General features: G+C 48.7%; 1 protein-coding gene across 1 annotated transcript; it reads right to left on the reverse strand.

The window, feature by feature from the left end:
• Positions 1-12,627: 12,627 nt before the first annotated feature.
• Positions 12,628-40,921, reverse strand: LOC144106778 (uncharacterized). The gene is made up of 8 exons (XM_077639713.1): positions 40,738-40,921; positions 27,542-27,594; positions 26,105-27,163; positions 24,730-24,910; positions 24,110-24,172; positions 22,496-22,783; positions 21,773-21,975; positions 12,628-16,715 (listed from the first exon to the last, which is right to left on the reverse strand). The coding sequence occupies exons 2-8, from the start codon at positions 27,547-27,549 to the stop codon at positions 16,076-16,078; spliced, it is 2,442 nt and encodes an 813-aa protein (XP_077495839.1). The 5' UTR covers positions 27,550-27,594; positions 40,738-40,921; the 3' UTR covers positions 12,628-16,075.
• Between the last annotated feature and the right edge of the window lie 13,779 nt (positions 40,922-54,700).

Consider the following 54,700-nt stretch of genomic DNA (forward strand, 5'->3'; position numbering starts at 1 on the left):
ATGGGTCTCTGCAAAATAGTTAAAGGAAAGATAACGTGTAGTGCCTCGTCGTCTGCAAGGCAAGCCGCCAACCTACTAATCCCATACGAGGAAAGAAAAAAAAACAGAGAATGATTAGAAACATGGAAACAAAAATCGCACACTAGAAACAGAAGCGAACAACACTGAGCCCCATTAAACGTTATATTAGAAGATTTGAAGCAGCGACTCCGAACGCGGCACAGTGAAGGAGCAGGTGTTCTAGTGTTTCCAGTGCACCGCATCCGTCACACACATCACTCGTCGCGATTCCGTGACGCACCCGTCGTTCCCCGGGCCACACGCAGCCAATGCGCGCGCGGAGGATCATTGCACAGTTAAAGAAGGCAATTGCGCTAAAAAAGACACGGACGAGAAAAGACAAGGACGTCCTTGTCTTTTCTCGTCCGTGTCTTTTTTAGCGCAATTCCCTTCTTTAAGTATGTACGACCGACTCGCCCAACAACGTGCTCTCCTGGATCATTGCACATTGGTCACCGTGCAATGATCCTCCGCGCGCGCATTGACTGCGTGTGGCCCGGGAAACGACGGGTGCGTCACGGAATCGCGACGAGTGATGTGTGTGACGGATGCGGTGCAGTGGAAACACTAGAACACCTGCTCCTTCACTGTGCCGCGTTCGCCGATGCTCGTCACGATATGCCTGCGGCCTCTAGGGCGCAGGGCATACTATCAGACTCCATCAACACGCTGTTGTGGCCGCAGGGTAGTGCGCGCACTCGTGAGCTAACATTGGTGAGCCTCTGTGCATTCCTCGAACACACGGGCTTGACGTCCCGTCTGTTCTCCGTCAGTCAGTTATACGCAGTGACCGAACGCTCCGCGAGTTCTACCTTGAACGATTAATAACTGGACGCCCCACTCCAGTTGTAGCCAACACAGTGCTGTGCGCGTGTCTGATTTAATTCCTCTAAAATGAACTAATCACGCGCACAACCTGGACACATTTCTTATTTTGTAAATAGTTTGTACATATTACTTCTCCCCCTATCCTCTCTTCCTGTCCCCTCACCTCTTTCATTTCATTTCTACATTCTGCCTGCTGTCCTTTATTTCCGCTGCCCCAGCTCAGGTGCTTCAGTATCGATGGCAGATGCCGGGGCTAGCAAAAATCTTTTCCTTCCTTTTTACTATTATTTTAATAAACAACCACTACCACAACTCAGCAGCACAGCGCCAGCACGTAATCAGATCTCTTCACTCATCTTCACTAAAAAAAGAGGAAAAGGAATCAGGTACCACATCACCATACATTCATTATAGTTTGCATTTTTTCGCCGCTGCAACACCGCTATGCTGGTGCGTTCGCCTCGTCTTGCGGTGTTTCAGCATAATAAGCGAATTTTCGAGTAGGAGCAAGGAACCGGAGACCAAAGAGAGGTTATTCGGATGGATATAAAAGTGAAATTATGTTTGCATTTGCTTGCATTACGGAACGGGAATATACAGAAGTAGTGCTGGGAGATTCGAAAGGGGAAGTCACCGATCAAAAGCTTCGACGGTGTTTCACAGGTTTTTCTGGCTTCGTGCTTTTTTAATCAAATCAGCAGATGTCCTTGCTAGGAACCATCTGAATCACATTCTCTCGCCTGGGCCGACTACTCCAGTTTCTATTAAGTCAGCTTGTAATGTACAGCAGGATCCCCTGTATTGGACTGCAAGGCAAGAACCATGACGTCAATGCCGGCAACGAACATGAACACGAAGCAGTCTTGCTTGGGGCCATCCGCGCAGCGTCGAATTTATTGCGTGCTTGTTCGACTGAACTTATTTGTTGGCGGCATCAAACAAAGCTACCGCGGGTCAACGTGAGTTACGTGCTTTGCGCGCTCCCGGGAGTTTGAGCCGAACGGCAGGCAGCCGGGTGCTACGCCAGCGGGGCAAAGGGGAGGGAGAGTGGCGTGCTGTGAGAGTAACATTCCTTCCGGGAAGACCAGGGGGGTGCATCTTCCTGTAGACTCGCACTGAGCAACCCAAACACGAACCGAAACACAAAAACATTTGCAGCGAGGCATGCACGCTTTTCCCGGCAACACGACTCAACTGGCACAGAAACTTCGGGACCAGTATCTGTGTACAGCCCAAGACCCCCGTAGAAAACACGGAGCTGGATCAACCTTTCCAGCTCCATGATCTGCCGGCGGCTCTCGCCAAAATGAAAAGGGGCACTGCGCCAGGACGGGATAAGGTCACCGTCAAGCTTTTAACGAACCTCCCCGACTTGGCATACCAGTCCCTCCTGGAATACATCAATGCGATTTGGCGCGGGGACACCCCCTGCGAATCGAATGGAAAACGGCTTTGGTTACTTTTAGTCCTAAAGCTGGCAAACCAATTGACACAGATAACCTCCGCCCCATCTCTCTCACCTCATGTGTGGGCAAAATAATGGAGACGATGGTGCGGGATCGGTTATCTACATATCTTGAACACAAACATGTCTTTGCGAGCACCATGTTCGGATTCCGCCCACACAGATCCGCACAGGATGTCCTCCTGCAACTCAATCGGGAAGTCCTTGACCCCCTCGAATGCCCCCATAATGACCGGGTAGTACTCGCCTTGGATCTTAAAGGGACATTTGACAATGTAACACATGAGATCATACTCACTAACCTAAGTCGCACCGACTGTGGCCTCAACACATTCCGATACATAAGCCAATTTTTAATGGATCGTCATTCCTACATTCGAATTCAAGATAGAGAGCATGGTCCTTACGTACTCGGCACGCGGGGAACCCCTCAAGGCGCGGTACTTTCCCCGCTGCTCTTCAATCTGGCCATGATGCACCTGCCGGCCCAGCTGGGTGGTGTCGCCGGCCTGCAGCACGCCCTGTACGCCAATGACATCCCTCTGTGGGCCACACAGGGCAGCACAGGGGACATTGAAACCAGCCTGCAAACAGCGGCGACGATAGTAGACCGATACGCCCGCCGCTGCGGTCTTCAATGTTCCCCTCAAAAATCGGAATTTGTGCACCTCCGCCCCTCACAGAAGTGCACAACTAAAATATCTCTTTCTCTCGAGAGTGGTCCCATACGCGAAAGTGATGAGATACGGGTACTCGGACTCTACATCCACAAACACAGGCGGCCAGACACTACATTGGCCAAACTCCGTAAGGTGGGGGACCAGGTGGGCCGCATGGTCCGCCGGGTTTCCAACAAACGCGGAGGGTTACGAAGCAAGGATGCCTTGCGGCTGGCAAACGCCTTCGTAACTAGTCGAATTCTCTATTCGACTCCTTATCTCCACCTACGGAAACAAGAGGAGGACGCCCTTGAGGTCATCCTTCGCAAAATTGTTAAACGTGCCCTTGACCTTGTGGGGACCTGCCCTGCAGCCCCCTGAGTTTGCTTTCCCGCGAGGCACCGTGCAGCGGCGGTCTCACCTCGAGGCTGAGCGGATTCGCTTGTCAGTTACATTAACTGGCAAGAGAGGGCGCCAGCGTCGCTGCGCGGGAGACTGCTGAAGCCTGCCCGCGGGAGATGGGGTCTCGTCGGCCGGGATAATGAGCCTGAGCGGACGCGTCGCTCGGGGCTCCGCTCTTCGCCGACGGGGCGAAGAAGCGACGGGGAGACAGGCTCCCGTACTCGTCCCGTCCGGCCTGCGGAGTTTATATCCATTGCCCTAGCGCGGGCGAACATTCGCTCGGAACCTTGCTGGTGAGTCGGACGCCCTCGATTCATTAGCGTACCTTGTTGCTAGCTGGCGTTATTGTTTCTGTAGCAATAAATGCCTGTTTGTGTCAGCCAATGTGTCGTTCCTTTGTTCCCCCAGAGCAAGGCCCGCCGTGGTCGGCGAGCGCTCGGTAGCGTACGCGATCACGGGGTGGGGTCCGGGCGGCTTTGAACCGTGTCAGCCGCGATTGAGTGGGGAGAAAGTACTTGTCTCCCCATGTCAACCCCACATCTGGCAGCCCAACGTGGGGCCTGCTCTTGGAACATTGGACGACTGTCGGTTCGGTTCGAGGAACGCTCTTTGTCCGGACTTGACAAGTGCTAGGCCTAGAGTGAATTTTGATCGCTAGGACCTGCGGCATGCTTTCTTGAGTGCGAGGTGTATTGCCCTGCAGCATGTTTGAACTTTTCGACATGCTCAGCACATTTTTTTTCCCTGGAGTTTCTTCGTGAGTATGACTTGGTCCGCATCGAGGGAGTTCGAGGCCTAGCGCCCGCGGAGTCGCCGAGCCCGAAGCGAGTGAGTACGGAAGCCGCGTGGGTGGTCCGAGTTTCTGTATATATTTTCTCTACTATCTCTTTTTCGACTCTGGGAGTCGCGGCTCCGGGAGCCGGGTGGCCTGGGGCCACGGGTGCCGCTACGAGCTCGCTGGTATTGCAGCTCGGCACCGGGCGCTCCGACACCGTCCGATACGGTGGGCGCCGACCGCTCAGAAGCTGCTTTGTGCAGTGAGCGGGGTAGGACCACCCCACAAAGCTGATGTCTCCTCGCGGCTGCGCGCACAAAACCCGTTTCGGGTCTTTGTTGTGGTCACGGTCGTTGTAGGAGTGGTCGTTAGGCCTGAGGCTTTTCGGAGCTGCCTGCACCACATTAAAAGAGACATGACCACCGGACCGTGACGCTGAGAGGGGGCGCACTTTGCTGCCCGTCCGTTTTTTTTGCAACCTCGCACGAACTGAGCAGTCTCGTTCAACTCAAGAAAGGGCTTTGTTCACTCGAACTTTGCGTTTGCACAGCCACCGACACGTTTTGCTAGCAAGTTAGGCATTGTGCCACGAGGCCCTTGCGGATGCCGTTTCCCCTCCCGTGACCTACGTTAAAGGCACGCCGAGAGCGTTTCGACAATTTTGCAGATCCGGTGGAGCCACCCAGGCTTGCTGACCGGTGCACATCGTCTCGCTGCCACCTGCTGCGACGGAGCGGCCTGTATCCTGTTCGCCGCATCCATCCGGGGCAGCTGTGGCGAGACCAGTCAGCAGTCACCTCCGGCTGCTGCTGCCCTGGCGACTACTGCAGGATCCTGGCCTGCAGTTTTCCCACCGGCCTTCGATTCGCGGGCCTGCGGACACGGTAGTCCGCGGGCCATACGAGTCGTCCCAGCGGAGACCTTCACGCCGCCTTCGGAATACCGCGGAAGTCTGCGTGGACGCTGTCGGCGTGACCTCCGCTGCAAGACGTGCCTCAAAGACATGAAGACCAGGAGACTCCTCCATAGCATGTACTTTCAGGCGCGTGGGTCTATTTAAGGTTGGGGGGATGTGGGGACCTGCCCTGCAGCCCCCTGAGTTTGCTTTCCCGCGAGGCACCGTGCAGCGGCGGTCTCACCTCGAGGCTGAGCGGATTCGCTTGTCAGTTACATTAACTGGCAAGAGAGGGCGCCAGCGTCGCTGCGCGGGAGACTGCTGAAGCCTGCCCGCGGGAGATGGGGTCTCGTCGGCCGGGATAATGAGCCTGAGCGGACGCGTCGCTCGGGGCTCCGCTCTTCGCCGACGGGGCGAAGAAGCGACGGGGAGACAGGCTCCCGTACTCGTCCCGTCCGGCCTGCGGAGTTTATATCCCTTGCCCTAGCGCGGGCGAACATTCGCTTGGAACCTTGCTGGTGAGTCGGACGCCCTCGATTCATTAGCGTACCTTGTTGCTAGCTGGCGTTATTGTTTCTGTAGCAATAAATGCCTGTTTGTGTCAGCCAATGTGTCGTTCCTTTGTTCCCCCAGAGCAAGGCCCGCCGTGGTCGGCGAGCGCTCGGTAGCGTACGCGATCACGGGGTGGGGTCCGGGCGGCTTTGAACCGTGTCAGCCGCGATTGAGTGGGGAGAAAGTACTTATCTCCCCAATTCAACCCCACAACCTCCCCATCACTACTTCAAACAGCCGGCTTATGGCCCTTGGGGTGGTGAATACTTTCCGGGAGCTCCGGGAGGCGCACCTTACAAACTAGTACACGCGCGTGTCGCTAACGGAGTCGGGTCGCCGCCTTCTTGCTCGACTCCATATCCAACACACCCCTCCAATGGAAGACAGGTTTCACATCCCGGAACTGTGGAGACGTGCCCTCCACGTGCGGCCTCTTCCAGCAAACATGTCACATGAAGACCATAATGGTCGGCGCCTGGCACGAGCGGAAGCGCTAGCCCGATATTATGGCAACAAAACAGGTGTATACTACGTGGACGCCTCCGGCCCTCACCACGGGGGATGGTACACGGCCGCGGTAGTTCACAACAGCAACACAGTTAACGGCCTCACTTTCAGAGCCCGCAGTGCAACACAAGCAGAAGAGGTCGCGATTGCTCTCGCGGCCTCACATTCCAATTCAAAATACATAATCACCGACTCGCGAGGGGCCTGTCGGAACGTCGAACAAGGCTGCACTCCCTTCCAGCCTATCGAATATACCAAAATTGCATACGAGATACGGACCCCGCACACCGTCACCTCATATGGGCCCCTGCTCATTAGGAATTGGCAGGAAACGAGGCAGCAGACGCAGCCGCCCGCGCACTCTCTCACCGGGCTGTTTTCTCCTCCCCACCTGATCAGGAACACGATGTTAATCCGGTCTATACGTTCAAAAATATCGCAACCTACTATCAAGACAGCCATCGCCTTTACCCTAGCCCATGTAAAGGCACCAAGAAGGCGGATGAGCGGCTCCTTCTCCGCCTCTTCACCAATACTTTGCTGTGCCCGGCAGCCCTAAAACATTTCGACCCCTTCATTAGCGGTAACTGCCCGCACTGTAGCGCGGTGTCTTCGGACACCTATCACATGGTGTGGGCCTGCCCCTCCAACCCGGCCATTCCCTCCATCCCCAACCCAATCCGGGAGGACTGGGAGGCGACCCTGCTCGGCTGCCACGACTTACAGGCCCAACAAGCCTTAGTCGGGCGCGCCCGGGCGGCGGCTACCGCCACTGGGGTCCCAAACTAGGGACCTCCACCTAGTGTTTGTAAGGATCGGTCCCTTACGGGCTGATCCAAACACCTCCTGTTCGTTCTGAATAAATGTTTTCACCACCACCACCCGCACTGAGCAGACATTACAGCGCAGCACCGAAAGCTAAGAGGGAACTTTGGCATCCGGCTGTCCAAACAAGGGAAAGCGAACACCAACCTCATTGCATGAATACTGCGTTGATGCGCTGCAACGCCGCTTCGGAAGCGGCACTCGTCGGAGTAAGGCGTGGCAACTGCAAAAAGTCTCGACCTCAAATTTTCGACCTCACTGAATGACGACCTCACTCAACTTCAAACTCACGCGTGAGGTTGAGGTCTGATCTATTGACCTCACAAAATTTCGAGCCGTCGCCGACCTCACCTCAACCTCACGTCACGACGTGAGGTTGAGGTCATTTTGACGTTGAGGTCGATCCCATGAGGTCGAAACCTCATGAGGTTGCCCACCTATGGTCCGAAGACCTCCGCACAGTGCGAACAGCTACCCGAGAAAGAATGGTCCAAATGTTTGAGGGCTGCCGGGCACAGCAATGTATTAGTATACAGAGAGAAAGAGGTACAGTAGCGGTCGTCCCTGGAATAATTTCGACCACCTCGGGATCTTTAACGTGCACTGACATCGCACAGCTCACGGGCGCCTTTTGAGTTTCGCCTCCATCGAAACGCTGCCGCCGCGGTCGGGTTCGAACCCGGGTACAGCGGCTCAGCTAGCCACGATAATACTTAAAGGGACACTGAGGAGAACTCTATCATTTTTTTTGCTAGCAAAATCTGATAGTTCGGCATTTCATGGCTTTGTTGCCGCTTGTCCGGGCGCGAAAGATGCATTTATTTCAAAGAAATTTGGATTCGAAGATGAAAAATTTTCTCCCGCCGCTCTGATTCAAACTAAGGGAACTCTTATGACGCCACGGAAACTCTTATGACGTCTCAGAACGGAGTGACGTGATACATGACGTAAGCGCAGACTCCGTGATTTCTGACGGCTAGCGGTGCGGTGCGCAACCTTTCTTTGCCAGCCTCATAGATTTGTGGCTCCCATGAAGTAAGGAAAATTCCGTAAAGGTGGCGCCTCTTGTCCTAGGAAGCCATCACGCTTGTACTTGCGAGATTGGCCTGTGGCGGCGACACCTGTATTTTGGTTCTTGCTATTTTCTACATTACAACAGCTTTGTTTTCAGTAAAAGTGGCGTTTTTGTAATCAGGAGCTGCTATTCTATCGATACAAGCCAACTTCAATTTCTCCTCAGTGTCCCTTTAATAATTGGTTTTTGGGGAAAGGAAATGGCGCAGAATCTATCTCACATCTCGGCGGACATAATCATTGGTTTTTTTGGGGAAAGGAAATGGCGCAGTATCTGTCTCATATATCGTTGGACACCTGAACCGCGCCGTAAGGGAAGGGATAAAGGAGGGAGTGAAAGGAGAAAGGAAGAAAGAGGTGCCGTAGTGGAGGGCTCCGGAATAATTTCGGCCACCTGGGGATCTTTAACGTGCACTGACATCGCACAGCACACGGGCGCCTTAGCGTTTTTCCTCCATAAAAACGCAGCCGCCGCGGTCGGGTTCGAACCCGGGAACTCCGGATCAATAGTCAAGCGCCCTAACCACTGAGACACCCCGGCGGGGTGTAATAATAAATAATAATAATAATAATTGGTTTTGGGGGAAGGAAATTGCGCAGTATCTGTCTCATATATCGTTGGACACCTGAACCGCGCAGTAAGGGAAGGGATAAAGGAGGGAGTGAAAGAAGAAAGAAGGAAAGAGGTGCCGTAGTGGAGGGCTTCGGGATAATTTCGGCCACCTGGGGATCTTTAACGTGCACTGACATCGCACAGCACACGGGTGCCTTACTGTTTTTCCCCCATAAAAATGCAGCCGCCGCGGTCGGTTTCGAGCCCGGGAACTCCGGATCAGTAGTCGAGCGCCCTAACCACTGAGACCCCGCGGCGGGGTGTAATAATAAACTGAAAATTGGTTTTGGGGGAAAGGAAAAGGCGCAGTATCTGTCTCACGTCTCGGTGGAGACCTGAACCGCACCGTAAGGGAAGGAATAAAGTGGAAGTGAAAGAAGAAAGGAAGAAAGAGGTGCCGTAGTGGAGGGCTCCGGGATAATTTCGGCCACCTGGGGATCCTTAACGTGCACTGACATCGCACAGCACACGGGCGCCTTACCGTTTTCCCTCCATAAAAACGCTGCCGCCGCGGTCGGGCTTCCCTACGAAGGTTATAAACGTGATTTGAAGGTAATCGGTTCCGTTTCGGCCGCTCAGGACAAAAAGGTCCGAAAGTGTTTTTGTCGTGTCATGTTTGGTCACTCTGCATTGAAAATGACGATGCCGAACGTGCCAAATAATCGGCTATCTAAGATCATATATTTTGTTCAGACTTCGTTAGGATGTATTTTTTAGTAGGTTACGCCTTAAGCGATCTCCATCAAATCGCATCCGGCGGTGTTCAGTGGGGGACACGCGTCTCATTAGTCGGTGCCACAGTTTCCCTCTCTGTGTGGCCGCTGTCAAGCGTCAGGTTCGCAGTGTGTTCCGTGTTCCACGGGTCTCTCTTCATTTGTGTCCCAAATTTCATGCTGGCCCAAATCATGGAGGAAAAACGCTAAGGCGCCCGTGTGCTGTGCGATGTCAGTGCACGTTAAAGATCCCCAGGTGGTCGAAATTATTCCGGAGCCCTCCACTACGGCACCTCTTCCTTCCTTTCTGCTTTCACTCCCTCCTTTATCCCTTCCCTTACGGCGCGGTTCAGGTGTCCAACGATATATGAGACAGATACTGCGCCATTTCCTTTCCCCCAAAACCAATTATTATTATTATTATTAAATCATGGATTCGTACCAACTGGCCCAGAAAAATGCCATTTTGGTTCCTAATTCCTCCGCTCACGACGTGACCTGCAGCGTCACCAGTGGCGTCATCATGAAAGCCCGGATGTTCCAGTTCTGGAGAAAAGGGGTGGCGCTTATTCCAATAGGAACAGGCAGTTTTGCTCGATTTCTTCAGTAATAATAATAATAATAATTGGTTTTTGGGGGAAAGGAAATGGCGCAGTATCTGTCTCATATATTTTTGGACACCTGAACCGCGCCGTAAGGGAAGGGATAAAGGAGGGAGTGAAAGAAGAAAGGAAGAGAGAGGTGCCGTAGTGGAGGTCTCCGGAATGATTTCGACCACCTGGGGATCTTTAACGTGCACTGACATCGCACAGCACACGGGCGCCTTAGCGTTTTTCCTCCATAAAAACGCAGCCGCCGCGGTCGGGTTCGAACCCGGGAACTCCGGATCAGTAGCCGAGCGCCCTAACCACTGAGCCACCGCGGCGGGGCCGATTTCTTCAGACATGCTTAGGTATTTTCACGAGAAACTCGTTAGAGTAAAGCGGTGAGGCCAAGTGCACCAACACGAAGCGTCTGCGGTGCTCAGTGGTCGATAAGGGCACCGACGACGTCGTATGCGGTTCTTTATGTGTGTGTGAGCTTTATGAAGGAAATGAAAGCTGTTAAACGCGACGCAGAGCCGAACTCAAAATTCACTGTGCTGTACTACAGAGACGAAACGTTTCTTGTCATGTCCAACATTCTTGCAGAAAAACTTCGAATATTAAAAACTTTAAGGTACTGATATAGAAATATTGAAGGTAATGGTCTAATCTCCCAATATATAGCAAAATCTTTCTTTTGTAGTCTCCATCGCTCGCATCGAACAGTTAAGACTGCCATAAAGAACCAATGGGGAACGCTTTTGAGGAGAGAAAAAACGTCAATAACAAATATGTATTTATTTTGTAAAGAAGAAGATGACCCAGACAAAGCAGATGACTCGAGACAACGAAGGAGATGCCCCTGCGCGTCAGCCGTATTGCTATCGCCACGAGTGTCTGCGCCCGACCTGGTTGCCCTCGGACTGTTCTCGCCGCTGCTCCCTTCCTCCCAGCTCTTTTAAATAAACCCCCCGGCTTACATTTGGTGGAGGTGCGGGGTCGTCTGCAAGAATATGACATCCGCGTGGTCTATCGTTCCGGCCGCAAGCATCAAGACGCTGATGCCCTGTCCCGCTGCCCACTTCCAGCCGAGATCGCCAGCCTTTCCACCTATGACGCCTCCCCGTCGTCGATTCACATAAGCGACATGCCCTCAGCGCAACGTAGCGACCCCTGGATCGCTTCTCTTCTCGACTTTCTCTCCAATCCCACGGCTGTTCCTCCATCACGTGCTCTCCGCCGCCATGCTTCCCACTCTGTGATTCGCGATATTCTCCTCTATCGCCGGAACTACAGCTCCGACGGCTGCAAGTGGTTACTCCTTATTTCTCGCTACTTGCGCACGCACATATGCGCCTATTTCCACGCTGACCCACAATCCGATCACGCGGGAGTTTTCAAGACATTCACCCGCATCCGGCTGCGCTATTACTGGCGCGGTATGCATACGTACGCTCCTGTCTCGCCTGTCAACGTCGCAAGGCATCTCCTCATCGTTCTGCTGGAGAGTTGCAGCCACTCCCTTGCCCACCACGCCCTTTCGACCGGATCGGCATTGATTTCTACGGCCCGCTTCCGTACACTGCGGCCGGCTACCGTTGGGCTTTCGTTGCGGTTGATCATCTCACGACGTATGCCGAAACCGCCGCCCTTCCGTCTGCCACAGCGACCGACGTTGCCTCCTTCCTTTTGCAACGTTTCCACCCTTCGTCACGGTGCACCTCGTGAACTGCTTAGCGACCGCGGACGCGCCTTTTTGTTCGATGTCGTGAAAGCCCTGCTCCGCCAGTGCAACATAATACATCGAACCACCTCCGCCTATCATCCGCAGACCAACGGCCTTACCGAACGATTTAACCGCACCCTCGGGGACATGCTCTCTCTGTATGTCGCATACAACCACTCCAATTGGGATCTCGTCCTTCCTTATGTGACTTTTGCCTACAACACCGTTCAGCAGCCCACTACTGGCTTCTCTCCCTTCTTTCTTCTTTACGGCCCTCATCCGTCTGCTGCAACAGAGACCATTCTGTCTTACAAACCTGACGCCTCCGAATACACCCCCGTTTCCGAAGCCGCGCAACACGCAGAAGATTGTCGCCAAATCGCCCGGTCACTCACGACTGACACCCAGTATCGCCAGAAATTCTGCTACGACAGCGCTCACACCCCATCGCACTTCTCTCCTGGGAGGCTTTTGTGGCTCTGGATACCCTCAAGTACTTCTGGACTCTCCTAGAAATTTCTCGCCAAGAATCACAGCCCCTACCGCGTCGTGGAGCGCAGATCTCCTGTTAATTACGTCGTCGAACCCCTCACGCCGTCTCCCGATCTCCGCCGCCGCGACCGCGAGACAGTTCACATCCAGCGTCTCAAGCCTTACTGCAACCCCGCCATCTTACAGTCGCCGTAAGTCGCCAGGATGGCTCCTCTTTTCCCCGGGGCGATTGTAAAGAAGAAGATGACAGATAAAGCTGATAACTCGTGACAACGAAGAAGATGGCCCTGCGGGTCAGCCGTATTGCGATCGCTACGAGTGTCTGTGCCCGACCTAGTTGCCTTCGGACTGTTCTCGCTGCTACTCCCATCCTCCCAGCTCCTTTGAATAAACCAACGCCTTACATTTTATTTATTTATTTATTTATTTATTTATTTATTTATTTATTTATTTATTTACACTGTAAGCCTTCTTCAGGTTCATATAGGAGCGGGTCAAGTTTTTCTTCGAGCCTTGCAAGCCTGCCGACGGGAGATGTGTGGATATATTTATTGTTATAGTGAAATCGTACAATATATAAAAAGAAACTGCGCTCATAAACTCTTTCTCGTTCAAACATGCTTTTGTCCAGAATTGTCGAGTTTGGCGCCGCAAAATGTGCGGCCTCGGAGAAAATATACGAAGCCCAGAGCTTTCTGCTCTGCAGAAACGTAACTGTATTGCACAGAGATGAAAACATTTACGCCGTCAAACACTCTTTTTCGAAACTGCTACACAAAGCAAAAATCACAGACAATGCAGTTCGAAGTACGCCTCGTGTTTCCGTTGTTCCTTCCCGCTTGTCGTGTTTCGTGCAACTTCTTCGAACACTGCTCTCCTGCAGGACACGGTTTAATCTGTTAGAATGAATTAGAGGGTTACTTCCTGAACACGTTTATTTTTATTCACACTTTCAGCAGTAGACGCCACGTCTGATTGTTCAGTCCATCGTACACCTCGAAGACAGCGGCTCTAAACGCGATGTACAGAACACTACTTGCACCCCCCCCCCCCCACACACACACACACAACCTTTGCTACCCTCCCCACTGTCAACCTTCCAGCGCACGCTTCGACGCTTCGCAGGCAGTCACGCGGAACGGCATCGCATGCCACTCAAGGCTGCATTTTTTGCTTTTTCGAGGTCGCGGCGCCGCTTCCTCGTCCTTAATGAGGCCCTAGAGGGCATATGTTTACACCGTGGTCTTTTATCTGTGTTTGTATTACGCACATCGTGATGTTTATATTGGGCGCAAACTGCGAGGTGCAAACTACGTTGCGTTGAATACTGACACGCAGCTTTAAAGTTGGGACATCTGCACGGTTCCTCTTCCGCGTGACCATAGATGCTTTCCGTTAATAATCGCCGAACAATGTCTAGAACGTGCTTCAGTTCACTGCCAAGTACCACGCGCGTGACGAATTCAAGAGGGTAGCACACGGAGACAGGAACGTCATCGTGACGAAACGAAGTTGTCCCTCGAAGACAGTAGCAAGTCAGCGAGCTTGCGTGGCGTTCGGCGGTGCGTGATGTTGTGATGCACGAGCGTGCTCATGGTTACGCCGGTGCGTGTAGATGGCGCGCCGGAGGCTCGCAAGACGACCGTGTCTCATGTGAAACCGAAACTAACCGTTGTAACTGGCGATATAGTATTCATTATTCGTCGGGTGTTGCAGCAAATGAGAGGGGCATGCCAATAGTACTTTTCCGAAGCCGAATCAAGTACGAATCTAATATTTATGCGGTTATTCGCTGCTTGTGCGAATATTCACACAAAACGAACATTCGTGCGATACAGCCACACAGCGAAGCACTAAAGTGGCGGCGCTGGAACTCATGGAACTAAAGGTGCAGCTGTCGAAACCCGCAACACTGATCTCCACTAGGGAGCACCCAATCCCAACTACGCCCAACACAGTCTGGGTTTTAACTCTGTGGCCGTCATGTCATACGCATCTGAAATTTGACTTTTTCTACTCAGGATACCGAACAAGCTACCACCAAATCCCTGTTGATGAAAGGAACGAGAGTTAAAGCCGCGACCCACCATATCGCGCATGAAGGCAGGGTTTGCGAAACCTAGAGAAAGCCGTCGCGGCGCCCAGTCTTGAAGGCCATACGTATAAGAACATTATGAACGCCGCCACACGAATGGAGCGAGTCGCGGCGCCTAACCTTCCTCCACCCCATACAGCCAGATCGCGGACATGTTGTGCGGCCGCGCAGTGGGCCCTATTTTTGTAACAGTCGTAAAAAAATATAAAAAGCTACGGCTTGCCCTATTCAAAATTAGTGCCAATTATTCGAAACATTCGAAAACTTGCGAACGGATTCGATTTGCTTTGAATAATTTTAAACACGCACTGTTTAATTCGTTCACCGAATCGAATAGGACATTTACTTCGCTATTCCAATGTTGCGAAAATTCGCACACCCGTACAGAGGAAGCATACCATATCACTGATTGGCCCGCAAGCGTCTCGTCAATAAAAGTGCAACAAAAATAAACAACAACAACGAAAATGAAGAAATTTTCGGATCAGTAATGAGTTCAAGGTGACCTGATCGACAAGTTTGGGCGTAGCTTTTGCTTTGCTTGCTTACACCTGCTGAGATCGTACGCGAATCGCCCGCATCAAAGAACTGAGGGCAACCCGTTCTTGAGCCGAAGAGTGGTAGCCGAGGAGACCTTCCAGTGATTCGCGTGTCTCCTCTGCACTGAACTGAACGTAATAGTTTGCTGGGGTGGTTGATACCGCAGGCATGTTGAGCGTGGCGAGCTGAGACGGGAGGCTTTCCTCCTGGGCGCCTCTTACACAAAGACAGGGAGCCACACCATCAAGCGCACAGAGACTATAAAGTTCTTCCGAGAACCCCCACAACACGACCACCATAATGAATGGCAAACTGCGTCCCACCCTGGAGATGAGTAAGCTGCCTGAATAACACATTAAGGAAGAAACCAGTACCAGGGCATGTCTCCAGAGGAAACAAGAGTACCAGGAACACTCTCGCGAGTCGATTTTCTTGTCTTGTTCTTCGCTGATGCGACCTGCCTTGGACGCGTCTGTCGCCATGACCTACGAGTCAGGCGGATCTGAAGCTTTGATATGTCTGTGGACGTGAACGAGTGGAGCATTTCCAGCAGCCTCAAAAGCGCAAGAGTCGCCTTCGAATGGACATCAGAGTGTTCTGCTCTGGTTATCTAACCGTCTTGTTGTTACTGGCAATGCACAGAGCAGAACACAAGTTCGTGGAACCATGCTCGGAATGTCAGCACCAGGTCACTTGCTTCACGAAACGAAATGTGGATGGCCAGTCAGCATGACCCGCAGTCTTTGCATGCCTTTACGTTGTCATGCTTCAGTGGTTCAGCACCAGGTTAAGCGGCGCTCATGTGCACATGGTCGACACAGCACAGACAGATGACGAAAATATGAAATGGGCGTTGCGGTCATCACTTCTTTCATCAGGAGCCTTGCGAACAGATGGAGGTCCGATGGCAGGCGCTGACTTTGCTCAAGGCACAAGCAGAGCAGCTGAGTGTCACTTGCTTGAAAAGCTGTAGATGTGCGCTTAAAGCTTGACGGAAGGCTTCTGCGTCGTCGTCTTGTTCATGGACTCAATTGAGTCCGGAGTATTGGCGTGAGTCAAAATGATGGTGCAGTATTCTCACTTCAATCGTACGTAGCTTCCACATGGTGAGCAAGAGATGCTGGTGACCCGTGCCCGCACAGCCAGCTTTATTCAGCAACAAAGTTCCGACGCTTAGGAGTTGCTTGCTCTTCAAACAACCAGCCTACCGGGCCTTCTGCAGTCTCTGTTCTTCACAGCGCAGGCAAGCGTCGACAAGCGGTCCTCGCCTTCAGAACGCCGAAGACGTCGGTGGCGGAAGCGACTGGAGATTCCTGTGCCAGTCCTCCTTGGAGGCCCCGCACGACGACTTCATCTGGCGGAAAGGGTCCATCGCGTGGTCGGCGGCGACGCAGCAGCGGCAGTCCTCGCGCCTCAGCGGTTCGTAACCGCTGAGCGAGAACCGGGACGCGCTCAGGGCGTACCGCTGCAGGGCAGCCCGGCGCCAGGGCCGACGAGCCGCGCAGCAGGGACAATTCTTGTTCTGCAGCTTGTCCAGAGAGTGGCCCTCGCTTCGTCGCAGCTCTGGAGACAGGTCCACGTAGACGGCCGAATCCGGTGTCACGTCCTGGCTGGCGTCCGTCCCGCAGCCCCCAGTGGTCCCCCGGTGGCTCAGGTCCAGGCGCAGGGTCTGCGGAGGCCGCAGAGGACCGCCGCCTCCTCCTCCCCAGGCCAGGTCGAAGCTGTGCGCGGCGCTCTCCGAGCTGCACGTGCTGCTGCCCAGCCGCCGGAAAGAGGCGCTGCTGTGCGCCTGGGACCAGGGCGAGCCCTCCACCGTGCCCGGGGCTGTGGAACCAGCCAGCGCCCGGTGCGAGTCGTCGTCTTCGTCGCTGCTCGTCGCGTCGCGGCTGCCGCCGGCCGCAGAGCAGAACCTGCGTGCAGCAAGCAGTGCACTGCGGTGAACCGGACAGAATGCAAGCCATGTGGCAAGTTGGGTGCATAATGCGTCGCAACTTAGTTGCGCAGCCCAGAAGCCACGGGAAGAGGGTTTGTGGGTGCTTGAGCGCAACCTGAAATGTACTGGATTTTGTATGCTTTGCCCTGACTCACTCTTCAGTGAGGCCTCAGCCGGAGGAAGTTGGTGCACTGTGCGGCGAACTTCACGTGTAGCACTTGATCCAAAACACGAACCATGATCTATCTTCAACAAAGCAGGAAGGAATTCTTTACTCGAAGCTGCCACATCCTGAACTCTGCACTCCTGTCTCTTCTATGTTCGCAGGTGTACAAGCTATTCACGGATTTGCTTGTCATGCTTGTTCTTGTCACGTTGTGCCACGTCCTTAAAGAGCGACTGAATGGATTTTAAAATCGGAAAAGGCTGTGCCTTTCAACTCTGCCCATTCGAATTCGGTGAAACCTGAGCGGAGGTGGGCAACCTCATGAGGTTTCGAGCAAATGAGATCTCAACCTCACGTGTGAGTTTGAGGTTGAGTGAGGCCGTCATTCAGTGAGATGAAATTTTGAGGTCGAGAATTTTTGTAGTCGCCCCGTCTTATACTCCTGTCACACGGCATTCCTCCAAGGCCTTTCCAGCAAAGGCACCATTTTTCACCAATGGAGCGAAAGCTTAAAGGAGCAGCGACACAGCTACACGGTGCAGCCCAAAGGTGAAACTGTCGTTCAGGATTAGCACCCGCTGCTGTGCTCGAGGCGGCTGAAGTGAGTGTTTTAAAATTGATGTGGTGTATTCTGTTCATTCGCTGAGCTCCGACAATTTTTTTAATTCCAACTGCTTCCTTAAAAGAACTGCAACAGCTGCTCTCATCAGCAGCAGCAGGTTTTGTGAATTGTCTTGGCCACCAGGGGCACTCGGTGTTGCTGCAACACTTCCAGTGTCTAGAAATCTGGGCATAAAATATAAACACCCGTATAAAAAGCAAAGCCAGACGCACCTTTCGTATTTTTAAAGAATGTTTTCAAGCATTGTTGGCTGTATCTATTTTTTTAATTGCTTTTACTTTTTGAGGTTGGGTTGCACTGCGATCGCCGGGTCTCGAAGGCCGCGCCTTTGGGCTCTGAAGGTCTCTGACGGGCGCCTTCGCCTCCAAGGCCCTTAGCGGCAAAGGCACAACATTTGTGCCGTGTAGCTGCACTCCTTACGCCTTTGGATATAAGGACCTGATTCTCAAAGGCCTTTGCGGTGCCCGTGTGACAGGCGTATTACTCCGACGAGTGCCGCTTCCGAAGCTGAGTTGCAGCTTCGGAAGCGGCCTATTTGGACAACCGGATGCCACAGTTTCCTCTTAGCTTCCGGTGCTGCGCCGTAATGTCCGTTCAATCCGAGCCTACAGGAAGACGCATCCCTCTGGTCTTCCCGGAAGGAATGTTACTGTCACAGCACGCCACTCCCCCTCCCCCTTGCCCCGCTGGCGTAGCACCCGGCTGCCTGCCGGTCGGCTCAAACTCCCGGGAGCGCGCAAAGCACGTAACTGACATTGACCCGCGGTAGCTTTGTTTGCTGCCGCAAACAAATAAGTTCGGTCCAACAAGCACGCAATGAATTCGTCGCAGCGCGGATGGCCCCAAACAAGATTGCTTCGTGTTCATGTTCGTTGCCGGCACTAGCTGACGTCATGGTTCTTGCCTTGAAGTCCAATACAGGGGATTCTGCTGTACATTACAAGCTGACTTAATAGAAACTGGAGTAGTCGGCACAGGCGTGAGAATGTCATTCAGGTGGTTCCTAACAAGGACACCTGCTGATTTGATTAAAAAAGCACGAAGCCAGAAAACCTGTGTAACATCGTCGAAGCTTTTGATCGGTGACTTCCCCTTTCGAATCTCCCACTACTTCTGTATATTCCCGTTCCGTAATGCAAGCAAATGCAAACATAATTTCACTTTTATATCCGTCCGAATAACCTATTTTTGGTCTCCGGTTCCTTGCTCCTTCTCGAAAATTCGCTTATTATGCCGAAACACCACAAGACGAGGCGAACGCACCAGCATAGCGGTGTTGCAGCGGCGAAAAAATGCAAAACTATAATGAATGTATGGTGATGTGGTACCTGATTCCTTTTCCTTTTTTAGTGAAGATGAGTGAAGAGATCTCATTACGTGCTCGCTCTGTGCTGCTGAGTCGCTGTTTCAAACCTTCTAATATGACGTTTAATGGGGCACACTGTTGTTCGCTTCCGTTTTTAGTGTGCCATTTTTTGTTTGTATTTTTCTAATCACTCTCTTTTTTATTTCCTCGTATGGGATTAGTAGGTTGGCGGCCTGCCTTGCTGACGGCCAGACACTACACGTTATCTTTCCTTTAACTATTTTGCAGAGACACATCGTTCACCTTAAACGGCTTCGCAGAATGCTCGCGCGGTGCTCGCGGGTAAAAAACGTCGAAGATGCTGGTGTACCATTGATTAGTTCAGTTTTGAAGGGAAACAAGTGATTGACTTAAAGCAGCTTGTCTCAGAATGGTTGACGAAATGGTACCCAGAATTATTTTGAGGCGTATGAGTACTTAGGCCGTTTTTTTTTCTTCGGGCAAGTTTTTTGGAGGGCTGGGGGAGAGGGGTGGTTCGGAAAAAGATTTCACTGCGGGAAAATTTGAGCGGAGAGCCGTGGGTCACGCTGCCCATTCTAGGCCAGTTTTTTTGACCCGTGTGTTTTTTATAGTTGGCACAGTGTTCGAAGACGTAATCTAGCCCTTTCTTTCAAATTGCTGCGGGTTGACCGAGTTATCGGAGAATTCCCAGGATTTCGAAACCCTTACTATCGCCACCTGGAGGGAAGTGGCGGAAACGGGGGAGGGTCTTGATCTCCCAGGAACATCAACATCATCATCCTTAATTATTAGCTGCAGGTATTCATATCTTCCCGCACAATAATTGTCTTCGGTTGCTGGGTAATGTACAGTATTTAATCAATATTCTGGCAACTTTTAATTTGGTAGCGGTATATCAGACTTCCCCGGGCTCATAAGAATACATGGTTAGCGTCATCATCATCGCCATCATCTCGAGAATTAAAGACATGTGTCACTGCATGATCTTTGCAGTATGATATACATGAGAACTGGCGCGTTTACCTGCTGGACAATCCGAATGTCATTAACGTGGACCGGGTTGTGGGCACTCTTTGTAATGCGTCATGCGCGCATGTGTAGTAATGTGGGATCTATATGGATCTTGAAATGGGGTGGATGGGGGCCTGGTATGACGAGAAATTATACCCCTGCCCGCAGGCCATATACTCTCTGAGGGTTCATCCCAGATTATAAGCTTCTCCTATAGCGTGCACAGCGTCTGTACACACCTTATTAAATAATACCATCATCATTTTAGCTTTTCTGTCTCACAGGATTCTCAGAATCGTTTTTAACTGAAAAACGTCTTAATCGCTTTTTGTTTTGTTTTTCTTTAGTTTTCTGAGGTCGAGCAGCCGACCTCAACCTCACAATTTGAGGTTGAGGTGAGGTTGAGTGAGGGCAGCAGTGGCCTCAAGAAAAGTGAGGTAAGGGCGTCTAAGGAGACCTCAACCTCAACTGATGAGGTTGAGGTTGAGTGAGGTCGGCAAATCCTTGTTGAGGTGTAGGTGAGGTCCAGATTTTTAGGTCAAATGCCCACCTATGCTGCTGAGTGCTGCATATCACTAGCATCTCCTCATTTCAGTCGTGGAAGAGTTTTTCAAAAAGATGTCCGCAAAAGTACAACGTGTTCCACCGGCGCAGTGCAGACAGCAGTGAAGGTAGCAGTCGTACCTAGCATTCACAAGCTGAGACACAATGTGAAAAAGCTGGCCCAGTGTTACGCCGTGGACACCGAACTGCACCGTGAGGGAAGGGATGGAGGAGGGAGGAAAAGAACGAAGACCACACGGGGTTATTTAACGTGCACTGACATCGTAAAGTCCTCGGGAGTCTTCTGCATTTCGCCTCCGTCGAAGCGCGGCCGCTGCTGCCAGGATTGCACACGCGTCTCGGGATCATCAGCCGAGCGCCATAACCGCTGAGCTACCGCTGAGGGCCTCTGGCTGGTTAAGTGCCAGGTCGCCTAAATATGACAGTGGGCTAAGTCTTAAATAATAAAGCGGAAAGAAGCCGACAACAAGCAGCGCATGTCATTAAGTAGGGGCCTGGTAATCTGCGTTGATTGCTTGCGCTACGTTGAACTTGCGCGGCGCCCACTGGACACAGTACACACCAACAGACTAGACGGAGCAACAGCGTACCCCATATTTTTAGAGTGCAGCTCTTATGCGCCCGTTCGTGGCTTGAACAGCTTCGCCGTCGCCGTCGGCGTAACCGAGCGCAAGGGGAGGGGAGGAGAGCAAGCGCGCTCCCCTCAAGACCGGCTGCGCCGAGCGAACGAAAGTGGCGCCGCTTGCTCATAGATGGCGCCAGAGGGGTGCGCGCCATAAAGACACTGGAACTCGCACGCCATGCACGCCTTCGTGCATCACCACTGCACAATCGGACGTATGGCGGCTAGGGGAGTGGAGGTTTGTCTCGGCGGTACGCGCACCCACGCGCTGCCTCCTCGCAGTCGCGCCACGGTCCGTTAGTTGGCGGTGCTGTGAAACGTGCTGCACGCGATAGATTCTCCGCGTCGGCCACGCCACTCACAGCGTTTTCTTCCGAGTATAAACCGCCTACTTATGAACCACGCATTTATGCAGCAGGTTGAACATATATCAATACACTTCTCCGACCACAAAGCCACCTTCATAAAACTCAAAGAGCGGGAGAGGTTCGTTACTTGAAGAAAAGTGTCCGTAGAAGATAAAGACTGCTTTGTAACTGAGCATACATACACGTATCCCTTAAATTCCTTACCTCCACATATCGCAAAATCAAAACACCTACAAAGCTGCGCTCAAATTTCGCCTTAAGGAGCATTGTAATCGTCCTTTTTTTCCAATATGGTCGTTCGCGCCGTTCACACCGCGAACAGGCGCTCCGCACGCACACACTCTATAAGTATACCTGGAGGTGGAGACGCTGCTGGAGACGCACTGGTCGTGGAACAGCAGCGCCGTCCTCTGGAGCGTCGCGTGGCCCAGCAGACCCGTCTTGGCCGGCGACTGGGAGTCGCATAGCGCCGCCGACTCGCCGGGGTCGCCGCGGGAGCCGACGCCGCCGCCGCACCTGTGGCCGCTTGTCCTGCCGAAGGCATCCGTTGCGTAGTCCTGCACCCGGACACCCCGCGCGCGAATAAGGGCTGGAGCGCGGCTTCACTGAGGCGTAGCACAGAAAAGACTCGGGCCGAACAAGTAAAGGCAATAGATGTGCCGAACAGGGACGGTTATAACACACGGCTACTCTATATACATTTAAACAATTGTGATTCAAATTAAAAAGACATCGCGCTGTGTAACTCAAATCCGCAACTGCCATTTAATCTCGGCATTCGTTCTACTGACTGAAATAAACACGAAATATTGGAGCTGGCATGGCTAGGCTGCGTATCACCAATTTGAAGCAAGAGCGGGAGTGTAGCCCAGCTGTTCATTAGGAACGTCCAAAGTGGGACATATTTCAAAGCAAAGGTTAACTACGGATGATCTTTATTGAAAGTTATGAATACTATGCCACTTATTCGCAACAAGTGAGACCAAGAAGTCCGGAATTATCCTCCTGTCTCGAAGAAATGTGCCGAATGTTACGGTTGTGCTCGTGCCTGCACAACGCAGCAGCACGGAAACTCACGGGCACCGCGAGAAGTGTGGCGGTGGCCACCGTCGGCGCCACGCAGTCTGCGGCCGGACGGGACGCGGCCAACCCCAGTAGGAAGTCGGCGCACAGTTCGGCGAGCAGCGCGACCCCTTGCATGATCCACCACTGCCAGAGCGGGTGGTCCACCGCGCCGCCATGGAGCGCCCCGTGCGCCAGCAGGGAACCCAGCACCAGGCACAGCAGGTTGGTTCCCATCACGATCTTGAGAGTGTCACGCACCAGGGGTCGAGGAAGACGCCTCGGCACCTCGGCCGCGTCGTCCTACGCAGGGTGTCGAGAAAAGAGTGGTAGGGTTTTAATGTAGTTAAACCGAGTTGACGCGCGGAAGCGTGTGGTTAGACTGGTTGGCTCAAGGTTTTGCTTTGCCGGGTCATCGCCAAGTGTGATGATATTAGACACAGGTTAAGCACTGATCAAGGTTAAGATGTTCTGCTCTGTTCGCGCCGCAGATGTAAGTTGATGAAGATCACTATGTGCAACGCACAGCGCGAGAGTGTGTTGCAATCCCCCTATGTGGGCATGTGCCATAGTATGTGGACAACAACAACAACGTAACACGATGAGTGATCGGCTGCGGCGATGGCACGGTGCCCTCGTGCAGTGGCCAGCGAAGCTAATCTGTTCGCGCCACCGCGGTTTGGAAACGCAGTCGCGGCTATACATATTTTATTTCTGCACCCTCAAGGTCAGGTAAGCCAAAAAAGACTCTTGGTTGAGATTGACTTCGCGTGAAGTAGTGCTTTCGCTTTAAATGTTTATAGACCTTTCCAAAAAGCACGCTCCTAACGTCGCCATTTATTGCTCGCTGGACTGTTGTGCGTGCCTGGCGCACAACACGGTGGAAATGCACGGTAGGCCGAGACTTCCGCACCTGTTGGCAATAGTCTAAAGAGTAGGTGTTTTGACACCTGCGCGCACTCGATGGACAGTGAGTAGGCTAAGCGGGAGGGAGGTTGTAGCGACAGCTTTGAAAAATCGAGAATTGAAGTTGGACAGCTCTCTGGTTCGGGGCACGAACTTATACTTGTGTGGTTTGTTCGCCCGCACGGCTGTACGCCCGCATGAGAGCACTGTCTCTGTGATTCGGCATCTCATCGTCGCCCTGATCATCTATCAAAATAAGCCCTCTTCGGGATAAAGGAGCGGCTTAGCGGTATCCGGTAAACCATGTCTTTCTCGAGCAGAAGTTTCCTTAAAAGGCAGTTTTATTTGTGCACAATTCAAACCAATTTAACGCAGCCACCATCTACATTTCTCCTTCCTTGGCGTCTACTCACTCACAGTGACACACGTGTAGTCTGTGTTCCCAGGCTTCATTTATTCATCCTGATTAAAGCCAGCATAACAGCTCACGCTCATTTTATGACGATGCTACAAGTTTTTCCAGCATGCACCCTGCGCTTGCTGCAAGACTGCCTACGTTGTTCCACCTCTGTACCTCTAGAATGCTCTGGACAACGTCGAGAGTGCTGCGCTCAGAACGCGAAGTGTGTCACACACTTGTCATCATTGGGGTTTGAGAGAACAATCTGGTAGTATACAGAACATGAGTGACGCTATACGCCTTTACTCAACAACCGCACTCACCTGCATCTTGGCCAGGGCTGAGCACAGCTGGGCGTCTTGCGCCTTCAGCGCCCCCTTGAGAAGCTGCAAGCAAGAACAACGCGACACGTTACCGACTGTTGCGTAGTCGGCAGCTCTCCGGTCAACGCGCTTAATCATTGCGCAACTCGTCGCCCAACTCGCTCTTGCGGCGCGATCAATGCAAAAAAAAAAATAATAAAGAAGTAGGTGCACAGTCGAAGCATTGCACTCCCACCAATCCCACTGCACTCCCATCGATTGGCGAAAGAGTCGCCTTCTATCCAGGCTGTCGTATTGAGCCTAGCCTCTGGGATCCGCGCTTAAGAGCTGTCTAAATGCCACCGCATTTTACTTGCGAAACCAGCCGGTGGTGGCGCCACCTGTATTTCATTTTTTGGAGTCGTCGAGGTTATAAAAGCTACGTTTTCTGGGAAAATTTTCTCCTTTCTGTCGTTTGAACACGGCAACCTATAGACAGAGGCCAACTTCAAATTGTCCCCAGTTTCCTTTTAAGACTCCGCGCTTTCGCGCCATAAACAGGCTGTCGGCTGTAAAACCGATTTCAGCGTCAACCCTGAGTTGCTGGACGCGCAATCGGGAGTGCGGGCAGCGTCACTCACCAGCGGGTAGGCCATCATGGCGGCGGCGATTCCCAGCCCGGCCGCGGAGAGCCACGAGCAGCGAGCCATGAGCAAGGAGCGCGAGTCCAACAGCCCGCCGGCTTGGCTCTCGGCTGCCATGGGCACCGCCCACAGTGCCACGAAGCACGCGCCGGCCACCACCGGCCGAACCATACAAGACCTGCGCGCAGAGGGCGGGTGGGCCTTACAGAAACGAGCAGGAGTGACATGCTAAGGCGTAGTTGCGCAGAGCTGTGTAGTCAAACCAGTTTCAAAGCACAGAATTGCGATGTATGGTTCCATCCCGCCTCAAAATAATGGAGGAGAACCAATATCTGTAGCGCGCCTGATTTACTCTACTGCCCCCTTCCAGATCTTCCGAGATCAGGTGACCGCACGACTGAGTTTCCTGATACCTCGACTTTAATGCCAGCGACATCAGATCGCTTCGGAAAAAAAAAGAGTCCTCTCCTGCTAACCTATCGTACGCTCCACCATTGAGAGCGATAGGAAAAGAACACCCAGTCACAAGCTACATAACACGGCAAATGGGAGAATAGTCTTTTTTTTTCTTCTTCAGGAGGGGCTCTTTACAGAGCAGGACTTGCCAGCCATAACAGGGGCCCGCGCTATAATTTAAGCAACAGATGGATGGATGGATAGAACATAGGAGCATCCCCTTTAATTGAAACGGAGGGGTGGCAGTTGTTAACCATGCTCGCCTTTTTTCTTTATATTTCTTTAACGGCGTTATAAATTGGTGTTATAAACCGCTCCACATAAGTGGCGCCACATCACGGCAGGTAAATGAACCCAGATGCGTAAAATCAGTCCCACTGCGAAGTGATGTTTGTGGCTGGCGTTGGATTAGAGGAGGAACTGGGTTTGATCAGTCGGTGATGAATGGGTGTGAATGTGAAGTTTCCGGTCACGCCATACTACGCCAAGGTTAGATTACGAAGGATGCCGGCAACCGAGGAGAAACAAGTCCCTCGTCCGGCTGCGATCGTACAAGTCGGAGGAGGTTTGTGTCTGCTCCATTATTACACCATTATCATCAGCCAGACTACGCGCTTATTCCAGTTGAGTACTTTGTGACTCGTACATACAAAAGCCTTTCCTTCTGAGTGGCAGTTAAGTGAACAAATGTTTATCATGATTATCGAGCCCTCGGTGCTTCGTAAAATGAGCTCCGGACATATCCTCCGTGTTATACATCATACTGAGGGACACATACGGTAACTTTACACTACACAAAATAGTTACGACATTATAACAGGACTATAATATACAAATATTCGTAAATTACGCCAGTCGATAACGGAATAAACAAACAAGCAAACCAACTGGAATTAAAGCCGACACCAGCGCTTACCTGCACAGGGCGAGCCAGAAGAAGGCCAGCGCCAGGAAGAGGCTGGCTGGCGCCGTGGTCTGCAGAAGCCGCTTCCAGGGGGCGCCGGGTGTCAGCAGGAGCGCCGCCGAGCGCGACGCCGACGAGGTGACCACGAGAGCCGTCACCGTTGTTGCCCACGTGGTGCCCAGCAGGGGTCGCGCGTGGGCGCCGCCGCCGAACGTCATGCCGGCCGCCACCAGTCCGATCAGGGCCACCACGGCGAAGGCGAGACCGAAGGCGTACCGCATGGCAGCCACGGGTTCCAGGGGTTCCCACGGGAAGCCCTCCTCTTCGACTCGTGCCGACGACGAAGAAGAAGAGGAGGCGTTCCTTACGCGATCGCCGTTTCCGCCACCGTTGTTGTTGCGCCGCTGTCCCTTGCGCAGTTTGCGGCGAGGCTTAGCCATCCTAGGCACTTCGGACGACGGCGTCTGCATCGTAGTCGGGACCTTCTCAGTAACGGCGGCCGGTGCTTCGGTTGTCGGAGGATCGGTGTGCGACCGCATCATGCTCGCAGTGGTTTTCACGAGGTTCATTCCAGCCCCTTTGCTCAATGGTACTCTGGACTGGTGCACTTCCGGCCTGTCTTCCTTGTTAGGGTTTGAGCTGGAAGCACCCAGAAATTTATCGCTTAGGTCGAACCCCGCAGTCGCACTGCCTTCGGCGTGGGCAGAGGTACTAACTTTTGTTGTGTGAATTCCCGTCACCTCGTCAAGCTGGGTTGTCGTAATGGCGTAAGATGTCGTCGCTCCTTCGGCTAACGCGGTCGTGTTGTCGGTCGACGCACAACCGGCGGGCGTGCATTTGGAGCTCACAGGCGTCACCGAGTATTCCGAGGAGACCAAAGTTCGATAGTCGTTCGCAGCTGGAGGTGGCGTTGGCAAAGACGGTGCGGCTGTCAAGCTGGACTTGGTTTGGACAAGGAGAACGAGTATAAGGCGGGTGACGCTTGAGCACAGGAAACATCTTTTCTTGGCTGCGCGTTGAGCGGAACAGGCCAAGCTTGGAACCGGCGACGAATTTCTGAAGCAGGCGGGCCTTCATGACGAAAGAAGAGGAAGCAAAATGTAAAGAAATTAAGATGACTTTAGTCACAGCTGTGTATAAACCCATAAAACACTAACCCCGAGCGGTACTTGTTATGAGTGATTGTACCAATATCGCCAATGACGAGTCACCTCGTCCTGGCCGGTATTGACCACCGAAGATTCATTACGGTCGACAATTTTGCATTGTTTGCCATTTTTAACCCTAGAGAGTGGTAGTCGTCAATGAGGCACGTTTTGCGCCTTTAGCGCATGTTTTAAGCCGAACAGAATTTTTTGCCGGGAATCGCCAAAAGAATTTGGTGATTTTGGTACGTTGCTTAGGACTAAATGTTTCGGGGTTAAAGGGTTATTTAGCAACTTTACTTACCTATTCATTTCGGTGCAGAGGCTCTACTTGTCCGCAAACCAGAAAAAAAACGCCTGTCGGAAAAGGAAGATAACTGCTTCAGAAATTCGGCACATAGAGTTTTAGCAATGGCATAAAAGCTTTTTATAAACCGCGAAACATGAACCAAGAAATGAGAACAAGGAGACAAAATAGACGGTTGTCCTTGTTACAAAGTTGCTCCAGTCGGCTTTTTCCTGCGCAAGGTGAAAACACAGAAGCAGCGGTCACGTGCTCGACATTTTTTTGGGCGTTTTCGTGCACACTACTTACATATTTCTACCTTTCTTTAATTCTAAGCACGTTTCATAGCAGCAATACATCCAGATGGAGGATTATGGGGAATAGAGTACCAAACCGCGTATTTCTAGACGACGCAATTGTCGATTATTAAGCAGGGCTGCTATCACTCCAGGTGACCTAATTACTGTGAATTTAAGCCAGAACTAATTTCACGGGTGTATCTCACAGTTTTAAAATTGTTTAGCTTTTGTTAGTTTTTTTTATTGCAACGTATCGTCGTCCCCTCAACATCCCCAATCGGTGTCAATACGGTTGCCTGTAGAGCGTGCTTCACTGCATAATAAGCTTGCGCGGGAGAAAGCCAACAAGTTACAGACTGGCCCTCCCGATTATACAAGAAAAACGCATTGACAATAAGAGCAGGAAGGTACCAATTTAAAGAGAAAACAGAATCGGGATTAGAAGACCAAGAGATCGCACCTGAGGAATTAGTTATTGCGAAACGGTGAAATATAGTCAGCTAAAATACCACTTAAGTGCCGTGTTGTTGTTAGTGACTATTTATTAATAAAATAACAACGGGAGTAAAAGATGTTGCTAGCCACGGCATATGCCATCAAAACCTGAAGCACCTGAGCTGCATAACTGCCGTGCGCTACAGAGGGAAATGCGACAAGCGGAGAGAGAGCGAAGCTTGATAAATTATAATTTCGTTTTTTTTTTGCAGTCAAAAACAGTTTTTCCGCTCGAGTAAAACCCATGAACGAATGCAGACTTTAGGTGAAGCAAGGACACGAGGAGATCTTCTAGCCTCAAAACAATCGCCCAGCTTTGTTTTTACAGTGGGAAATAGAATCTGATGAACGATACTATATCATCTTAAACACCGCCTTCAACGCTAGACATTAAATGCCTTAGCACCCTTTCCGCTGATTCCAGTGTAACCAATGATTGCTGATTGTATGAAAGGTGCAATGGCCTGGCACCCAATTTCTCACACAACCATGATATCCAAAATAACACGGGTTTTGTATAAACAAGCCGTGTGTGCAATATTAAACCACACTGTTTTATACCGAACTTAACGCTCCTTGCTATTCACCTGAAAAGAACAGGCGAAGGCACGTATCCTTACAGAGGCGTACAATGAGATTTCTTTCTTTCTTTCTTTCTTTCTTTCTTTCTTTCTTTCTTTCTTTCTTTCTTTCTTTCTTTCTTTCTTTCTTTCTTTCTTTCTTTCTTTCTTTCTTTCTTTCTTTCTTTCTTTCTTTCTTTCTTTCTTTCTTTCTTTCTTTCTTTCTTTCTTTCTTTCTTTCCTTCTTTCTTCCTTTCTTTCTTCCTTTCTTTAATTCTTTCTTTCCTTCCCTCTTTTTTCTTTCTTTCCTTCTTTCTTTCTTTCTTCCTTTCTTTCTTCCTTTCTTCCTTTCTTTATTTCTTTTTATTCCCTTCTTTTTATTCCCTTGGACCCGAATCCAGCGGCTAGCGATGCTCTAATGAATTGCAGGCAACCATTTGCCAGAGTTAAAGAGGGCAGTACAAGGAAAGTTACAAGAAACGTGTAAAACAAACAAAAATAGGTGCAACACTCGACGTCTATTTGCAGTGTATAACTTTCACGAAAGAAGACAAAAGAAGCAAAGGCGGAATATACCGGGAGGGGAAATATTGCACCTAAAACATTATTTTTACAGGAGAACAGAGGCTTGTGCTAAATGAAAATAAAGTAGAAGCACAGTGCGCCAGACTGACATAAAAAAAGATTTATTAAACAGTAATTTATAAGCTGGTAAACTCTGGAAGAAATGTTGCTTTTGCCTGTGTCTTAAATTGTGTTGAGGCGACTCTATTCTGCAGGCGGCTCAGTATATAGTGCTTTTCGTTCAGAAGTTCTAAAATTGGCGATGTTAATCCTTGTAAACCATTTTTTGCACGTGATTTGGACTTAACTATTACATTATGTCCTAGTTTATATGGGGTCTGCTTAACAGGATATTTTTGTTTAAACTACGTACTGTTTATTCTCTGCTAGCGTAGGGTTTCCAGTGAGAGCTTAAGCTTAACTGTTGTATCGGCAGTATGTTATAGCGCGTGAAGTACGGGAAAATACCTTGTATAAAAGGAACAGGTAGTTTCGGTAGTTTTCGCGTTGCCAGAACGCTTCGAATTGTGCACAGTTCTTAATCCACGTTCGTACGATTTAGTGCCGGGCTTAATCTTAGTTTCCACATATACGTCTATTCAGACAAAAAAAAGTAAAGTCAAGCATTGGTAGCTCTTTAGAAAAGTATTACATCGTACAAAGCGTTCGTTAGGACGCTTGCATGCGGTATTCGATAGTGGCAAAACGTTCCACAATCACTTCCGCAGAAACAAAAAATGATACGTGTGGTTTCAGCAATATTTTTGTCTTGTACGCCTGCAATACAAGCTTCGCCACATAAAACCAAATCCTTTTGAAAAGTTGGCTTTGCCGCAGTGCATTACTGTAGTTAGGTGAAGGGGTACACTTGACTCACAACGACTAAAATGCGTTACACAAGAAAAACACTAGGCGCAATCGCTGCAGAAACGCATCAACACCGATTACGTAAATGCACTCCTCTGTTCTATCGAAGCTGTCTTTGCCGCCTATCGGTTCTTGCTTCCCATTTTACATATTTCTTTTAATCCAAGCTCACCTGAATAATAGGGATAAAGTTTATTTCTATACCTATGTGGCTATCTGCGAAGAGTACACTGTACATGGCCCAGAAGTGTTTGATGCCGCAACTGAAAATAATCTCAATATTACAAAAAATTCGATTTCGAAACATTATTGCACAGACAGTTCGAGAAATGCCGCCATTCTTTTTCGGCGTTATTTCGTATTAATAGTTTTCGTTAATCCTTGCTGTTCGTCGGGATTCATGAAGGCCAAAGTGTGGAAATTTGCCAAGCACTATTCGTTGCGCGTGTTGGCGCGTTATTTTCTGCGATCCACTAGCACTTCAAGCAAGGGCGATCTGCGACAAAACCTTGCCGCCATGGCCATCTAACGCTTTGTGTGACGAGATGTACAGTTGAGCCTCGTTATAATGAAGTTGAAGGGGCCCGGAGTTTATTTCGTTATAGCCATAGTTTCGTTATAGCCCATGTTGGCAGCACTTTAAAAAGGAATCGTCATTCCTTCGTTATATCCATAATTTCGTTATAACGAGGTTCGACTGTAGCTCTCAAGAATGCAGTTTGAAGCTTTACTCAATTAGAATGCACCTCATTGATGGAAGTAAGCGGAGCAAGCAGGTGAATTACTAGCATGAACCCATAACTGCCACTTGACGTTCCCAACTCAAGCTAACGTCAACCCAACATGACCAGCAGCATGAGCTAGACGTCCCGGTTAGCTCACTTGGTAGAGCGAGTGCACGGGTGAGGCGGTGGTCCTGGTATGGAACCCCGTATGCCAGGCAAATTTTTTCTTAACGAAGTTTCAGTGGAAGCTGTATAGGTATCCTTTGCAGCCGTAAGGCTGCGCTTGGGTGGGTGCCAATAATAATTACCCCCTTTGACTGCCATATTTACTCTCGAATTGGCCGATCCTTCGTATAAGTTGGGACCCCTACTGGTGGAGCTGGAAAAAAAAAACCGTTGAATTTTGAATGTCGCTAGATCGCCCAAAGCAAGCTGTGCGGTGCCAAAGTGCAATTAATGTGACCGGTGCAGCCCATCACATATTGCTGATGCCGCCAGCGGAGAGGGGTTTATTTGAGCTCAGTTTAAAGACGAGCGTAAAGATGCGCGTAGTTAATCTACCCAGTCGCTAATACCGTCAGTAAAAGAAATCTTTGTCAAAATTTTGAAAACATGTGATCATTCTCTTTGGCCAACCATTAGAACCAAAATTACCCAAATAACGAAACACTTCCTGAAATGGACGTTACTGACGTGTCCATGTATACGCTGTGCGCTTTTAAAGACATGGGCAAGCTCTATTGTCAGGCACGTGAGCTTAGATATCTGAATGATTGTTCAGGTCCGCTCTGAGAGTGTGCGCGCAAAATTGCGGGTGAAAGAGTAAGAAAATATTTATAGAGCCTAGCATCAGTGTCTGCAGCAAAAAAAAAAATGCCTTACCGCTTTTTTTTCATCAAAGCAAAAACAGGTGCTAACCGCACTTCGACTGTACCGCACGTCATCTGTGCAGCGGCTACCAGACACCCACAAGTGCCACATTCTTAAGAGTGGCCGCTCAACGGTCAAAATGGCCCTTGTAGTCTAAATTTGCCTGAATATCTCTCCCATTCTTCAAGTGGACGGGGGTTTTGGCTACTTCAAATCACTATAACAACGCCAACATTCTTTATAGTGGTTGTCCCGTTTGTTCCACGGAAAGTCCCCGCATGGAGTTATCGCAGAGCAACTCGTTAACTTAATTAACGACTTCCCGCGAGCTTTGGCTAACCCTACGTCGGAGAGAGAGAGAAAAATGGTGGCGGCAGTGGAACGCCTGCGCTGCATCCTCCGGCTAAGCGCACGGTGGAAAGAAACTGTCTCCGCAGCCTGTTGGATGCGGCGAGCGTAAATATAGCCGGGAGGGAAACGGCGTCTGGCGTCGGCTCTATCGATTAGCCGGCCGACAGCCCCCGCTAATGAAGACTACCGTCGCCGCCTGCCACAAAAGCGGCCGGAACGACGCCCGCGAGGCAGGCCGTGTTTCGTCGGAGAGCGACTGCGTGCATGGCTCCCGATCCGGAGCTTCTCGCTCCACGGCTTCCGCATCTTCGCAGGGATGTGCACTGCGCCTGGATCCGGCAACCCTGTGCACGGCCGCAACAGAAGTCCGCCTACTGGGGTCGAAGTGAATTAAGTAGTAGGTTCGTATTCCTATACCCTAACTGAGGGGAACAACCTGCTCAACAAACGCTGCAACGTGGTAAGTGAACTTCGCCTTAGTTGCGAAGCATAAATCTCCGCGATTGATAAAGCAAGTGTAAAGCGAACAAGTTCCAGATATTTCGACACTGGGTTGGATCCTAAAAACAAACAAACAAACAAACAAACAAACAACAAACAAATAAATAAACAAACAAACAAACAAGTTGTTCATAAGAACAAACAAAAGGCCAAAAAAAGCAGATAACAATAAAGAGTTGGATCACAAGAACAAACAAGAAAACAAACAAACAAACAAACAGACAAACAAAAACTTGAGGCGGCAGATAAGCTCCACCATAAGGGTATGTTTGCGTTAGTGGTTCTTTTCAGCCGCCTGGTCTTTTCGTGTCGCTTCGCAGACACGGGCACTGTTCTTTTTTTCCCCCATCGCATAACGCTTAAGCTACGTTTAAGAGTACAATGCTATGACATTAGAGATACCTCCCGTGCAAGTACTCCTTCTCTGTGGCCAAGGTTTTTTCTACATGTCCCATATATGTGGAATTGGTCACTCTCGATTTCACACTCACAGATGGCGGGTAGTCCGCCTCAAACTGGCGCAGCAGTGCAGCACTGCATCGGCAGGTGGCTGTTTTAAACACAGCCCCCAGTGGGTCTTACGGGACCCAGGTTGCTCTGCCCGAACAACCTCTCGCGACCAATCATTAGTTTAACTCACACGCGCCATGGTGGGCAGTTGCTCATAATCGAACCTGTCACGGTGGGCAGGTTGTGACGACGTCGCAATGTCACATGACCTGGATGGCAGGTGGGCCACCTGCATTTGCTCTCAAAACGCCGACGAAACCGGCAACGCCGACTGTTCTGCAGAACGCGAGACTTAATACCGTCGCTTTACCAAACAACAATAAATGTACTGGAGGTTACAACACAACTGGTAATACGGAAATTCAGCGCTAGCTGGTATGCTATAATGATGCAACCCGTGACGGGTACCTGTCCCCTCCCTGTCCCGCTCCCCTGCTCATGATAGGCTCCAAGGACGGTTGCGACGGCGACAAACAGGCGTCACCCGGGAAACGTGCCCTCAGTTAACAGCTAGCGCTGCCAAAAACGACAAACAAGCAGGCGCGAAATAAAAAAAAGACAAACAACGTTTAGACAAACGCTAGCAAACAAAAAACAGGAACAATTAAACATAACCCAATGCGTTTCCTGAAATTTCGACGTGCAAGACCACTTTACTGCGACGTTACTCCCGTGATATCAGGACTACCCAAGCCTCGCCACCATCGTGTGTATTACCTAATCCTGTTTTTGGTTTCGCCAAATGTTTGCGGAGTGCGGTCACGGACAACGCAAAAGTGGTTGCGACATTATGTGCTCCTAAATCAAGCACAATTCAGCGGTACACGAAGGTAACCGCAGACAAAGACGTAGAAGAAATGCAGGTATGTCGAGTCCGTTGTCGTCAGAAGGCTAAACGCATCGCGGACAAAAAAAAAATAACTGCTTCGTACGCCAGAGCGAAGTCGAGAAGGGGATGAGTACGCCGCCACGGCTCGTGGCGAGCCCCTTCTGCTGCCGGGTTAAACTTGCACGTTGAGTTGATCATCCCGGTCGTAAACTAACGCTTGCCTCCCCCAGGCAAGAACCGGGCTCCGGGGCTGAATTCCGGGGGTCTGGCGTGTCTCACACACACGAAGTAGGCCTCGGCGTCGGCTGAGCAGCCCACGCAGCGCGTGCGGGTGCGCGGGCCCTGTGTGAATATTTCATTCAGAGCCTGGCCACTCTTGGCGCGCGAGGGCCTGGCCGAGCGGAACAGCGGTGTATGGCCAGAAGGAGCAGATCCTCGGGATTATGGTCGGGGCCAATTTTTAGGGAGTCGGGACGAAAAAAAGAGGCAGACAGAGGGCGCTGCTTTCCCTCCACTTCCGGTCTTGAATTATTGAGGGCCGCGGGGAGCACCCATCCTCCAGCTTCCTTACACCTCTCGGTTCCTTAAACTTTAAGGTATCCGCGAATGGACGCTTTTCCACCGCGCGCAGGCCTGGATCAGAGCTAGCTTGCAAGGCTTAGACTCCGTACAACTCTTGTTACTATTCACTTTTGCATTCTTCATTCCAAACGTCAGTGTGTGTGTGTTTTGTGTGTAAGAATAGATTATTCCGGGACTCAAGAAAAGGAAGGAACTTGAGGAGGGAGTTCAGGGAAGGACGAAAAGGGAAATGATGTTAAATGCATGGTTCTTGAGATGAGGTCGCAAAACATCTCCGTGCTTCGCTGTTTCGCCTTATTCCTTCTTCTTTTGTTTAATTTTTTTTCGGAGACCACTGGACCGAATGCTTTGCAGTTTTGTTCAAGCCCGTCCTCTTCACGAGACGTGTTCTTGGCGTCTGAGTGCTCTCTTGACAAAGCGTCTCCGTGTAATGCGTATTTGGCGCGGGGAAGGAGACGCTCATAACCAAGCTGTTATACGAAGTGGGAATGACGCGCGAAGCTCGTTGGAAACGCGCCACAGGCATTACGGTAAATGAGGAGTTTCTCAAATGAGGCTGAAGAAAGAGATTTGTTCTTTTTGTGTATGTTGTTCAAACGTGCTCACACTAAATTGCAGGAGCTTAGTTACAGCACATGCGCTAGCGCGCTATGTTTGTGGTGTCCTGCGAGGTACAGAGTGGTCTCGCAAAAACAGACATACGTAATGCATCTGTACCCCCTTCATGGCTGTTTTATCACACAGCATATGCTTAATCTGCTGACGCGCGGGAAACTACATAGTGTAGGTTTAATATTTTTATTATGACTTGCAAAGTTCAGAAGAGCGGATAAGCAAAAATAAAAACATGACCAAGATGGTTCTGTTCACCACAGCTGCCACATTTTCTGGAAAGATTGCAACATTAGGAAAGTTGCTTTTTGTGGTATCCATTAAAACAATGCGAGGCAGGGGGATGAGGGGGGGGGGGTGTTACGTGATGTCCCTACCAAATTTAGACGAGGTTCAAGTTAAACGTCTGCCTTTCTCTCTCGCGAAAAAAAAAGCTACGCTTTAGGAGCGACTGAGATTTTTCCTGTCGTTTTGTAAAAGCTCGAGGAAATAAACTGCTCAGTGGTAGAATTGAGAAACGAAACGCGTCGGGTAAGGAGACCGTCTCATTTCTGTTCTCTTGGAGGTTTTGGAGGAGGCTTGTAAAGGTATGTCGGCAGTCTCACCATGTCTCTTTTGTCATGCAAAAAACACACTGACACGCAATTCTCGTGAGCGGTGTTTGAGCAAGGCCTCATATCGTAGCGTTATATACACATAGACAGAAAAGTGCTGCCTTTCTTTCTTGCCGAAGGGCAGAGTCCCCAAGCGAAATAGTTCGCGTAGTGTTCTGCTCACGGCCTGAGGCCGCAAGCGCGCTCAGCGTATGCTGGACTCGGCCGCTCATAAACGTGACCCGCATCACTTGTGATCTCTTCCCTCGCACACCGGGCAAGGCCGATTCCATGCATTCAGTTGAACGTGGGCCGTGCCGGAATTCACCTCCCGAAACTCCTCTCATCGTGTTGTTTTTCTCCTCTTGCAGTCAATGTTACAATGCATACGATCGTTGTCGCTATTCGTTTCCTACTAATTCTTTAAGTTTTGAAGGTACGAATTTGTATTCGCATTTAGATGTTCATTGTTCACTCATTTATTGCAGTGGCCTGACTGAGCAGGTTATTCCTCCTTTTTGCGAAGAAAAAATAAATGAAATCAATGAAGAGAGAATAAATCATGAATAGACAAAGAAAGACATATTGGAACCCGAGCAAATAAAAATAAAAATTCAATTTATTGTCTGGTGTGCGGGACGTAGTGTGCTCTAGGTATGATTTTAATGCCGTGAAATCTGTGGCTGCTTAGACATAAACACCATATGAATACTACGCTGGCAGTGTTGTTGAACCCACTTCAGTTAATTTGAATCAGTTCGAATTAATTAAATCCAGTTCAACTGTGGATAAATTTCTTGCACAAAAGCTGGTGCGGTGAAGTGTGCGGAAGAATAACTAAATCGATGCCATCGTTATTACAGGAAAACCTGTCTTCAGATAGACTTTGAAACGAAAAGTTTCTTATTCTAATAATAATAATAGTAATAATTTATTTCCTATTGTTTTTCAGAATGTTTCCTGCGGCACCTAAGCACTTCAGTGTTTTTGGTCCGGTCGGTGGAATCAGCCTTTACCGAACACTGGGCGTTTACAATTTGCGACGTTTGTAATTAATAACACTTTTCACGCAGACAGCTATACTGAGTAAAAACAACGGAAGAAATACGAAGGATCGGGAAAGTAACATCATTGTTAGTACAGACAATTGGGATGAGTAAAATATAATAATAAAAAATAAGTATCCTTTTAGTAACCGATTCTTAACAATCCTGTTTTTTTTTCTAACGCCGTTAACACTAAGAAGCTAATTAGGGAGGCTGGTACACAACGATGCTAGATAGTTATTTTGCAATAATTTTTGTAAACACGTGACATCACAAATCTTTGATTGATTGGTTGATTTTTATTTTCAAGCATTCATTACAGAAGCATGATTGCACTAACATCTGATCTCTAGCTAAAAGCTAGTTGAGATCCGCGCAAATGATTTCCATTAGTGGTAAATCGCGGGAATAAAAAATATTTACATACATACCGACGTAAAAGTCTTATGCAATACAATAGAAAATTCAGATATCTGTATTCAAAATCAAATATCAGGTTCTTTCCATCTTAACTTCATTCTCTTGTTGATTGTTTCTTTTTTGTTACGTCATTACATTTTTTAGAGTAGCACGTGGTATAACTGTTTAAAATTAATTCAATAGTTTAAGATCATTCGTGATATCTTGTGGTGACCTATCAGCGAGTTATGCATTATGAGTAATATCTCTTGCAATTCCGCGATGAAGTTTGCTACCCTTTGTTTGTTGAATCTTAGAAAAGCTGCCGTATACGGTTAGATCACACCGTTGAGTGCTTTCACCTAGAGGCAAAAAACATCGCGACACATCTTTATAGGTCATCCCTCTAGTAGGTCGTACAAGTATGCCGCAACTTTCCTCGGCCTCTTACAAACATAGAACATGTTCTCCCGAAGGGAAGTATTCATCTATGCGTGAATACAAATATTCGACACTGTTACCATGAGGAACTGGAATGCAACAAGTATCATGACAGTGCAATTCATGAAGCCTAGATGCACCGGAAAAAATCAACACCCAATTCATTACATTGTTGACATCTCACTGCATCTAGCTTGTTGCATATTGGTATGATGAATGCGCAAAAAGCCGCATCGACTGCGTAGCGATTAAGCCATGATAAAAGATTTAAAACAAGCCAGTTATTTGCGTAAATATTGAGGAGAAAGAGCTCAGGCTTTTAACTTTATGTCACTTGATGTTCTATCAACTTTTTATCGTAAATTTTATTTAAATTTTTACTACTTCGTAACGTTCGATTAGGTCAAGTTCTAAAAACATCAGCAAACTTGCCACTAAACCCCATTAGCTTTAAGACAGAGGTAAATGTTAAGGCCGTTGTAAGCTCGTAGTACCGCTTAAGTCAAACACCAGAGCGTGGTTTTCCTTCGAATAGGCTGCGCCATGTTCTCTGCATATGCTATAAAGCTACTGCACAGCAGGTGAATTTCAGCGCATTTTAGTTAGAGCCTTCGCAAGTACTCCTGCTAGCAAATGATGCGGCGACGTCGCCGATGAAGCACTGTATGGTGAAGCAACAAAAAATCTTCGACATAACGCGAAACGATACGTCAAGAAAAACTGGACCAGTCATTTTTATAGCAATGCCATACGCGCCCAACCAGCCCTACGTAATGGAGGTGCTAACGATGGCAGGAGCCGCGCTACTATTCCACATTAGCACTGGCATTGCTATAGGATTCCAGCGTTCAATGCATGACATCGTCTCAATTCTGTTGCTTATGTCTCGTTTGTGGTGATGTAGATCACTATCTTTCGTGCTGTCCACTACACAAGACGAAGAGACAGGCTCTGCTCGCTTCTATTAAGCGGGAGAGCCTGTCAGATAGTTATATTGAAGACATCATTTGCCCGCGGGTGTGCTCGACACCAAGACACCGCAGCTGTCCCGAACACCGCAGAACACCACACAACGCAGCCGACTGCGGGACGTCGTTGTCCACGGAGCGCGACGCAATATCTTCTCCCGTCATGTCATCCGCGACGCACAAGTCGGCCAGCAAACCGGGGGAAAGCCAAGAGCCGGCGTGTTATGAAGGCGGCCGCCAGCGTCGCTGCTCGAAGTGCGGTGGCAATTTTCTCTGGCGCCCGAGGGCACGTCGGGCGCTTCACAGGGCGCAGCCCCTCTTCTGGGAGCCGTGAGTATGTCTAACCTTCGTAAGCGCGAATGCACAAAAGGAAATCACCAAGGCACTTATAAAAATACAGACGCTGACGAGCTCAGTGGGGCCATTAGGTGATGGGTGCTGCTAAGTAAGTCCCTACATCGTACGCGCATCTAGCGAGTCGCCTATGATTTTTATGAATTTTGATCCTTGGTGTTTAGTCTCATAAAGAGAAAACAAGGAAAACATGTCGACTACTGAGAGCCATATAGCACGCTGCTCTCCGAAGCAAACTCCGCAGATGAAACCCTTGTGAATAAATGAAAAAAAAATGGGGTTTTTTCTTTGTTTCAAACTGCAGTTGGTTCAGATTTGTCTCTTGCCATTATGACAGAGACATGCTTGTTTCTCACGTTGTAAATTCTGCATTTCATTTGGGTGCAAATATGAATCCATGCACCTTTCTTTAACGTGGTCTACCGAATGCGTCACAATGTTCGCGTTTTCTAGGAAGCCTTAGAACGCAGCCGCCTGCAAAATTCTTTGAAGATGCACACAATGCTTTCCCTTTGAAGCGCATGCAAGACAATGACATAAAATAAATAAAGAAATAGATAAATAAATAAATATACAAACAAATAAATTAGCCGAATGTACAACTACCCTCAACATACGGTTATAGATGCAAACATGCGACGTAGATCACCAGTGGCTTCGTAAAGTACGTACCAATGAGTGCCGGACGGCTTCGCTGTACTGAACACCCACGTATACTGAAAAGCCAGTTCAAGAGCACTCATCCGAGATTCACCACCCATTGGTCAGATGCTGTCATCCAACAACGCGCTCACGTCCAAATCGCGTGAACGAAAACCACAGGCGCGAATCGAATTGCACCCACAACATTAACTCGACTGCCTTCTTTTCGCATCACCACCGTTGCCACGCGTGCATGAATCCACACTTGTAGTTCTCTCAGCGAGCAGAGAGCGACCCGCATAGTCTTGCTCGTCTGTGGAAAGGGAAACAACGCGCTCAACAGACCATCACCGCCAAATTTGTGAGAATGAGGTATGAAATATAGGGCCAGTTAACGGAATTGAGTGAACGTTTCAGCCATACTGGCGTTACACGTACGAAGCGAGGTGCAACAGATACGTCCTGGCACCCGTCGCGAAACTCCAAAGCAATTTCTTGATTCCTGCATTTTCCTGAAAGAAAACTGGCCTCTCCTTTCGCAATCGGTTCGGAACCCGCGCTTTCTCTGCCAGGACATTTCTCAATACGCCGTCTGCAGCGCTATGACACTAGTCTGGAGAGCGCGGAATGTAGGCCGCCTACGTTCGTTTTTTTATTTGTTTTTCGTAGCGTCATCTCAGTCACAGCGCCAACGGTGATGGCAGGCTCTTAACGTGATCAACGGCAACATCCGAGGCTCTCTCACATGCTCCGTTCGCGGCGAACCTCGCATCAGTGCACAGCACGGACTTATACCACTGGGTCACGCCTGTTCACTCAACGCGAGGAAACCGCACAGACGCGATGACGATGGCCCCAACGCTAGCTCTTGATGGGTTCCTAACGTTCTCAGCGCAAACCCCGAGTGCCCGTGATGGACGGTGGCCCGCGATCCGCTGCGTAGTTCGGGGCCGCTCGAGCACCAGAGTTCGTGGTGGTGGTCGGTGCCACATCGACCGGCGCTCACCTGGGTCTCCTGCAGGGCTGCGAGCGAGGAGGGCTGCTGCTCGGCGCGGTGCATCCGCTCCTTCGATTGGGGAGCCGACCGATGGAGCGCCCGAGAGACGCGGCGACGTCGCCAGCGCCGCCTCGGGTGCTGTCGGCGAAACCAGAGCGCGCTGCGCGCTGGCTCGAGTCCTCCCTTATTTGTTGCCACCGGATTTTGGGGAACGGAACGGGGAGGCTCCCGTTTCTTGCATTTGTTCTTCGACCAGTTGGACCACGCGCGTCCACTGGTGGTCGCTTTGAGGAGGCGATTATCAAATTAAAGCCAAGAAGTTGGAGTAAGTGTCCATTTTTACTTTTGTGTGTATGGAAAACTGAACGAGGGGGTTGGTATTGAAAGGTAAGTTAAAACCTAAGAGGCCTTACTCTGACTCATGTCTGTCAGACAGGCAGGTCTCCCGACCAGTACTTGCGCGTAGCAGCGCAGAGACCACCTTCAAACCTGGAGACAGGAATAATCATGAGAAATGAAAATTAATTTTGGGGGAAAGGAAATGGTGCAGCATCTGTCTCACATATCGTTGGACACCTGAACCGCGCTGCAAGGGAAGGGATAAAAGAGGGACTGAAAGAAGAAAGGAAGAAAGAGGAACCGTAGTGGAGGGCTCCGAAATAATTTTGACCACCCGGGGATCTTTAACACGCTCTAACATCGCACAGCACACGAGCGCCTTTGCGTTTCGCCTCCGTTGAAACGCGGCCGCCACGGTCGGGTTCGAACCCAGGTACTCCGTATCAGTAGCCCAGCGTCCTAACCACTGGACCACCGCAGCGGGTAATCGAGTGATCATCATTTTTTTTGTCTTTTTTTGCCATGAGATGCATATAATGCGGATTGGAAACGAGAGGACCAGTTTCACGGTGGCATTCTAATAAACTTACGGCATCAGGCCGCCAGCAGTGGCAGGCCCGCCGCGGTTGCTCAGTGTGGTGTTCGGCTGCTGAGGGCACCGAGCCATGGGATCACGCGGTCACCTTTCGACCGCGGCGAAACTGAAAGAATCTCGAGCGTATCTCGTCGCCGAGAATAGGTATGCGTAGCACATGATATGCGTAGCACATTTTAAGGAGGCTGATAGATGGTGGAATAGCCGGACTGTTTCAATGGGTACCGGTCAGGCCTCTGGCATGCTAAGCACACCGGTGCCTCCTCTTGCTCCTGCTTGAGCTTGGGGAGCTGCCATCGTCCGCCTCTTCTCTTCCAGGCGGACAACGCGCACGAAGTCCCTCGCGACTCTTCGTGCTTTACGAGGCGCCGAGTCCATCTGCTTGTCCTTTTTTTTTCATGCGAAAGCATTACTAGTTCCATTACCAGAAAAGCCGGTGTGTGTGTGTGTGTGTGTGTGTGTGTGTGTGTGTGTGTGTGTGTGTGTGTGTGTGTGTGTGTGTGTGTGTGTGTGTGTGTGTGTGTGTGTGTGTGTGTGTGTGTGTGTGTACGCGCCGATTGTACAGAAAATCCCAGCGTTGGCAAGACAGATAGGATGACGTCATCAAGCGCCCGTGTGATGCACACAGCAAGCCGAGCACCGCCACTTCAGACAATCCTAAACATGTAGTTCGTCGATATACACATCCTGCTGACCCACCTCAATGTGGCGCCAGTATTTCCCACAACACTCGTACCAAAATTGTGTCGTAACCGTTTGTCATACAGCGTTCCGGTTGATGTCATATGATTTATCGCTGCATATAGCTTACATCTGCTTGCCAAGTTGAAGGCTAGCTTGCAACAGGGATTCGAACCGACAACCTATGCGCCTTCAACTGTTTGCCTTCCCGGACTTTCATATCAAAGTTTTGTTGCAACCGTTGGTCGTACGGTGATCCAGGGTGTGTCATACATATAAACTCGTCGAAAAGAGCTTTAATGCATGTACAAACATTACGCGTAAACAATGCACCAAAAGACCATAATAATTTCGCGTTCCCCCAAGTAGGAGGAGGAGGAGGAGGCAAGGCAGGGAGGTTAACCAGACGAATAGCCGGTTTGCTGCCCTGCACGGGGAGAAAGGGGTGAGGGGATAAAAAGATGAAGGAGAAAAGACAGTTGCAGGACATTGGTCACTATGTAAAGTCACAGTGTTCTCTAAAGTCACAGTCTATCGTGCAGAACAGAAGTCTTTAAAAAGAGGAGGAGTGCCTTGGAGTCCTTCACCGCCGACAACCACAGCGGCCAGCGGCCGAGAATCTTTGTTTCCGTCAGTGGGTGCAGGTCTAGATGCTCCTGTGCACGGCAGAGAGACTGTCTTTCGGCGCCGTAGGCAGGGCATTCACAAAGAATGTGGGCTGTAGTCTCATCACAGCCGCAGATGGCACATGCAGGGCTGTCAGCCATGCCGAAGCACACTGTTTCCATCAGTTTCAAGTTAACCAGTTTAATCAACTGTAAGTACAATGTGCCAGTTACAGCACAAAGTGCTAGGCGTTGCGGCGATGGCCAAATTTGCTTAATTTCCTGATTTCTGCTTTAAAGGCAAATACACTACGAAAAGAACAGGACATTTCGTAATGTCAGTGTCTTTTTAGCACAGTAACTGTCTTCCAGTCATGGCCACTAACTAACCCAAATTGCTGCTTTACTACAGTACACTCATGGCTTCTTTGTAATATATATGAGGCTTATGTCGTGTCACTGCAATGAATAACATAGTGAAAAAAAGCGACGGTGTCCGAGTGGTCATAGATGTCGAGTAAAGAGCCGCTGTTCTACTTTCACTGTGATGAAACATTTTTAAGCGTGAAATGCTTTTCCCTCCAATTCTTGGCAAAATCAGGCGAACAACGACTGAAAACCACATCGAACCACAGGCCAAAAAAAAAAACAACGAAATATCATGCGAAAATGGACAAACTTTTCTGTCAGAACGGTAGCCAGTAGAAAAAAAAATACCGCACTAAAGCCCCGAGCGTGATTTGAACCACCACCGGCGGGAACAGGGCAGTTTTTTTCTTCTATGGCTTAGGCCACAGCAGTTATTTTTTCAGCGTGATAGTTAATACACGCCTTCATGAAACGAGCTGTATTTACAGAGAATATTTACAAACTAGTCAGCTAGTGGCTGCGCTGTAGGAGCTTAACAAAAAAATACAACTAGATGCAACTAACACAGCACCAAGTGTGGCAAGAAAAGACAGTCAACCCCGGAAACCATACAGGAGGAAAGACACTTCGATCCTAAGTGTCCTCGAGCTGCAGCGTCATCTGGCCTAAATGTGTTCTTGGAGAAACGACCAGCTCTGGATTTCAGTCGAACATGCGTGTTTTCGACAATCTATAAAAATTATGTCGTAAAGTTCGTGGTCTTATTGAGTGGTCATAAGGTATCGCATGCTACGGGAACAACCACGTCTTTATTCAGCATCCTTTCAGAGCGTCACTAGACGAAGCTGCATCTCTGCAGCCAATGGAGTAGTGTTCAGTGGTTTCCGGCGCATCACACCTCTCATGCTGCGTATTCTTCCGTCGTTTTCCACTACAAGGCTACCTACTCTCGACAACGAGATATGCTACATGTTTTTTTCTTGTGCTGGATACCATTCGGGAGGAAAATTTCGAAGTCTCGGAATGTTTCCGACGTTGTCTTCGCCGCGGTGTCGGGACGATATTCGCCCGAGTTTTGTTGAAATTAGAGCTAACAGCAATCCGTGCCTGAAGCACCTGTGGACTACGATTTCGCTACAAGCTAAAGAAGCCAAGGTGGTCTAAAAAAATTGGAGGGGGAACTTAAGCTCCGCTTTAAGTGTTTGACGCGATAGCGTTGATGGCGGCCTTCAGCAGCCTTGCGTCCTCTTTGCCTATCGCTTTGAAGACGCAGTCATTATCTACTTTACCTTCATAGATCGCGGAAAGCCTTCATACTACTACTGACGCAGTGGTGAAGCTGTTAAGCGATGCGCAACCGCCTCGGCTGGTGGCTGTTTGAAACACAGCCACCGATGCCGATGGACCTTGTGAGACCCAGGCGGCTCTCCCCACCTGTTGCTGTTGAGCAGATTTTAAAAGGAGCCAGAATTCAACATACAAGTAGGCAAAAGTAGCCATTCATTTAATCTTGTCGCCAGATTTGTAGCCAAACGGAACAGAAGCGATATTATGAGTAAAGTTTTAATTAATTAACAATTCATAATAGCATTTTAAATAAACACCAGACACAGAATAAAGAACAAGGAATAAAGAAAGTGAATTAAGCGCACATAATTTGTGCCCTTTTGATTGCTCTCTACAGGTACATTGCAAATAAATAAATAAATAAATAAATAAATAAGTGAATAAATAAACAAATAAATAAAAGCACTGCACGTGCATATAGCTGGTCTACAATAGTTAGCGTTCCTGGTCGAATGTTTAAGGGAATCGCTCAAGGTGGAGTAGATTTCTAAAACGGGAGTAATTATTCATTAGTATCACCTCTCACAGATATGCATCAAGAAACAGCATTTCACTGTGGCGAAGAAAAACTGACGTCTCACTAATGCAATTATCACCTCGCTTCTTGATATAGAAGGCTTCCACGAGTTCACGTTCTGTCTTATCTCGGCTTTTCAATAGCACTTTGCAACCCGATAGTCGAGGCTGTGACACGTCAGTTCTTCGCCACAGTGAAATGCTCTTTCTTGGTGCATATCTGTGAGAGGTGAATGTTGGTAAACTGCTATTAAGAGCATGGATAAGGGCAGGGGCTACATAAACGCTCCTCCCTGAATAAATCCTGTTGAAAGTGCAGCGCTCGTCCTGTTCCCTTACTCGTCCGTGTTGCCATTTTGCACACTCATGTCTTTCACAAATACGCACCAACAAGCCCAGCTGTAAGTACTTCTTCCCCCATCGTCATTGAAATGGATCGCAGACTGGTACTCGGATACTCGTATACGCATATCCAGAATGAGGCGAAGAAAACCAACCCGTTGCGGTGGCTCAGTGGTTAAGCGTTCGGCTACTGATCCGGAGTTCCCGGGTTCGAACCCGACCACGGCGGCTGTTTTTTTATGGAGGCAAAACGCTAAGGCGCCCGTGTGCTGCGCGATGTCAGTGCACGTTAAAGATCCCCAGGTGGTCGAAATTATTCCGGAGCCCTCCACTACGGCGCCTCTTTCTTCCTTTCTTCTTTCACTACCTCCTTTATCCCTTCCATTACCGCGCGGCTCAGGTGTCCAAAGATATTTGAGACAGACACTGCGCCATTTCCTTTCCCCCAAAACCAACTACTATCATTATTTTAAGAACACCACTACCCTATGTAGACTCAAGCAGGTAGTACGGGCGACCTCCACACCTCATCCGCGGGGTCTCGGCTCGGGCCACCACAAAGGCATGAAGGAGAGAGACCTATGTCGCCATCTTCATGTCTTTGTACTCAGCCGCATGCTCAAGTCCATCCCATATCTCTAGCTCTTTCGTCGTGACACTGACGACTTGGATACCCTCATTCGTGGGACATACAAGGTCACCCTCCGCCTTCCCATGAATACACCTGCCGACCGACTCTTATTAAATCTAGGCCTTCAGAGCACATTCGGACAACTTGTAGACGCACACCGCCAGGAAAAATGTCTTCGACTCACACAAACCGCCACTGGTCGGCATATCCTGCTTACTCTTGAAATCCAGGTACCGGCCAATTCTCCAACATTACTCTTCATGCCAAAACCCCTACACCAAGAACCCGCTCACTGAGCCGCTCCCCCGTAACACGCACCCGGAACATCACGATCAAGTTTGTAGGGCTCGTGCTAAACACTCCACCGATATTACGGCTCCGAACTGAAACGCCGTTATGAGTAGACACAGCCCGCACGGGCCATGAAGCGGTCGGTGCTGTGCTGGATCATACTATCTCCCCCATCAGTACACACACTCCCTACAGACACCTCTTCCGAAGCTGCAGAGGAAGACACCATTGTTCTCGCCATTGTCAACGCAAAAGCCTGGTATGTTTCATCAAATTCGAAAGCTTCGATATATATATATATATATATATATATATATATATATATATATATATATATATATATATATATATATATATATATATATATATATATATATATATATATTTAATGTTTGCGAACTCACCTCGCCTTGTTTGTTACCATGCTAGGCGCCGAGCGATGTCAGTAAAGAAACCTTTGTCTACGTTTTTTGTGATGGTCTTTGGCGCCAACAAAATTCAACCACTTTCATGGCGGCGGGATCTCGGAGTGACCCGTTTTCTACGTGTGTGTCACGGGTGAAGCGTACTGCCGGCCTGTAACTTTTAAGCACGCAGCTGCATCCGTTCCCATGAAGGGCCGATGTTTGGTGTGACGATTCTCCTGCAGGCCGCGGTAGCGCAGCATTACTTCCGCTCCGAAGGCAACGCTTCAACTATATATATATATATATATATATATATATATATATATATATATATATATATATATATATATATATATATATATATATATATATATATATATATATATATATATATATATATATATATATATATATACACACACACATAGGACCCACATCGGATCGAGAATCTTCCACTTCTAAGGAAGGCGTCAGCATTTAAAAAGTGAATAATAACTTCAACGTTCGCCTGAAGCATTCTTGTTTGTTCTTTGGTAATAAGGTAAAAAAAAAATCAACGCAAGACTACGCGTAAGTTTTTGACAAGCGTCTGTTGATTGTGCTTTATTTTTCCCCTTAACAAAGGAGCTTTATTGCGTGATTTTCTTAGAAACGTGGTTCACATTCCCTTTTTCTTTCAATGTTACACATGTGAAGTGTTTTCATGCCCGTTCTACTTGATAACGCGCATAACTTGCTATTGAAAATTCTAATAGTCTTTGTCGTCATGCACTAATAATGGGTACTGAATACTTTGCCCCTAACGCTGTCCCAGTATTACTTACATAAAAAGCCTAATGTTTTGTATTGTATATACATGTATTTGAACATGTCGGAATAGTTTTCTTTTTGTCATATTAAGTTCAATTAACGCATTCGTACTGCTGTGTACCTTGATATGATCCCTTGGGTCTCCTCAAGCTGCCTAGAACAGCTCTTTGCGCAAGTGTTCCAAACATATACGGTGAAATAAGTGGATTAAATTCAGAATAATCGCGCGAAAAATTAAAATAATAACAGTAAACAATAAACAATAAACATGGCCACTTATGCCTTAAGCTGCGCTTGCTTTTGAGATAGCCGTTTACTTTTCGTGCCTACAGGAACCTGCATGTCTACAGAACAAGGAAGATGACTTGAGCTCCGTCTCTCTTGTGGCGCAGGTCCCTTTAGGCTACAGTGCAAAGCTATCCTTGGCATGAATGTCTTACGCTTGCGCGGAAGCTGATTGATTTGACAAAGGCAAGTTTTATTGGTCTTACCACCTGAAACGGCCATGCGTATTTCGACGGCGGGACTTATATATGTGATATTTTTAAACTAGCAATACTTTGATTTCTTTTCGGCTGAAGATGGGAAGGAGATTTTTTTTTATTTATTCAAGTCACTTCACAGGCTCCAAGCTTCGGAGCATTGTGTGAAGGGGGTACTACGAATATAAGGGCAAGGTAAGGAGCATGCGTAACATGGCTATAAAACGCTGGTTGACTGTTATTACCAATCACTACAACGCAAGAACATCTTCATACAATAGTTAATGACTACAGAATATGGCGGTTACTTCGGCAACCACGCAAGATCATCACTACAACATTTATACAATAGTTATTGACGCGTTAGTTACTAAAAATTATGGTGGTTACTTTGGCTAGCTACGAACGAGTAGCTTACTGACTGTTAGTGCCGAGCACTGAAACGCAAGAACTCATCTGTACAGCAAGTAATGGCCCGTTAGTAACTAGAAAAAATAGTGGTCACTTCAGCTCTAAAACGAACAGGGTCACAAATCTTGACGATGTGTTCCGCAAGACCATCCCAGTGGATGATTTCTGCTGGACATAAAGCTTATGTGAAACGCCACAGGAGGGCTCTGTACGTCGCCTGGAGTGACCGCACCAAGGTGCCGCTTCGAATGGGGCGCTTAGCTTTAGAATAGATCGCTTCTGAGCCCCTTGGTTAAGATCTGCGTGCTTTGGAATAGCTTAGCGATTAGCGTTTTTTCACAAAGACATTGCACCGAGTGTGGCTCAGCCGTCACAGACTTCTGTTGTTCTGCTTAACACTTTCACCACAGAAGCGTAGATGTGTTCATACTGCAGTTCCGTTTCATTTTTTTCTGAAGGGAAAAATTTGTCTTTAGTACATAACTGCATAAGGGTGTTTGCTGTTGCTGTTGTTCCTCCAGAAAATGACGCATAAACTAGAGGTGGGGGAGACCTCCTGCACAGGGAAGAAGACAAAGCATAATATTGAAAAAAAGTGAAGCAACATCAGTTTGCCTTTTGAAACCAAAGCAACTACAATGTGAGCATTGGTATCAATTAAGAAAGGATGAGTGGTCAAAATGAAAAAAAAAATGGCGAAGTGGTCGGTCCTTTTAGCAACGAATGCTTCTAGAGGCAACCATGTGCTTGGGAGCAGCGAAACGAGCAACCCTGTGGCAGTAGCTCATCTGAGCAGCGCCAAAATTGGTGTTTCGTGTTTCTCTTAACGAAACAAGCAAGATGCATCAGAATTTCTGAGTTTAAAATTTTCCTCTTGATTCGCTTCTTGTTTAGGTAACAAAAAACTAACACTGTACTACATTTTCATCTCGGAGGAATTGTCTGTGGCAGTTCTGAATGTGGGAAGAAGTTTACTGGCTTATGTTGTATCCGATCATACAAGAAGAGCGGCTTGCTGCCCTAAATGAATACTTGCACCACTCATTGTGGTTGGTTATTTTCTCGCTAAAAACTTAAGGGTGAGTTTTCTTACCATTGAGGGGGCTTTCAAATATATCCGGCACTGATAAGATGGCCATGGCGCGACACCATATAAAGAGCACAAAATGATTATATCACCCCCACTATTCAGGTTAATGCTAATGCTGAATAAATACCTCTTTTATTTATCACCAGGTAGCCCTGACCGGGGCCAGTCACGGCCAACTTACCCCAGAAATTTGGCTAATCTTATCAATTGGCTCTCTGTCGCCCCCTTCTGCATTTGCCTTGCCTTTAAATTCATTTGGGCAGCCTATGGAACCATTGGTTATTTTCCTTCCGAATTACATGTCCCTCCCCAAATTTCTTCGCACTAGTGGTGTGCCAATATTCGGGAACTTCGAATACTGAACCAAATGTCGTTGAACTCGATTATTCGAAGGAATCAAATAGTCTATATTAAAAATTATTCGAAACGAATCCGATATGTACTCAAATTTTCGAACACTTTTCGAATAGTTTGTGCGAAGTTCGAATGAGGTCGGCCATGGCTGTTCTCAAAACAGGGACCATACACGCCGCGTACTATGCTGCCGCTATCGGTATGCGCGTGATGGAGGCTTCAGCGCAGCGGTGTGGTTCATTCGCGTGGCGGTGTTCGTAATCCTCACACATGGCCTCAGAGATTGGACGACAGGGCAATGGCCCAGACAGGTTAAGCAAACCTGGAGTTAATGCCTGATCTCGGAGGCCATGCCTCATACGTAGCTCTGGCCCCCCTCTCATGCACTGAGATCTGGCGTTTGCTTATTATCTTCTATCATCAAGAGCAAAATGTACTTTTCTATGCGTATAACATTACAATGATAAGATTAATACACTCTTTGTGTTGCTACTTCCATTATGAACATCACTGCTGCGTCTTTTAACACAGACAGCTATAATTACGAAAGCAGCGTTTCGTTGTTTCTCACGATTGCTCATTGAGTATTCACGCAAGTAGCGAATATTCTTAAAAATATTCGATTCTTATTCGATTCTTTAGTTAAGGAACGCTATTTTTATTCGATTCTATTTGTAAACATTATATTCGCATTCTATTGTAAGCATTCTATTCGATACAATTAACGCAAACCGTATCTGTAACCCCATCTGCTCTCATTCTGTCTCTTAGCATTAACCCACATCGTTTTTTATGTCAAAGTTTGCTGCTCTGTTCTCAAATAGATCTGAGGACTTCACGTTCGCATCAAAGTTGCAGGGCCGTTCTTAAGTAAACAATCCAAAACCAGAAATATTGAGAAATGTGTAATGCGACATTAAAAAATGAAAGGTGACCAGAGATATACTATATCGCCTAGGGATGCGCGGAATTGCGGCAGCTCTCAAAAGGATTGCTCGGGCTGCCTGAATATACTGAGAGCGAGATTTTTACTGACACCTCTCCCTTCTCGTAGGCCGTCATAAACTGCGCAGTAGACTTCACTCGGCCATTGCTGCAGACATTTGCTTCAGACAGACACAAACCTGCACACACGCACACACTCAACCCATAAAACCCGCCGCTCAAACATCGTAAACTGTCGATCGAACGTTGTCTGTTTTAATGACTTGCGAGCAGCTCGTGGGAGGGGTCGCTTCGGAGTCTACGCTGCGAAGCGCGTTAAATCTCTTCTTCTCCTTGAAATTGCCCTTTCTATCAAGGTATTTAAAATAAGGCAGTAGTTATCGAAGCACTCAGATTTCGGACTTGCTCCACCTTGGGGGGTTTTCTTGTACAGATTGGTGTATGTCTTCACTTTGATGCCTGTCGACAGGCCCGTGTAATTTTTGTGTTCAATTTCGTTTTTCCTTCAACAACAACAACAACAACAACAACAACAACAACAACAACAACAACAACAACAACAACAACAACAACAACAACAACAACAACAACAACAACAACAACAACAACAACAACAACAACAACAACAACAACAACAACAACAACAACAACAACAACAACAACAACAACAACAACAACAACAACAACAACAACAACAACAACAACAACAACAACGACGACGACGACGACGACGACGACGACGACGACGACGACGACAACAGCAACAACAACAATAACAACACTGAGGCTGTATGGGCATTAGGTATCGCTGATTTCTCTTTTAACTGCAGGTACTGCACCTTTTGTCGACGCGCCTTTCCGCCGTGGACACTAGGTGGCGCAGAGGAGCGAGTAAAAAGTTAGCACTAGTGTAGTGCCACTGGAGAGGCAGTTAGCAACGCTCGGTGCGGCGGTTATGAACACGCCGATAACAAAAGTGGCAGGTGTGTTCGCAAAGCACTGCGTCGCGGCAGCCGCGTGGTGCGATTTACACCACTGCATTACCATCACTGTGATAATATCTTTTACTCGTGACTGTACAAAGCTATGCTATTTTCTTACGCAGAAGTTTTATGACCGCTAGGAAAGCGCCAGAAGACACATGGTAGAGGCGACATGTGTTTAAAAGTGTGTGCACAATGTCACGAAGTCGACGAAGTCTCATTGGCTTTCTAGTACACGCCGTGTCGCATACTATCATGTGAAAGACGGTGAATGCACCGAAATGAAACGCCAGTAAAGATGCTCAGGTAGCCACATAGGGCTCCGATCCAGGACGCTAATCTCATCTTCGAACCGACCTCAACCTTCCGGAACAAAGTGAGGCTGAGACGAAGTCGGTAACAGGCTGAGGTGGCGTGAAGAAATTCATTATCTTCGACCTGAATCGTTCGAGTCAGAGTCGGGTAGGTTGTTGGTCAGGCCGAAGGCCATCATTGCCGTTGGACTTGTGTCTATGCGCATGCCGCTAATTCCTCACCCGTTAGCGTAATGAAGGTGGTTGGAGAAACCCCGGAATAGATCCTGCCTCTGCTCAACATTGAGAAACCTCAGAAAGCTAGGAAAATGTTACATTCATGTATAAACTAGAGAAAAATAAGTTAGCCTTGCCTATCCGTAACAGGTGCAACAACTGCCGAGCGCAGTAACCGGCAAGCGAATCTGTATTTATTTATATACACAATGCTTCTAGCCTTACAGTAGGCCTACAGTACGACATGATCATTCTTGCAAAATTCGAGAGTACCGTGCCAGGACAAACTTGCTTGCCAATTCATTTTCTGTCAAGACTGTGCAACAGTGGAATCGCCTGTCGGAAATGCAAGTGTGCTCTGTAAATGAAGATATATTTTGTAGCGACAGCTACACAACGGTAGCATTTCGAGCCTTCAGCGTGTCTTGTCACGTGGTGCTGAGCAGCTGCCGTTGGCTCGGCGCCGTAGCTGATCACGTGGTTCGTCACGTTGTTGGTCACGTGACCAAGTTCAACTCAGCCAGCTGTAGCTATCGCGTCACTCCAGGTTTAACCAGAGCTAAACCATCGCCATATTTTTTTTGCAAATTTGTAACCCCCTGCTGTAACGCCTTCGGGCAATGCGGGGTAATTATTGAATAAATAATAAAGAATAAAACAGTGGGGCATAAACAATATTTACAAAATACGCAGTTCTATACAGAGAACAAACGTGCACAGCAATTTTGGATAAAAGCATTTTTGAACGAGACGTAGTTTATGAACGCATTTTTTCATATATTGTAAGATTTAACTGAAGAATCAATATAGTCACAGATATCCTCTCGGCAGGCTTGTATTCTTTTGCTATTAATGTTTCTGCGATCGTCAAAAGCATTCCCCATTCATTTTTATGGCAGTCTTGACTGCTCGATGCAAGCGATGGAAAAACATTTAAAAAAAGATTTTGCGACGCATCGGAAGAATGAACTATTACATTCAATATTTCCTTAACAGTGCCTTACATTGTTCTAAAATTCAAAAATTTTGTCCAGGAATGCTCTTCATGTCCAAAAAAAAGAAAAGCTCATGTACACGGTTTCAAATTTAGAAGACAATACTGGGAACCATTTCACAAAAAGATTGGTTTATGGTTTATGGGAGTTTAACGTCCCAAAGCGACTCACGCTATGAGGGACGCCGTAGTGAAGGGCTCCGGAAATTTCGACCACCTGGGGTTCTTTTACGTGTACTGACATCGCACAGCACACGGGCCTCTAGAATTTCGCCTTCATCGAAATTCGACCGCCGCGTCCGGGATCGAACCCGCGTCTTTCGGGCCGGCAGCCAAGTTCACACAAAAAAAGAGAACGATGAAACAAACAATAAGGCCGTTATCATTGTAAAAGTAGTTTTCAAGCATTTTTGAACGCAAAGGCACAACAAACATTAAGGGCTGCCTCAGAGGTATTCTGCCAGCAAGTTTCGAGCTAAAAGCCTCCGATGTGTAAAAAAGCTTCCTCAATTCCAACCTTCACTCGCCGCAGTGGCTAAGCGGTTATCAAGTCCCGGCCGATGCGTCAACCTTTCAATGGAGACGAAATGCACAAGGCACCCACGTGCTGTGTAATGTCCGTGCACATTAAAGAACCCAAGTGGTCGAAATTATTCCGGAGCCCTTCGCTAGACGGTATCTGTCATAGCCCTTATGTCGCACTGGGTCGTTAAACTACTTTATGATACCATTTCATACCATGTATTAGACTGTTTTTCAGTTGTTGTAATAACAACCCGATTTTAAAGTCATTATGTACTGGAGTTGTAACAACATCGCTGTGAGACCACCGAGTGGATATATTGACCGATGTGAACATAAGTGTGTCCCCTAAAAAGTATGCAGCCTATCTCCGATGTTTTACTCTAAAGCCCAGTTAAATGCTATACATCTTTCCATGGCAAGCATATTATATGTTGCTAGGCGCAACAGTATTTGTTTGAATTTACCCATGTGTATCCGATATCCGGCTTTCGACTGCGATTCGCTTCGGTTAATTGTGAAGCGCTATTACTTACAAAAATGTACACCTAGTGCAACAAACAGGTTTTACGGATTTCTTGTCACCCCTGACAAGCTTGCAACACGGCAAGAAAAAAAAAATGCTAAAGAGAGAGCTTTCGTACACAGCAAAAGTACATTAAAGCTTGGGAAGTAGTACATCGGACGCGTACTATGTTAATAACGAATAACGAAGAATGTTTTAAATA

Source organism: Amblyomma americanum, chromosome 10 (genome assembly GCF_052857255.1).
Source record: "Amblyomma americanum isolate KBUSLIRL-KWMA chromosome 10, ASM5285725v1, whole genome shotgun sequence".
Lineage (NCBI taxonomy): Eukaryota > Metazoa > Arthropoda > Arachnida > Ixodida > Ixodidae > Amblyomma > Amblyomma americanum.

Excerpts from the sequence above, each read along its gene's own strand:
- LOC144106778 (XM_077639713.1), bottom strand. Across the intron at positions 24,911-26,104 it reads TTCTGGCTCGCCCTGTGCAG|GTCTTGTATGGTTCGGCCGG; the intron begins GTAAGCGCTGGT and ends CTCTGCGCGCAG. Across the intron at positions 21,976-22,495 it reads CCACACTTCTCGCGGTGCCC|GACTACGCAACGGATGCCTT; the intron begins GTGAGTTTCCGT and ends GTCCGGGTGCAG.